Below are 72,089 nucleotides of genomic sequence, written 5' to 3' on the forward strand. Positions count from 1 at the left end.
AGAAACGTAAAAAGAACAAATGAAATAAAAAAAACTAAAAATTCTACCTAAGGACAAATCCGCGTCGGCGCCGCCAAAATGATTGTAATTTTGATTGTTGTTGTAGTAATGAAGTTCAAACTCTCGGACTTGTGAAGATTAAATTTAAATATTTAATAAAATTATATACAAAAATATTAACAAAGTGGGAGAGAGGTAACCAAGACACTAGAATCCACTATTACACATGAATGATGTCAAATATTTCATAACTCTAATTATCCTTTTAATCCTTTATTTCTTAATCCACAAATAATCAAACATATTCTAAAAAATTAATTATATCCCTTAAGCATAGATTATCTAACCAAAGCATAACCTATCTAATTGAATCACAACTAATGAAGAAAATTATGTAAGCTTTTAAGAACTCTGCAAAAGCAGTGATTGAGTGATTATAATTAAAAACTAGAGAAAGTGAAATAGTTACCCATTGTTCATGTGTGAATAGCTTCATACATTTACTTGGTTACGAGAGAATTAGCCGCTCATCATGTTGGAAACACGCTCAAAAGTTGATTTCATTTATGCTCAAAGGGTTACAAATGATGAATAAGGGAGAATTATAATAAAAATTGGGTTTTGCAATGCTTATAACTGTTGAAAAAGCCGTTACAAAGAGCCGTTACTGTACCGTTGCGTTTTTTAAGTCTGTCTCTGATCTGCAACCCACAGTATGAGTCGCTAACACTGTTTAAAAACGACGGTTTTGGCAAGTCTGTTCTTCGTGTTCTTCAGTGTTCTTCAATGGCAGCAGCAGCAGCAGCAGGTGGTCTCTCTGCAAATTCGATTCTTTTGACTTTGTGGTGATCTAAACTTCTCGCAATATCTCTGTCCCCCTTATATGATATCCCAGCATCCTATTTATACTCAACAGCCCCCTCGAATCTCGAGTTAAATACCACAATTCTCTATTATTCGGCAGTAAATAAAAAATATTCTCCGGATATTTTTTTCTTCATCCGAGCATCTGCAGCTGTCCAACCTTCCTTATTTTCCTTCTACACGCCTCTGCAGAGTCCAAACACGAGCAGTACACGTTTCAATTTGTTGTAATCCCGTGATGGAGTTTTCCGGCCATGTACTCCTTGTTTTCTTCACCACGGCAATTCCATCCAAACTAGGTCGAAACAAACACCCATACCAGCTTTGTTAGGACATATCACAACTACCCATTAAGTTTCAGCCCTTTAGTCTACCCAGAACTGCTTCAAATTTCGATTGAAACTTCATCCAGTTTCAGTGCTTCTTTTTCCCGCCAAATTTAATTTTCAAACGAAGAAGATGGTGTCCCACTAACCAGCTGTAGGGTGCGAATAGCAGCTGCCTTTTGGGGTGCCCCTTAGTAATTGAGGTGCCCCTTAACCAAATATGAGCTCTGTATAGCAAGTGTCCTCCGGGGGTGTTCCGAGTGATTTTTTGAGCCGATTTTTCCAACAATATTTATTTTCCAAAAATACCTAAAAATGCACAAAACACCATAATAAGGACGAAAACGAGTACCAACAATACGAAACATTGAGGACAAATTAGACACATAAATGCGTCTATCATGAGACTATGTCTGCCTCTGCTACTTAGCAGCAGAATGGTCCATCCTTGTGTCTAACTTGAGAGATACAAGGATGAGGATTTGAGAGATGCTCAAGTATTGTGATATATTTTTCTCTTGTCTTTGCTGTATTACCCTTTTTAGTCGCTTTGTCTTCTTGTCTCTATGATTTTGGGATGAAGGATTTTTGAAAGCTACATAGTGTGCAATATCACTTTTAGGGCTAATGGTTTTTGGTCGGCCCACGAACGCCCGTATCTCCTCAAAGAACTCTAGGGTTTCTAGCCAGGGCATTCACGAACATATATAAATCTTATATGTGTTTCATTTTTCTTCAGAAAGGAGCACTATGGAATCTGTTCCCAAAGAAGAAGTTAACCCCTTGGTTGAGGATGATCTCAAAGGATGTGATTCTGGTCAAGAGTTTATATGGAAGAAGATGCTTGAAAGAAAAGAGTATAACACTTGGATTGGTGAATCTGTCAAGGATTTGATTAGTGTTCAGAATCAAGTTAAGAACGAACTGGCTAACCTTCAATTGCAGATAAACCAGCTGATTGATGGACAAGTGAAAATCCTTGGTACTCAGAATATCTTGATCAGAAATTAGAAGAAAGTTATCCTTGACTGTGCAAAGGCTCGTCATTATGCTCGCACTATTGATCGAAAAGTCAACGTTCTAACTTTTGAACATGGTGTCTCTACGGTCAACAGGGTTAAGGATATCAGTGACTCCTACTTTGATGGACCATTTCAGAGGTATGAAATCATCAAGGAAAACTGAGTCTTATATGCATAGTAAGTCTTATTTTTGGATTGGTTGAAAGAATAACTAGTGCTTTGAATAACGATGATTGTGACTACACATAGCTATTTTTGTTTTCATCTTCTTATGTTATTTTTTTGGTTTATTGGTTAAATTATAAAAATATTTGGAGGATGATGTTTATTGCAGTATTTTAATGGTTTGAGATATTGCAATATTTTTATGGGATATGTATTGTTTGCGTCTGTGAACTTGAAGGTCCCATATTGCGGTCAAAAGTAAAGTCGTTCATGAATCGGTATTCGTATTGATGAAAGGACGAATGGACTTTTGACATATACAAAAGTTATGCCTATGCAGTCATGTATTTGATGGAAAATAGGATAAAATCTTTTGTTCAACAAGGATAAAGTCTATTATGTCGTTATGATGGAAAATATAATAGATCATTGTATGTTATCCACGGTATTGATCTTCATTGATCCATTTTATTATGTTTTACCGTGAAGGCTCCATTGTGTGTCTTATGTTGAGAACCTTACAACTAAGTCGATTTACCTTGGCTTTGTTGGTTGTTCCATAAGATGCTATATGTCGAGCATTAGGAACTAAATTAATCAACTAGTGTGGTTATTTAGTTAGTACTCCATAAGTTTTCTTTCTTATGTTGAGTACATGTACGGTTTGAGGTTGTCATATTCTATGATGAACTTAGTCGGGGTTCCATAAGTTCTTTTATGTTGAGCCCAAAATAATTAAATTGATTACTTCGGTGATTAGTTTGGTTATTTGTATTCCACTTAGATTAATTATAGGTTCTCTTGTAATTAATCTAGTTGAGTTTTCATATATTCCACAAGTTCTTGTGTTGAGTATATGAAAGGCTACACTATCATGTTCTTTGGTTAATGTAGTTATATATTCCGTAAGGTTTTCATATGACTGACTTAGTTGTAGCTCCGTGAGTTTACTTATGTTAAGCATTTGAACGATTAAGTTAGTCATCTCCATATGATTGACTTAGTTGTAGCTCCGTGAGTTTACTTATGTTGAGCACCTTCAATTAAATTGATCACTTTTGTGGTTTGATTTAGTTGCGTATTCCAATTGAATTGATCATGGGTTTACTTGTGGTTAATTTGGTTGAGTTTTGGATATATAAAATAATTCTCATGGTTTTTGGTGTCCAATAAAAAATCATTCTTTTCATTCGAAATTAAAGTCGCTCTTGTTGTTCTCTCGGGAATGACATCAAATGGGGGAGAGTTCTTTTGAACTTGTGCTTAATGGTAATATCTTGCAGGGAGTGCGGCTGTGGAATTTTATAGGGGTTATCTTGTATCTTAAAACTCCTTGATGAATGTTGTTAGATTCGTCTATTAGATTGCATCTAAATTAAGTTGGTATGTATTTTTCTTTTGGTCATGAAATGTCTCTTGTGGAAATTTCATTATTATCCCATTCTTGTACCTTTGCCAATTTTATTGACAAAAAGGGGGAGAAATATTGTAGTTCACACTATAAATACATATGGTTTTCGGATCATTGTGTAAGGGGGAGTGGTTTCCATGATCGAGATGGAGTATTGACTAAGGGGGAGTGATACATATCACCGTAGTATTATTGTTAAAGTCGTGATACAATTGGACTTTGATATTACATAATAATACTATGACACTGTATAATAATGATCGAGAATCTCGATTTCTCTCATTGTTATAGCTATGGATCTTCAACAACGATGGTGCTAACCTTACAACCTTTGGGATCATTGGAGTACTTGGAAGGACGAAGATTTCAAGGAATGTTGAAGATTAGACTATGGAATAGGAGCCACTAAAGTTTATCTTTTTTGTATTCCATATGTATTAATAGTTTTGTCACTAAAATTGACAAAGGGGGAGATTGTTAGAGCATACATCGGTCAACCTCGCATGCGTTGCAATCTCAAGCATGTTTGTCAATGTTAGTGATCAAAACTATGAGTCTTGATTTCTAGCCTACATAGCTAAGTCTCGGACTAGGATAGAAAAGTGTAGTTGAGCTCAAGGACTTCATGGCGATTCATCATACAACGACGAAGATCTATACAAGGAACCGTGGAACTTCATCAACAAAAAGGTATGTGGAGACTTGAATTTATCTATCACTCAAAAGTCTATCTCTTCTATCTTCTACTTCTTATGAGACAAAAGTCTTATGCTATATAGACTAGATCATACACATTTGACATTTCGAGCTGAGCATTCATTGATTGTCTTTTATCTCGAAATCGTGTGTTGGTAAAGCGTTTCGCTTTGATCAAGTTTATCTTCACTTAGTGATGAAAGTTATGAAAAGTTTAAATCACTTTGATAATTGCTCTGACTTGAATCGTTCTGTGAATAACGGGTACATAGCGTCCTCTGAGAATGTCTCACTGATTGAAATAAGAGTTCAGATTACATAACCATGTATTCCTTGAACCGAAGTTTTCGAACTTTGTTGATCAAGAGAAATCGGGAGGATTTTGGAATTGGCTTGCCAAGTCCGCGAACCCAGTCCGCAGACTCAGTCCGTGAACTGTCGAAAGTTCTCGACCGAGAATTTCTGCTGGATTTTCCAAAACTCGTTTGTGTGCTAAGTCCGCGAACCCAGTCCGCGAACTGGCGGAAGTTCTCTTTCCGAGAATTTCTGCTGAGTTTGGAAAACTCAACCGATTAACTTAAGTCCGCGAACTTGGTTGTGAAATTAATAGGTTATGATCTAAAGATGTACTCTGAACATGAAACATTAAATTACTAAGGAATGCTTTATGCAAACCATGGCTATAATGTTCATGAGACGATTCAATCGAATCGAATCATCTTTGTTTCAATTGTGTCTTGTGTAGTTACATAAGATCTCATAGCAATTGAATAACTCTTTAACCAGTTCATTTGAGTCAATTGAACTAGTTATGGTGAAGAAGAAAAAGGTTAATATGAAATGCTCATATGGTTAACCTTTTGAGTTACTATGTTGAACCAACATACACGTACACGTTTGGGCATGGTTTTCACAAACCCAGTAAATGTCTACCCAAGTGTGTGTGACAAGCTAGGTTTTCGATCTAACGGTTGAGAAATATTAGCTTGAATCTAAATAAGGTTTTCATATAACGGTGAATAAGGATTGCTTTGTACCTAAGGCAAAACCCTGATTTGAAGGCTATATAAAGGAGACATCTAGCATTGTGAAAAACTAATCCCCACACGTCTGTGTGCTACTAGTGCGCCCGCTAGAGTCGATCTCCATTAACCTTTGGTTTTCTTCTCTAAAATCAGGTTAACGACTTAAATACTTCATTGGGATTGTGAAGCCAGACCGATACTACTTTATCGTAGTTGTATGATCTGATCTTGCATCTTCTATCATACGAGTACAATCGATTGATTGACTTGAGATCGTGAGAGTTCTCCGATAGGCAAGATAAAGAAGTCACAAACATCTTCGTCTCACTGTTTGTGATTCCTCGACAATCCGCTTGTGTAGTAAGGAAGTATTGTAGAGAGGTGATTGATTAATCTAGGATGTTCTTCGGGAATATAAGACCGGATTATCAATTGGTTCCTGTTCACCTTGATTTTATATCAAAAGACGGAACAAAACCTAGGGTTTATCTTTGGAGAAAGTTTTATCCTTTAATAGACTTTTCTGTGTGAGACAGATCTGTTTATTATCAAGTCTGTGATTTTGGGTTGCAGCAACTCTTGGTTGTGGGTGAGATCAACTAAAGGAATCAAGTGTGCAGTATCCTGCTGGGATCAGAGGCGTAGGAGTACAACTGTACCTTGGATCGGTGGGAGACTGATTGGGGTTCAACTATAGTCCAGTCCGAAGTTAGTTTGCAGTAGGCTAGTGTCTGTAGCGGCTTAATACAGTGTGTATTCAATCTGGACTAGGTCCCGGGGTTTTTCTGCATTTGTGGTTTCCTCGTTAACAAAATTTTTGGTGTCTGTGTTATTTCTTTTCCGCATTATATTTTATATAATTGAAATAATACAGGTTGTGCGTTCGTGATCATAAATTGGAAATCCAACCTTTGGTTGTTTATTGATATTGATTGATCCATGGACATTGGTCTTTGGTACCGTCTAAGTTATCTCTCTTTGATAAAGACTCGCAGATTTCTGTTTGCTTGAGTAAAGATCAAATCGAGAGATTGAGATATAAACTCTTCGATATATCTTTTTATTGATTAAGTTTGTCTGTCTAGTTTATTCTCATAAAAAGTATATTGGAGTTAGTCCATACAGATTGCTAAGCGAAATATTGGGTGGTGTTGTTAGACCCCCGTTTTTTCACAATGGTTGTTGATACTCATCCAACTAGAAAGGAACAAGAAATGTCATATCCTTTTGACTCATCTCTTAAGAGGAAAAGGAAAAATAAAAAGAAACTTAGAGCGGATATCTCCAATCTGAAAAGGTTTGAAACTCTTCTTGAAGAACTTAAGTAAACCAAGAAGGAGGTGCAGGGACTAAAGATAATTCTACAAAGATCTCTTAAACTACAAGATTTACTTGTCAATAAACAACCTACCAGGTTTGCAGGAACTAACTCTTTTATTCATGAACCGTATGTTCCTATGCCCGTCGTTGATAAGGAGTATGGAGATGATAAACAATTTTTCAAAGATTTTATATACTAGAAAACTTCTTGTGAGAATTTATTCTTACTTTTGAGAAGGATAACTAGGGTTTGGTATAACAAATATTGTGATTACACAAGATATTTCCAACAATTTTCATCTTGCATTTTTTTAGATTTATTTATTTAAATTTTAGAGTTTTGGAAGATTAACTTGCAGTATGTAGTCATTATTGGTTTAATATATTGCAAAGTCTTGTGAGATATATGTGCCCTTTATTTTTTGTAAATTGAACTGATATCTCATATAAGCTCAGAATTTGAATCTATTATGTTTTTTATAAACTAAAAATAGAACAAACTCTTTGAGAATTTTTTCGCAGTATCGATCTACTCGTGATCACATTTTTGTTTTATTACTGCACCATACAATCCGTAAGATTTTCTTACGTTGAGTCATACCGATTAAAATTATCTCTTTGTTCGTAACTGGCGTTGAGATTAATTCAAGTCGATGTTCAGGATACAAATCCATGTAATTTGTTAATGTCCGAAAAAATCCTTCTTTTTCATTAAAGAAAGGTCACTCATGTTGCTCTATTGGGAATGACATCAAATGGGGGAGAGTTCTTAAATGAACTTATGCTTAATTGCTATATCTTTGTGGGGTGTGTGGCTATGGAATTTAGAGGAGATGTTTGTATCTTAAATCTCCTACATGAGCGCTAAGTATTTCATACTATGTGATACCATCTAAATAAAGTTAGTTACATATTAACTATGTTATTATGTATTATCTTTAACTTCCTCAAATTTTGAAGTATCTTTTGGTTGAATTCATTACAATCCCATGATTTTCGTACCTTTGCCAATTTTTATTGACAAAAAGGGGGAGAATTAATTAGTACTTTCACACTACATACATATGGTATACGGATCATTAAGTACGGGGTGGGGGGGGGGGGGGGGGGGGGGGGGGGTGGGGGGGGGGGGGGGGGATGAATCAATATTTTTAGGTTTCACCTATTATGCAAAAGATGTAAGTATTGATTAAGGGGTAGAAACATATCACCGTAGTATTACTAATAATACACATTCCAATCCTACAAGGAGTAGTCCTAAAAGGAACAATGATAAAAAAAAAGGGTAATGCCTTTGTCAACAGGAATACGAGATTTGACGTTTCAGCTTGGAAAAATTCAATGTTGCAAGAGATGAAAAACCTTCATCCTAAATTCACCTACAAGTGGATGCCAAAGTCAGAAGTGAAAGTTAAAATGGGTCATCTAAAGTAAATGCTAAGAAAAACAATCATGTTGTAAGCTTAGATATAGATGACTAGAACGTATAATTATTAGACTCAAAGAGGATTTAAAAACATCCAGTGATATTGGTACACAGGTATCTTTCGACTATCTGCTGCAAAGTGGAAAACGAAAAAGGAAGTCAATTAGGAATCTCTAATTTCTCAAATCGTATTGGTATGCATTATTTAAAATAAAGTAAAATTGCATACATAAGGTAAGCTTTGATTTTTAAGAAATCAAAAGAATACTTTCTTTATTTGTATGATCTTGAAGGTTTCCTTTTTAAAAAAGGGGGGGTATGTATATAAATAATTTCGGTCATGTTCCTTCTTCTTACAATATCAAGATTTCACAAAAATAACCTTGTGATATTGTACAATACTCTCTCCTTATGTAGAGAGTGAGGAAGACTTAACAAAAGAAATTTTGGATGTGATTAAATCTTGCAGTTTTGTACCTCGTTTAAAAGTACTACATATTATTTCGTTCTTAGTAAAGGAAAAATAATGTAGTGATGTTGTCTGTAATTTTTGTGTAGAAAAGATTGAGAGAATCCTCGAGTCAAGCTCCACATATTTTGAGAAAGGGAAATATACACTTTGCTATGAATATTGTTCTTTTCCCATCAAGACAACTCTCTCAAAAATCATTGCATCGAGTCTGTTTGAAGGAACAATGGAACTCATTGGAAGAAGAGGTTTTACTCAGAGATGATATTGTTTCCGCCAAGATGGGAATCTCTGGGTATGAACATCGTATTGCTAATCATAGGTGGCCTGAAGATTATGCAGAATCCAAAAGAGGGTTAGATTACTGTAAAAGGAGTCTAACAGAAGCTGAGAACCTTATGAAGGAACTCTCTGAAAAGGCTTGCAAGCAAAAATAAGATTAAATTTTTATTTAAAATTAGGCTACTCAAAGTATTAATACCTGTGTAAGGCCTAGTTGAATAAAACTATCATTATTTATGAATAAAAATATTATTTTATAATTTTTTCTTGTGATAGTTACCGATTACATAGCCTATGAGTGAATGTTTATATTTTTGCTATGTGTATTCGGTTTATGGGATGTCTGATTTCGGTTTTCATCAACCTTAATATCCGATCTCATATAATGTGACCCTTATGGTTTGTGTGGCTTTTTGATTTAGCGGGATTAAGTTCTACCCTATGTTGGTAGGCTTTATCAAAGGAACATAAGGTGTTCCGATTGAAATTCATATGTGAAAAGTTACAATACGTTGAATCAATTTATGTTTACATGAGTTGTGTTTAGCATAACATATATGGTTCGGGTTTTCAACTTTTGTTATTGGCACGCATTAGTTAAAACCGATTCAACCTTTCTCCGGTAAAGGTTGCTTTGGTTATTGTTCTTTTTTTCTTGCGAGAGGATGACAACACACTGGGGGAGAGTTCTTATTTGAACTTGCGCTTAATGATATATCTTTATGGGGGGAAGAGGCTGCATAATTTGAGGTAACGAATTTGTTAGTTAATCATTTTCCTGTTTAAGAAAGCCTATTTATATTGCATATATTTTGCTTTTGCTTACAAAATTTCGGTACAATTGATTGTTCCATTATATTGTATGGATGTGTGTGTGTATAATTCAATTGTCCCCGTTTAAGAAAAAATGTGTCAATTTATCTGGCTTATCGTTTGGTATCTTCTTTATTGTTGGGTATCAAGTGTTTTTGCTTAACGAAATTCGATGCAATTGCGGTGCTATAATGTCTATGTTTGTTTTAATTGCTTCCGGTTAAGAAAATAGTTGTGCAAGTCAATTTATTTTGGTTTGTATGTATTGTTTATGGATTAACGAAATACGAGATCATTTGTTTAGTCCAAATTGATTCCGGATAATAGAAACTAAGTTAATTATGATCTTAGTTAGACTTATCAAATTGGAGGATTCGGTTATTCAAGTCTAATAGAATGCCTTGACAAGAAAAACTAGTTAACTAACCTAGTGTTTGTCTTGTCTAAAGAGAAAGGTCTAAGTTATTAAAGCCTAATGAGAGAAATAAAGTTAATTCTGATCTTTATTTTGGTCTTATCGAAATGAACCGATGGTGTATACGTAAAAGATATTTTTTTTTACAATCGCGGTTTAACAAGGGAATTAAATTTCTTAGTCAAATTTTTAAACTATTAGGGAAGATTGCTTCGAGAAATTGTTTCCTTGATAATATATTAAAACTAAATTACTTGTAGTTTCGGTTTTAATATTGGTCATCTAAAGTGGTATGTGAAACCTTCGTGCTTAACTCTTACAGGTTGTTTACAAGTCTTTTAGATTTGTAAGATCCTTCCGGTTTGTCCTTTATTTTCTCTAACCTTTGTCATTTTGTGACAAAAGGGGGGAGAAATATATGGATTAAACAAGATATCTCCAATCACCAAGGAAAGGATTATTCTGCTTAAACGTTATATCTAAGGAAAGAGTAAAGCATTGACTAAGAGGGAGAAACATATCATATTGTTGTTGTTGTATTCTGACTACCAAAGGGGGAATAACAAAGATATTCGGATTGAATATTTACATAGCTTACCTCTGGGGGGGGGGGGGGGGTAAAAAAAAATTTATTCAAATGTCAACAACGTCATTTATTGATTGAATATATGCAGGTTTTTGTGTCGTTGAAATTTGGAATCAAGTGTATGTAAAATGAATTCTTATGTAATTTGTTGATCCATTGTAATAAGAGTTTTGTCACTAAAATTGACAAATAGGGAGATTGTTAGAGCATAGCTCGGTTGAACTCACCAAGCGTTGGTATGTCAAGTTTGGTTGTCATATTTTAGTGTGTCAAAACTCATCTAAAGTCGTTTGATTATATACTAGAGTCAATTTCCTTTAGGTTAGACTAGAAAGTCTAGGAATTTTGAGACATACAAGTGTACTCTGAAGACCTGAAGAATGTGAAGAAGTAGCGAACTACAACGACGACATCATCCTTACACTTGAGGTTAGTAATATTGAATTGAACTGTTTTATTCCTAACGTATCTTTCAAGTTGTGTTGTCTTGAAAACATAACTGCGAAGCTGTGTATACTGTACATTTTGTATAATACTCTAGTGATGTGACATGGTCATATTCGTATGATCGTAGTATTAGGTAATTAGACTATGAAGTATAACGCTTATATTTTGAACTTCGTAGATATGACATCGACATAATCTTGTATATATTGTTATGATTATGTGTATGTGTTATGGTGAAGATTTCATCCTAGGAAACAATGTTTTACATTCGTTTAAATAAAGTACATTCATGAACTTGTTTCGTGAATCAAAAGGGAAATCATTAGGCTTATTGGTCCGGCTATTCATTGCAAATCTTTGGATGACCAATATGTGTGAGATGGTAGAACCGATCGTAACTATGTTATGTATCTTGGTATAACTAGGTCCCGGGGTTTTTCTACATTTGTGGTTTCCTCGTTAACAAAATTTCTGGTGTCTGTGTTATTTCTTTGTTTATATAATTGAGATATCACAGGTTGTGCGTAGTTAAACCACAGTTGATAAATCCTACCTTGCTTGTAGGATAGAACTTGATTGACACTCGTCCATTGGTCTTTGGTACCATATGAGTTATTCTCATATCAATCAGTCTCACGGATTTCTATCTAGTTGATTTACTGATTGTATTGAGAAAGAGATAAAGCTCTTTGATATATTTCTTGATTGAGTCTCGCCTTTAAGTTGGTGCGCTCGGAATTATATTGGAGTTTAGTCCATACAGATTGCCGAACGAAATATTGGGTGTGGTTGTTATACCCCCGCGTTTTCAATTGGTATCAGAGCAGGCAAACATGCTAAGACCTCATAAGTCTGTGTTTGTAGCAATCTGACTCTATGAACATAATTGCAATCTCTATAAACGTACCGCTAGTCTTCGATGACTCGATGGATTTGAGCATATATATGTGTTTACGTTCGTGAACTTGGTTATTATCTCATATATGCTCAAAAGTCAAGTCTATTTTGTCTTTATGCAAATATTGATAAAAGATAAAATAAACTTTTTGAGAAAATTCCGCAGTATTGATCTTTCCCTGATTCATTCTTTTCTCGTAAAAGTAAGGTCCTTCATGTTGTTATCTTGGTAATGACATCAAATGGGGGAGAGTTCTTAAATGAACTTGTGCTTAATTGATAAATCTTTGTGGGGAGAGTGGTTGTGGAATTTGAAGGGGTTAACTTTGTTTTGGGGTAAAACCTAATTCTGCTGTTTTTGGTAAATTTGGGTGTGTTGATGAGAAACGAATTCAAACCCTAAAAAAATGTACTGCACAGGAGTACTTTTAGATTCGAGAGATCAATCTGTAAGACTCTGGCCTAAACCAAGAAATGGCCATTCCAGATTCAATTCGGTCACAAAGTGAAGGAGAAGGGGTTGATCTTAGGGAGGGAAGCGAAGAAGGTGTTTGAGATCGGAATGTTGAATTATGAAGGTATGGTTGTTTTATGACTTGCATCAGAATGTGAAACTGGCTTGCAGAACGTAAGTTATCAGTTCTCGGTGTTTTCTGGATACTTGTGTCGATCACTTCTTTTTCTTGTCTAAATAGGTTAAAACCTATTTATACAAGTCATGGTTGAGCGCACACCCTGATCTCATAGGAAGTGGAGGAAGTTAAGTAGTGGAGAAGTTAGGATTGTGTAAAAGTGGCGACAATCGTGTCTCCATCATGGGGAGGATCGGTCAGCCTTACTCCCACGACTCCTTTACTTCTATTAACCGTCCGCCTTCCCTGAAACTTTCTCGTAATGGGCGTGTTGCACGTCGCACGTCGTAAACCACCAGACTAATACCCCAGTAAGCGTCCCCCAGTTTGTGACATGTTTGATGTCTCGAGTAAGTGGGCCAAGTCGTGTGACTTGACGTTTAAAGCAGCACATAATGCTTTTAGATCAAATAGCAAAACTATTTGTGGAATCAATATTTATAAAACATAGTTTTGTAGTCGATGCATATAAAGCATCGCTTTTAAACAAGAAGCTGAAAATGATTGATGTTCATGAAGCATCATGTTAGCCAAGTTGAGTGGCTGAGACGATTTGCGGCAGTTAATGACTGTTGTTGAATCATACAAGTAGCGTGAATGGCCACTTTTGAGTGATCTTTTGGGATCCCTATGAACGAGCCATGACTTGGCCGATCGTTCCCTGTGAAGGAGGGATGGCCGCTGATCGCGACATTACCCTGTCGGCCTCCTGAAAATAAATCTAGATCATCCGACTAGGCTAGAGAAGTTGGATGGACGAGATGATTTGCGGAAGTCATTGATTCAAATTAGGGTTTAGGACCCGTGTGGTCAACCCTATTTTGGCTAAACGACTTGGGGTGTTTTTCGCTGATTTGGACAAGTCGATTGAGTACACATAAAAATGGGTTTCCGGCGGGCATGCCAGCACCTCATTGGCCACCTGAAATTAGATCTAGGTTATCCGACTAGGCTGGCGAAGATGGACGGTCGTGATCGATTTGCGACAGTTGTGTAATGCTGCTGACTCGATTTAGGGTTTAAAGAACGCGCGATCACCCTACTTTGGGCAAGCGGTTTGACGCGCTCCGGGATTGCTATGTGTAGTTCGACCGACCAGGGATGAAGGCGAGTCGTCGATGATCATAACTATACCTCTTTGATCATTTGAAAGAAGATCTAAATCGTCCAACTAGGACGGATGTGATGGGTTTGAGACCGTTATGGTCGGTCTTAGCTCGTTTGAGCTTTCTTTCAACAGCGCGATCACCCTGGTTCTCGCTAACGTTCATGGGTGTTGCGGGTGAACTAAAGGAATTTCGATCGGCTGGGATGCTAGTGGGCCCGCCGGTGGACATTATGGAGGTTGCTTAGTTCCGCTAGGAAGAGGCTAACCTTGTTGAATTGTGTGGACAAATCGTGTGTCCGTGATCGCTTTTGAGATTGACATGGGCAGTATAGATTAGATTCATTAAGGAATTAGGCGCATCGCCAACCAACTTCCAACTTTATGTAAAAGTGCATGTCGCGGGTTTAAAGCGATCTGATTGGACGATAGTAAAGGGGGCGGCAAGCAGTAATATGGAGTATGGCCGGCCGTCCACTGGTGGCGCCTACTGAGACGAATTGGTTGGCCGAATGGCGCGGCCACGCCTCCTCTTGTTGCTGCTCCTATTTGCCGCAGCTCCTCTTTATTTCTTGTTTTCTGATTTCTGGTTGGACTTTGCTCCTACTAGCTCCATGGAGGATTAATTTCCTAGCTTACCTAGGCTTGGTGCGCAGGGCGCAAAAACCTAATTTTTGCAAATTGATAAAATTAGGTTAAATGACTGAATTTTGCGGGTTGCCGCAAAACCAATCAATTTTTTGGTGAATTTTCTGAGCTCATACAAAATCACTAGTTATGTTTCAGATGACATCATAACTTTGCGTGCCTCTAATTGAGTATTTCCATGCATATCTTAATCCTAGCACTTCGGGAAATTCATGTTACTCAGTTGCGAGCAAACATTAATTGTCATGCCATGTCAAGATCAAGAGTTCGGCTGAGAACATTGCATAGAATGAATACTCGGCAGGCTCCAGCATTAGTGAGTAATGCAACTAGGATCTTAAATACTCATTAGGCTCTATACTAGTGAAAAATTCATTCAGGATCTTGAGTTTCAATATAATATGAAAATAGACATAAGCACTCATCAGATTCTGATATATTCTTCAAATTCCTTGCAGAATATGGACATATCAAGGTCTACTACTTCTGATGTTGGTCAGGTAGGCAGACTTTTACAGTTTTTGCCCTATACTAAAAACCACCATCAACATTAAGCCCTTGCTTAGCACGTAATAGTGACATTGTTGCGTCGTAAGCATTAGATGGTGACATACGAAATTAAAATTGAAAAGACAAAGCAGGTAGATATTACTAGGAAAATTCTAATCGGCCTTCAACAGCGGGATTATGCGGCCAGTGGCCTTCGTAGTAGCGTGTTGCTAGCTCAGCTAAGGGTACGAGTGCGGTGCGCCCAGCCGTTTATTCCAGTTCATGGAGCAAGAAGAAATACTTCTTCTGTTCGAACTCTAGAAACTTTGTTCGTATGAAAAGGGGTATCGACCCTCTTCTGTTTTTTGTTGCTCGTCCGTCTCCGTGCTTTCACCTACAGCAGCCGGCTCCTCTTCATCACTGTCATCAGCTCCATCACAAGCGTGCCGATCGTCAGCAGCAGGGTAAGTTCATCTTGTCTTCGTATTTTAGATGTGAGTGTAATATCCATGAGTAGTTGATCAAGCTTGGACATTTAGTTCGGTGTGAATGACGTTCCTTGTTAGTAGTGGCAGAACAAGCATCAATGGCAACAAAGCAATCTCCAATAAATATAATCAGCAGCAAGGCGAGCCAGGAGAACTCAAGGTAGGTGCTTTTTTTTTCTTTTGCGCATATAGACAACAATACCATCGATCTTCTACAGAATATGTAATAAGGTTCTGTCTCTAGAAGAATGAGTATCTAACCTCTCCAGTGGATTTCAAAATTTACCAAACTTCATTGCACTCCTGGGAGGGATGGATGAAATATATGTTCGGCAATGGTCATGTCAGGGCTAATCTTAGAAAGTGTAGCTGCGTTGTTGATCTGTCCTTGACTTTAAGTTGTTTGGTGCCTGGAATGAGGCTTATTATTTCCCTTCTGGTTGTGATGATAATATGTTGTGGATGCTTGTATGGTTAAATTCTTCCGGAGCCGTTGGGTGAAGTAGACGAGGAGAGGCGTTCCGCCGCCAACGTGCTGCTATCAAGTCTTCAAGAACTTCGTTCCAAGCAACATCCTTTGAACCATATTCTGAATCTTGGACTGTTGTATGGAATATGATACGATGAGCAGTCCCCAGTTACACTTCTGTTTGGTTACTAGAGTTGTACTTTTTGAGCCGGCTTGGGAATACAACATGTTCTTGCAAGGAGTTTTAGATGCGTGCTAGATCCGATGGCGTGGACGGATATGTAAAAATATCTCTGTGGCGTACTTTTGGAGTCTCTGATGCACGTGTACGGCTTCATGTTGAGAAATTCATGCGGCTCGTAATGCTTTGATAGTGATGATACTGATATCAGAAATAACTTGGTTGAGGGATGTGAAGGCATCTTGTGCTGGCAGTCCCAAGTGTAATTATCCTGATCCTATTTTCTCCTGAAAGATTTACTTCCATTGCATTTGCTGGTAAAGTGGTTGACGAACTGAAGAAGGAGGCAGTCTTTTGGATTCGTCACTTATTGGTCAACGGGCGGGAGTCGCACTTGATAGATCTGTATTGTATCCAAACTTTTGGAAGACCATGCACCCCCTTCACTAGGAAATTGGAAATCTATAAACACATAATATGACTTTGTCGACGATGTGGTTGTTGATGCGCATCTTCGTGCAGGCCTTGGGTAGGCGGCACTGAGTAGGTGATATGGCAGGCATGATGCGGTTGGTATGTGTGGGTTGTTGAGGCGCGACTTTCCTCTTTGATTCTTCACTAACAACAACGCTTATGGATGGTTGAGCCAGATACTGCTAGTTGTTCACGCGCCTTCCAGATAGGGGGCGATGATATCCTTACGCTACATCTTTGAAGAGTGGTGACCCTGTCACGATTTCTTGGTTGAACATCTCTTCTGAGTTGAAGAGGTCCTTGATGGTGAAGGGATTCCGTGTTGAGCCTCAGTCCCCAGGTGTGGTTTACGTGATTCTATCTTATATGGTCGGTGGGTTTACCATAATAAAGATATCACCATATTGCCTCCGTACTGGTGACTCTATTACTTCCTCCATGGGAAAATAAAATATGCATAAGTTCGGATTACCTTTATCCGTAATTGTTGTTGTTATGGTGAAGCTCTGGATGGTATCAACAAACGAGCAACAATGGTTCTTGGCAGCAACTGTGATTAGAAGAGACTGTGTTTTCGTGGGAACAAAACAGCTTGGATGGAGCTTGGATGGCTGCGGTCACGATCCTTGTTAGGGAGGAGCAGTGACTACGGGCACAAATCTTGGCAGGGACGAGTGGTGGCTACAGGCACGGCAGGGAGAGGCGTGGTGATAGTAGTTATGGGCTTTGATAACCATGACCATGAATCTTGGATGAGCGAAGAAGCACAAGTAATGGTATCTACATCCACGAGCTTTAGGCGAGCATATGCGGTGATGCTAGACACGACCACGAACATTAAAAGGATTTGATCGGCCGTTATGTCCCGAAGGATGATTTTCTTCCTTTCATATAACTTACATACGTGAGTTTTATTTCTCCTTCTATTATTTTCAGTGAAACAGCCCCTCTTTGATTCCCTGGCGGAAGCTCGCCTATTGTTGCTTGCCTGATACGACACGGTTGAGAGATGCAAATATGTCTTGACGTTGCGCTTTGGAGAAATACAGAATCTCACATAAATGCTCCATCGTGAATTGTACAGTTTTGTGGACGGAGTCCCCAGAAATCATGCAGCTCCTGATGGGAATAGGATCTTTGTGGACTACCTCAGTGCTTAGTTGAAGTTATTCTACATCTACCTTCTCTTTGAAAATGCTCTTCAATTTGTTGCACTCGCTGGTGGGGTGATTGACGAACCTATGGTAACGGCAATATTTGGGATTTGCCATTTCTTCTTCGGTTGGAGGACGTCTGGTAGGAGGTAGCTTGATGACGCCATCTTGAATCCATGCTTCTAAGAGTTCGATTACCTCTTCAATTGGACACGGGAAAATTAGAGCAGCCTCTCCAGTTTCTTGTTGTTGTGCAGGCGTCTTAGTCACAGCCTTCCCGGTTTGTGTTGTCTGCTGCGTTGGTGCTGCACGTTTGGGTTGTTGATAGACGTTCCCCAGATGCATTCTCTTTCCATCCTTACTAGCGATTGGCTGGAGGTTGGATCTTTTATTGGAAGGACGCTTGCTTTCCTTAACATCTTTACGGGCTTCTTCATCTTGGGACGGTTCGGATCGACTGAGTAAAGCAGCAGCGGATATCTTAGCAGCTTCTGATGCAATATGGGAATTGATATTTTCCAAGAAGGATGCACATAATGAAATCACATTTTCATTGCGAGGACGCTGATGAGAACGTGATAAATCCCACGAGTCTTCTTTCTGAGCTTGAGGAAATATCTCTTTATCTTCATGAGTAGACAAGTTAGGTTGGTGGATACCTTTCCATTCAAAGTGACCATGGCCTTCACCTTCCTCACCAAGAATATGAATATGAATCTAGGAAAAAAGACTACTACCATCAGTACTGATCCAAAATGGATTGTTGATGGAGTTTCCTCCAGAATGAATACGTGTTGGTTCCGTTGATAGTTGATCCGTGAGGACTTCCAGAAGCGTAAATACTTCATCATGCGTCTTGAAAAGAGTAGCTTGATTCCTGATAATATCATTCAGGATTTTCGTCAAATCGTGAATAGTTGTTAAATATTGAGACTCCATAGCCTCGACAAGGGTTTTGAATGAAAGAACGGATTCAGGAATAACATGTGAAGTATTGTCAGTGCTAGGAGAATTAAAATTGGGATTGAGGGTTTATGAACCATTCCTAAGATCAACCATCTTGAAATATTTAGGAAATTGAAAATGGAATAGGGAAAATGATTTTTTGCAACCGAGAGATTAATCTGTGGTCGCCAGGTTCTTTGGGGTAAAAACCGATTATGATGTTTTTGGTAAATTTGGGTGTGTTGATGAGAAACGAATTCAAAACCTAAACAAATGTACTGCACATGAGTACTTTTATATTCGAGAGATCAATCTGTAAGACTCTGGCCTAAACCAAGAAATGGTCGTTCCAGATTCAATCCGGTCACAAAGTGAAGGAGAAGGGGTTGATCTTAGGGGGGGAAGCGAAGAAGGTGTTTGAGATCAGAATGGTGAATTATGAAGGTATGGCTGTTTTATGACTTGTATCAGAATGTGAAACTGGCTTGCAAAATGTAAGCTATCAGTTCTCAGTGTTTTCTAGATACTTGTGTTGATCACTTCTTTTTTTGTCGAAATAGGTTAAAACCTATTTATACAAGTCATGATTGAGCGCACACCCTGATCTCGTAGGAAGTGGAGGCAGTTAAGTAATGGAGAAGTGAGTATTGTGTAAAAGTGGCGACAATCGTGTCTCCATCATGGGGAGGACCGGTCAGCCTTACTCCCACTACTCTTTTCCTTCTATTAACCGTCCGCCTTTCCTGACACTTTCTCGTAATGGGTGTGTTGCACGCCGTACTCCGTAAACCACCAGACCAATACCCCAGTAAGCATCCCGCTTGAATCGTATAGCCAACTTGAGTGGCTGAGACGATTTGCGGCAGTTAATGACTGATGTTGAATCATACAAGTAGCGCGAGTGTCCACTTTTGAGTGATCGTCTGGGATCCCTATGAACGAGCCATGACTTGGCCGATCGTTCCCTGTGAAGGAGGGATCGCCGGTGATCGCGACATTACCCTGTCAGCCTCATGAAAATAAATCTAGACCATCCGACTAGGCTAGCGAAGTTGGATGGACGAGATGATTTGCGGCAGTTGTTTACTGCCATTGATTCAAATTAGGGTTTAGAAGCCGTGTGGCCAACCCTATTTTGGCTAAACGATTTGGGGTGTTTGTCGCTGATTTGGACAAGGCGGTTGAGTACACATAAAGATGGGTTGCAGGCGGGCATGCCAGCACCTTATTGGCCACCTGAAATTAGATCTAGGCCGTCCGACTAGGCTGGTGAAGATGGACGGCCGTGATCGATTTGCGACAGTTTTGTAATGTCGCTGACTCAATTTAGGGTTTAAAGAATGCGCTATCACCCTACTTTGGGCAAGCGGTTTGACGCACTCCTGGATTGCTATGTGTATTTCGACCGACCAGGGATGAAGGCGAGTCATCGGTGATCATAACTATACCTCTTTGATCGTTTGAAAGAAGATCTAAACCGTCCAACTAGGCCTGCTAAGTTGGTAGGATGTGATGGGTTTGAGACCGTTATGGTCGGTCTTAGCTCGTTTGAGCTTTCTTTCAACAGTGCGATCACCCTAGTTCTCGCTAATGTTCAGGGGTGTTGCGGGTGAACTAAAGGAATTATGATTGGCTGGGATGCTAGTGGGCCCGCCGGTGGACATTATGGAGGTTGCTTAGTTCCGCTAGGAAGAGGCTAAGCTTGTTGAATTGTGTGGCCGTGATCGTTTTTTAGACTGACATGGGCACTCTAGATTAGATTCCTTAAGGAATTAGGCGCATATCCAACCAACTTCCAACTTTATTTAAAAGTGCGTGTGGCGGGTTTAAAGCGATCTGATTGGCCGATGAGAAAGGTGGCGGCAAGCAGCAACATGGAGTGTGGCCGGCCGGCCACAGGTGGCGCCTGCTGAGACGAATTGGTTGGCCGAATGGCGCGGCCACGCCTCCTCTTGCTGCTGCTCCTATTTGTTGCATCTCCTCTTTATTTCTTGTTTTCTGATTTCTGGTAGGACTTTGCTCCCACTACTCCATGGCGGATTAATTTCCTAGCTTACCTAGGCTTGGTGCACAGGGCGCAAAAAACTAATTTTTGCAAATTGATAAAATTAGGTTAAAGGACTGAATTTTGCGGGTTTCCGCAAAACCAATCATTGTTTTTGGTGAATTTTGTGAGCTCATACAAAATCACTAGTTATGTTTCAGAGGGCTTCATAACTTTGCGTGCCTCTAATTGAGTATTTCCATGCATATCTTAATCCTAGCACTTCGGGAAATTCATGCATACTCAGTTGCGAGCAAACATTAATTGTCATGCCATGTCAAGATCAGGAGTTCGGCTGGGAACATTGCATAGAATGAATACTCGGCGGGCTCCAGCATTAGTGAGTAATGCAACTAGGAGCTTAAATACTCATTAGGCTCTATACTAGTGAACAATCCATCTAGGATCTTGAGTTTCAAAATAATATGAAAAGAGACATAGGCACTCATCAGATCTGATATATTCTTAAAATTCCTTGCAGAATATGGACATATCAAGGTCTACTACTTCTGATGCTGGTCAGGTAGGCAGACTTTTACAGTTTTCGCCCTATACTAAAAACCACCATCAACAAACTTGTATCTTAATAAACTCCTTGAAGAATACACTAAGTTTCGACTATGTGAAATCATCGAAACAAAGTTGATATGTTTTCTTTTAGTGATGAATTATCTTGTTTAGAATTCTTTATGACCCCATAGTTTTCGTACCTTTACCAATTTATACTGACAAAAATGGGGAGAATTATAGTAATTTACACTACATACATATGGTGTACGAATCATTATGTAAGGGGGAGTGGATTCAATTCTAATATGGAAGTATTGACTAAGAGGGAGTGATACATATCACCATAGTATCATTTCAAAGTTGTGATGTAATTGGACTTTGAAAAGACGAGGGTACCCAAATATACCTCAATCTAAAACTTTTCCACCTATAATTCCTTTTTCTGAAAGTGATTATCTATGGACTAGGTCGAGACAATACAACTAATAGGTTCACACTTCGTGTGATCGTCTATGGATACGAGATCGGGACAATACGATAACAAGATAACTTGTGTGGTTGACTATGGATACAAGATCGAGACAATACAACAACGAAGTATGTTTACTTGATAAATGGTTCGGACTTAACCAAACACAATAGGATTACTATCAAGTAAATAGGAATTAACGTTTGTGTATTTTACTTCTAATTATAATAAAACAATTATAAATGCGGAAATAGAAAAGTAAAAGACACATCAAGATTTTGTTAACGAGGAAACCGCAAATGCAGAAAAACCTCGGGACCTTGTCCAGAATTGAATATTCTCAAGATTAAGCCGCTATACAAAATCAAAGCAACTTCGTATAGTTGATACCAAGCAACTAAACCTATAGTTCACCTAGTTCCTGTATTCCCACGCCTCCAACTTATAATAAGTCACGTACTTGGAACAATTCCTTTGGTTCGTATTCCAACCAGTTAAGGAACAACAAATCTGTTTGGTATAAAATCTTTTCAACCAAGTGATGTGAGTTTGACAAAAGGCTCTTCCGTTTATCCCAATAAACTCCTTTGTCAGGTCCTTAGATCTATCTACTAACAATTACCAAAGTAATCGTCTAGATTTTGCAATCAATACTGTCAATCACAAAGAAACGTATTGATGTCGATCTACTTAACTAATCAATCCAATCTACCACAAGGATAAACTGATTATAGTTGGATCCTCTTTAACCGAAACAAGTATTGTGCACACCAAAGATTATGAACCCAAATTAGAAATCTTCAAAGTCTTCTTTGTCTTCAAATATTCTTAGATCTTCAATAAACACCTGCACACAATCAACTTGAATCTTTTGTGATCAATCACGCACAGAAAGGAGTCTGTTAACAATGGATTATCACAAGACGTCTTTAGAAATACAAACAGTCTAAAGATCCCTGTCGAAACTTCGATAGTTTGAGTGAATCTTATATTAGAAGAGAAGATTCTCAATCATAAACAAACTAGGTGAAATCAAATTTCAACAACCGTTAGTCAATAAAATCAATCGAAAACTAATAATAAACCGCAATTATCTAGTTTCCTACCAACGGTACTAATAGAGCTTCTCAATCCCAAAGAAGTCTTTAAACTTCACGACTGTAAGAGATTTCGCCTAATTAGGTTACTTTCCTCTCCGAATAGGCGGCTCCACCAGTAACAACACAACTAGGTAGTTTTAGTGGCTCTGAGGATTAGTTGCTATAAATGCAAACTTTGATATTTATAGACCAAGGAAGTTTGGACACCAAGGAATTTCCAAAACCGAAAATATTCTCAAGATATGCAATATATTCCAGATTCAGTTTCCATAATTCCTGGAAATGCTTTGTCCAAACATTGACCGAAAATCTCTTAGAAAATCTCCAATTAGTAAATGCACATTACCAATTTTCATTTTCCAAAAATAAAATTAAAAACCTTAATTAAAAGATTCTCAACTTATTTTTCGATCCAGGATTTTCCTTTAGCTATTAAGGAATATCTGTGAACAATACTTCAATGACTCAATGTGGTTATCAATACTTCTTATGCTTTATGTAGAGTTCTACATGCCTATCTGACTACTACAAGAGGCGAAAACAAGATCCATGAGAATTTCTAGATAATAAGCTGAGAAAAAGATGCGCTATATAAACTACATAATCATAATTTCAATATTTAAATTTATGATTTTTGGGTCTCACTTTCAAGACATGATAATCATACAAATTACGGGTATATCATTCACTATTTGTGAAGAGATAATGGATCAAAGGTGAAGTACTCATGATACACAAACCAATGCAGCTAATGATCCATGTACCTTGTGTATCATTCATGTTTACCTAAATTTATTTTTGTTTAAGTTCTTAAATTTACAGGCCAGAAGAAACAAAGAAAATCGATGACTTTTGTTTTTTGGTGACTTGCAAAGAAGAAATTTCGAGTCAAGCTTGTCTTGTTAAACATCTTGAAATATTATTCAAGCAAGGGATGTTCAAAGGTCCTTAAAAATATTAGTTTTGAACAATTTATTGTTCAAGAGTTAATTTGCAGGTCAATTGAAAATTGCCCAAGCAAATGATTTTATCATTTGGGAATTTTTCAAGTATAAAAAGAGAGAAATTCAGAACTTCAGATATTTGGACTCAGGGTAGGTTGGCGAACCAGTTCGCAAACCATAGATATCTGGGTTTCTAAAATATAGGAAGGTTGGCAAACCCGGTTCGCAAACTGCAATTTCAGTTGGCGAACCCAGTTCATGAATATTGACATTTGAGTTCACGAGTTGCTAAACGGTTCACGAACCACAACACCCTGAATTTACGGTTCACGAACCATTTCACCAACTGCCCCAGTGAATATTTAGCAGATTCTCAAAAAATTATATTTTTAAATATGTTTAGCATTGCTATGAATCTCATAGACACTTCTAAGACAACTTTTTTCACTAAATCACTTTGTGTTTGTGGATTTTTGTTTAGTCTTAAGCGTTGTTGAACACGATTATTGCCTAAGCGACTCACGACTATATGTGCACTTATGGTGCACTTTAATTATTAACTCATATGTGCATCTTCTTTTTTGTCAAGCATATATTTCCATGCGCTTTTGGTGGCTAGGTGTAAATCTTTGCGGAAATGATTGATTCTAAGAGTAAATAAAATCTTGTATGTTCTTTACAAGCTTTTATCTTAGATAAGATGATCACAATACTTGATTCTCATAATCATTCTTGTGTATTGCTTGACTTCCTTGAGATATTGTTCTTTGTTATTATATTCTTATGATTAGAACACCATCTCATGATGATTTTTTCTCAAAAGTTAAGCCAACTCTTAACTCTTACGTTCTTAATAGACTAAGAGGAGTAAACTTTTGATGATGATGGATAAAAATTTACTTGTGAATTTGTCAATGTCCATAGAAATCCTTTACTTGTAAAGGTCGTCGTGTTGTTCTCATTCGGGAATAACACCAAATGGGGGAGAATTCTTTTGAACTTGTTCTTAATTATCATATTTTGTGAGGAGAGCAGTTGTGGATTTGTAGGAGATGCTTGTACCTATATATTATGTCCTTGATGAAACATTGAGTTTTTCTTGGTGAAATTGTCTAAATAAAAGCCGATATGTGTTTTCTAGTCTTAATACTACTTTGTTTAGTTCATTATGATCCCTATTTTTGCCTTTGCCAATTTTGTTGACAAAAAAGGGGAAAATCATTAAGTAGTATCTTACTACATACATATGGCTTCTCGGAGCATCATGTAAGGGGGAGTAGATAATGATCTATATGTTTTACCTATTCTGCAAAAGATGTAAGTATTGACTGGGGGGGGGGGGGGGGGGGACATATCACCAGAGTATTGCTTCAAATTTGTGGTGTAATTGAACTTTGGAGAAGGTAACAATTGTTTCTGTATAACAACTATTGAGTAGAGTGGTTTCTCATTTTATTAAAGCTCTTTCAGAGTATTCTCACAAGTTGTTACCGCTACGAATCTCCAAAAAAAAGGTGTTGAACGCATGAAGAACCATAGAAGAACTTGAAGTATGAAGAATTCAATCATTTTTTGAAGAACCAAGGAAATCAAGCATAGTGGATTTTGAGCTGAAAAGTTTATTTGTTTTAAATCCATATGTATTGAATAGTTTTGTCACTAAAATTGACAAAAGGGGAGATTGTTAGAGCAATGCTCGGTTGAACCCACAAGTTTTGCTATCTCAAGATTTTTGCCAGTGTTAGATGAACAAAACTATGTCTTGATTTCCAGTCTACTAAAGTCAAGTCTCAGACTAGGATTAGAAGTGTGTGGTCGATTATCAGACATCATTGAATAACCCACGAAGATTGAAGATCAAACGAAGACATCAACGATGACTTCATCAACAAAGGTATGTGGTGACTGATTTCATTTGGACTCTTATTCACTTCACCTTTATAATCTATCGCAAAAAGTGCTCACTTTATGGAACAATGCTTATGATAGTAAAAACGCATTTATGTATGAACTCAAGGATATTTGAGCCATGAATTTATTGATAATAACCTTTATCTCTGAAAAAGTACCCATGTTGTAGCGAATGAGCATATGAATTCAACGTGCCAAGGATCGCTCAATTCCGAGTTATAACGAAGAAGTTATGAATGATTTATCAAAGTAACACTTATAAGTGTTGTTGTTGTTGCAGTTCGTGAATAGGGAACACTCCTCGAACTGTTTGTAATGGTTTACGGCTTTGAGCGTAAAAACATGACTAGATGCCTTTTTTGGTCAAGTTTTTGATGTTTCCTTATCTAGGCAAGATGATTATTCTTCCATACACAGTTGATTGTCATATTCAAGTGTGTGTGATGTTTTAATCTCCTTCCTAAGTTAAATTATAATTTCTTTTATAAAAATGCAACTTATGCTGAAGTAATAATTTATGCAAAAGTTGTAACTTAGGAAAGACTCTCAAAATAAGGAGAGTCTTGAAAAACGAAAATATCTCACGAACTTGCTTAGGTTTCAAGCAACCGTTCATTATAAATAAAGGACTCATGTAAGCTACACAAATCATCCCTTGGAAAATTGGTGCAAGCTTCGTAAGGTTGTTTTCCACTACTTTTTTTCTTCATAAACAAGAGTGAGATAATAAGATTTTGTTTTCAGGATCACAAAGCACGAGTTGGTAATAATCTTCTTGATAGTTACGCAACTTGTAATCTAGGTTAATTCAATAATTCTTTTCTATTCTAAGGTCCTTCTCTTCTGATATAATGTCATTCAGGAATTATTGATCATAAACCCTAGGTTTGATAGATTTCAGTTCGCAAACGTACCAACACTAGTTGGTCGAATTCTGAACTACAAAGAAAATTTCAATTAAGGTGTCTCATAAATTCCTTATGAAGTGTCAACAACATATCTCTAGATTTATTCTAGTTGTTCTTGTTGTAGAATAATTAGGTTTTTCTTCCTGTTTTGAAGAGTATAATAATCCCTAATCTAAAAGTTTTTTTTTTGATATTATTTTTACCTTGTAATTATTCAAAACAAACACAAGATTTCCACAACCTTGGTTCACACCTAAAAGGAAAATCAAAACCAGTGTTTTGAAGATTCGAAATCCAAAAAGTTTTCACTGACGATGAAGCAACTATTTGGCTCTAAAGAACTCCATCTAAGGGAATCAAGTACGTAGAGCCTATCGAGGTTCAAGAGACGTAAGGAGCACGGTTTTAACTGCGTCGCTTGGAGGATTTGATTAGGTCTCGCACTACATTTCGGTCCAAAGTCTAATAGTAGTCTAGTGTCTGTAGTTGGTTAATACTTTTCGGTGTTCAAACTGGACGAGGTCCCGGGGATTTTCTCAGGTACAGTTTACCTCGTTAACGAAAACTTTCTATGTCTTGCTTTACTTTTTACTTTCGCATTATATTTGTGTTTCATATAATTAAAGTAAAAGCAAGTGATTCGATAGTCAACCAAAATAGTTTATAACTAAAACTATATAGAACCTACAAGATTTTTTATTGAGAATTCGTATCTTGAAATAAATATTACTATTAGAGCATTGCTCTATATCAAGCTTGTTGTCAAATTTAGTTGATCAAAACTATATCTTGATTTTTAATCTACAATTAGTCAAGTCTCGGATTAGGATAGAAGTATGTAGTTGAGAATCAGACATCACTGCTTTCTACCTTTTGAAGGCGAAGATCAACCGAAGTATTTGTATAACTTCTTCAACAAAAGGTAAAGGAAGACTGAACCACTTATTTCTCAAGTTATATTCATCCTTCTATCTATGAGACAATGTAGCATGAATAATTATACTATCGCAAGCATATAAAGAATTTCGAATCAAGTTTATCTTGGTAATTAGTTCTCAAAATATATATGACTAATCTTAATGAACATTTGTTGATACTTGATAAATTTCGGTGAAGAAAAATTTATTATTCATAATCTAAATCGTGATTCAAGATTATCATTCGAAAATATCCTGGAACAATGATATGTGTCATTGATGTTATTTGGGAATGTTTTGGATTGATTTAGAGAGAAAACATAGAACTACTGTAAATCTGGATACAGGACAGTATGCATACCAGTTTCACAAACTAGGAGAACTGTTATAGGTCCGGAGCCGCAGTACATGTACCTAGTATACGTAACGGCGTAGCGATAGTTCGGCAATGATTTTTTGGTATACATAGCCGGTATCCATACCATAAAAAGTCCATTGCTCGTGAACCAGGAATGGTACGCACACCTAGTATGCATACTATAAAGGAGTTGTTGGTTTTGAAACCGGTGTAGTACCCTTACCCGGTACGCAAACCGCAAAAGTTCTGTCAGTTCCTGAACTCGTTTTTGTCTTGAGAGTACATGGACCATGACAAAAATATTCACGAACAACGTAGAGTATATATACCTAGTACACGTATTTGCCCTGTCAAATAGTTTCAGATGCACAAAAAAAAAATTATGTGAGATAATTAACATTTGAATAAATCTCTAAAGACATGATTGATCACATTATAACTTATGGTTGTGACTCAAACTTAAAGTCTTAAGTGTTATATTAAAATGATTAAGATTATGGTTTCATCGGCTAGTTTCGGCTAACCGTCTATGAACAATGTCTTTGTACACGGTTCGGTTACAGTTCACCCTAACCAGAGTGTATATGTTGGTATGTTAATCCCATTCCAAAGATTCATGTAAAGGTGGATATTGTTTACTTGGTTCCAAAACTATCTTATCTTAAAATTAAAGTAACCTATACTTTGAAAGTCTATGTAATGGAGAACCTCAAGCAACTGGGATCTTTGAATCCCTGACACTATCTTTGTATGTCCTAGTTGTATACTAGAGTCGTCCTCTCCTTAAAACCCTTATAGGGTTTAGCGACTAAAAAGACTTCATAAGGTTTCGTGAAGCCAGGTATAGTTATCTTTTATCTTGATAGCTCGAGTATCCCGATCTTGTTTGATTGTTGAGTTTGGTCCATCAATCAAGATAGATAGAAATAAAAAAGTTATCTTCGTCTCAAACTTTTTTGATTCCACAAGTTTAATACTTGTGAGGTGAATAATAATCTAGGATGCTCTTCAGGGAAAAATATGTATGAATTTTGAGGTTAGCTAGAATTTGTCTATTGTTATCGATTTCCAGTCTCACCTTGATCTACGATCAAAAAGGAAATCACCCAAATAGGCTTATCTGTGGGAGGTAGAGTTTTTTGAAGTTTCAATTGATTTGAAGCAAATCTTAGGCTGTAACAGACGTTATCTAAGGGAATCAATTGCGCGGAGTCTTGCTGGCATTAAAAAGGCGTAAGCAGCACGACTGTAACTGAATTTCTATGAGGATTAAATTCGGTGTCAACTACACTTCAGTCCGAAGTTAATTGGTAGTAGGCTAGTGTATGTAGCGGCTTAATACAGTTTGGTGTTAAACATGGACTAGGTCCCGGGGTTTTTCTGCATTTGCGGTTTCCTCGTTAACGAAATTTCTGGTGTTTGTGTTATTTATTTTCCGCATTATATTGTTTATATTTATAATTGAAATATCACAGGTTGTACATAAACCAATCAAAGTAGATACATCCATACTTTTTTGTTGGATACGACATGATTGATTCTTGGATGTTGATAATTGGAATCGTCCGAGTACTCTCACACGTAAATCAGGTTCACAGACTAGTCATTGTAAACTTTCTGATTATGAGAGAAAGAGATATAACTCTAAATATTATTCCTTAATTGAGATTCATTAAGTTGAACTCTCGGAATTGTATTTAAGTTTGTCCATACATATTGCCTAAGAAAAAGTTGGTGGTATATTTTGGTGCCCCCGCATTTTCAATTACAAGACTTGTTCTTGTTGGAATTCGGTTCACGTACTGTTATGGTACATACTAGTTTATCTTGGATTTTTGTTTTTGAGATCGTCTAAGAGTTCTTATATACAATCAGGTTCGCTGATCTTTAATCTAAACTAATGATTGTACAAGAAAGATTATATACATATTCCTCAAGGATCATTAAGTTGGTCTACTTGCAATTGTATTAGGTTTTGTCTTATAGGGCCAAATGAAAAGGTTGGTGGTGTATTTTGGTACCCCCCGCGTTTTCAGTATCTATGTGAGAGTTGTCGTTAAATATATCTGGCCAGTATCGAAGTATTTGTATTATGCATTTGTTTGATCCATATGTCCATTCGTGACCACTTTGTACTCATCCTGCTCACCAACTGCCATGTGAAATTCGTTCAGAGTGGTGTGAAGTGACACTTTCAGGGTATTACCCGTTTGTGGTTTCTTATCCAATGAGCCCTTCAGTAGTCTATTTTCTTTCTCTAACTATTGTAATCTTTTGCGCAGACTCATATCTTCAGGTGTTAATATCGTCCTACCAACTTGAACAATACGCGAGGCTAAATGAAAATTTATATTGGCAGGGGACTTTAGCCACGAGTTTGACATGTTTATCTTTTTTTTTTATCATAATTTCTTGGGAATATCTTTAGTATATTCACTTAAATGGAGAGTGGTAATATGTACCTAGAGATTTCCTTAACTTATCCAGTGGGGATAAGTTCTTTCAGAAGGATATCCGGATATCGTCGAAACTGGTGACATTCAACTCCTTCTCGAAGTGGGTGATTACATCTCTCCGAAATCTTCGTACTCTTGCTTTTATATTATCGCTCCCATAACTCTGACTTGCTTGTGATGTAGCCATAGATCTTGATTTTGTTTTTCTGAAAAAATATTTTTCTATGCCTCACGGTGGGCGCCAAAAGATGTTGTAGTAAAAATATTCCTAAAATACTCCCCGAGATTCGTATTTGAAGATGAAATTATAGCCATTAGATGATACAAGAATATTCCTTGAGACTCATACATGATAATGAAATATGAAGAGTTGGATGATTCAGTAGTATCCCTCGTGATGTGTTCCTGATGGATGGAAATTCCAACTTCTAGATGAATTCGTTGTTCATTAACTTTGTATTTTCAAGAATTATTGGTAGGAGGGGGAGGGGTGTACCTGCAAGGACACTCGATGCCTCAATGAGTAACAACTCTCTGCAGGTTTATGTGGAGAGAAAAGGATTAGAAAATGTGTACCTTTCTGAAAAACGGAGGTCTAACAACCACACCCAATATTTCATTTAGGAAATCTGTATAAACTAACTCCAATATATTTCCAAGAGAATCAACTAGACAGGCAGACTCAATCAAGGAAAATACATCTAAGAGTTATATCTCAATTTCTCAAATCAATCTGCAATCGAACAGATAGAAATATGTGAGCCGGATTAATATGAAAAATAACTTGGATGGTACCAAAGACCAATATCCAAGTGTCAATCAATTTCAATCAACAACTAAAGGTTGGATTTACCATTTGATTTAACTACACACAACCTGTGATATTTCATCTATATAGAAAATATAATGCGGAAAGAAATAACACAGACACCAGAAATTTTGTTAACGAGGAAACCGCAAATGAAGAAAAACCTCGGGACGTAGTCCAAATTTGAATATAAGCCGCTACAGAATCTAGCCTACTACAAGTTAACTTCAGACTGGAATATAGTTGAGCCCTAACCAATCTCACGCTGATTAAGGGACAATCGCGTTCCTTACACCTATGAATCCCAGTTGGACTCTACGCACTTTATTCCCTTAGTTGATCTCACCCACAACTAAGAGTTGCTACGACCCAAAGTCGAAGACTTGATAAACAAATATGTCTCACACACAAAAGTCTATTGAATAGATAAATATGTTTCCCACAGAAATACCTACGAGTTTTTGTTCCGTCTTTTGATAAATCAAGGTAAACAGGAACCAATTGATACACCAGACTTATATTCCCGAAGAACAACCTAGTAATATCAATCACCTCACAATGATCTTAATCGTATGGTAGTGGGAAAATATACTATGGAATCACAAACGATGAGACGCAGATGTTTGTGACTACTTTTTACCTTACCTATCGGGGATTGAATCTCGAGCAAATCTTAAAGAATATAGTAATCAATACGATTGAACAAAGTAAGATCAGAACACGCAACTACAGAGAAAATAGTTGGGTATGGCTTCAGAATCACAATGAAGTTTTTAAGTCGTTAACCTATAATGGTTTTAGAAAAACCTAGGTTAAAGGATAATCGACTCTAGTCGCAACTAGTATCACACATGAGGTGTAGGGATTAGGTTTCCCAGTTACTAGAGTTCTCCCTCATATAGTCTTCAAATCAGGGTTTACAATCAATGCTACCTTGGTAACAAAGCATTCAATATTCACCGTTAGATGAAAACCTGATTAGATTCAAGCTAATATCTTTCAACCGTAAGATTGAACTTAGATTGTTACACACAATGAAATATACCTATATTTAGATATGGGTAACCGTACCTAAACGTGTACACATGGTTGGCTCAACAATAGTTAACCGAAGTTAGCCATATGAATACTTTCATATCAACCTTGTTCATCTTTATCACAACTAGTTCAAATGATTCAAATAAAACTAGTTATAGAGTTGTTCAATTGTTTATATTCTCATAGAAGTACACAAGATACAACTGAAAAAAAATCAATTTTGATTTACTTGAATCAATTCATGAACGTTATAGCCACGGTTTGCAAAAGATTGCATTCCTTATTATATAAATGCATTTGTTCACAAATAAACCGATTTTAGAACTTAACCTACTCAGGTACGCAAACGGGTACGCATACTTAGAGTTCTGGACTTGGTTTGTCCGCTAGTATGCGAACGGGTACTCGTACCGCCGTTCACGACCGAACTCAGTTGAATTAGTATGCAAACGGGTACGCATACTAAATTCCCAGACTTGAAATGTTAAGCCAGTATGCATACGGGTATGCATACTAAGTTCCCGGACTTCAAGTGTTAAACCAGTACGCATACGGGTACGCATACTATGGTTCCCGGACTTGGAGTAACATGCAACAGTTAGCATACAAGTACGCATACGGTGATATATCCAATTAATGGTTAATTGTTCTAAACTCCATTTTAATCATTGTAACATTCTTAGGATACGGGAATAGATGTCTCACACAAACTATTAGCTTCAATCAATTTTCAAGTGATGAATAGATCAATACGAAACATTCCCAATCTACATCAAATGACTGTCTCATACAAATCATGTAAGATGTTACCAGGCGATTTTCACATGATCATCTTTTGACTTTCGTCAAGAATAAAAGATGACCTTGGCTAAAGCGAATGCTTACCAACCAACACCTATTTCGAGAATATGTAAACGAGTTAAACTCAGCCTGAAATATCAAATGCGTATAAGATAAAGTTTATATAGCTATACGATTTTTGTCTCAATAGGAGATAGAATATAAATAGACTTCTGAGTGATAGACGAGTTCAAGTCTCCACATACCTTTTGTTGATGAAGTTCCATAAGCTCCCTTTAGTAGTTCTTCGTCTTCAATCGATGAATGTCGTGAAGTCTAAAGATCAACTACACATTCTATCCTAATCCGAGACATAGTTATAAGTAGACTAATAATCAAGACTTATAGTTTTGGCAACTAAACTTGACAAACAAGCTTGAGATAGTAACGCTTGCGAGTTCGACCGAGCATTGCTCTAAAAATCTCCCCCTTTTTCAATTTTAGTGACAAAACTATCAATACATATGGATTACAAAATAAATAAACTTTGTAGCTTCTCATCCAAATGCTTGATTTCCTTGGTTCTTCAACATTACTCGAAATCTTCGTCACTTCCAAGTACTCCGGTGATTCTGAATGTGTTCAACTCATCATCATAGTTGTTGAAGATCCATAGCCATAACAATAAAAAAACCATTGTTCTCAATTATTTTTATATAATGTCATAGTATTATTACACAGAATCAAAGTTCAATTGTATCACAACTTTGACAATAATACTACGGTGATATGTATCACTCCCTCTTAGTCAATACTTCATCTCATAAATGAAAATCACTCCCCCTTACATGATGATATGTAAACCATATGTATTTGTAGTGTGAACTACACAATAATTCCCCCCTTTTTTGTCAATATAAATTGACAAAGGTACGAAAACTAGCGGGATCATAATGAAATTCTTATAAAGATACTTCATGACTAAAAGAGAACATATCAACTTTTTTTCGATGATTTCACATAGTCAAAACTGAGTATATTCATCAAAGAGTTCATAAAGATACAAGAAAACTCCTACAAAATTCCACAGCCGCACTCCCCAAAAAGATTTGGCAATTAAGCACAAGTTCAATTAAGAACTCTCCCCCATAAAATGTCATTCCTGAAAGCACAACCAGAGCGACCTTACTTTTACAAGAAAAGAAAGATTTCTTTGGACATTGACAACTCCAGAAAACTCAATTAAATTAGCCACTACAAAGAGAACTCAATGATTAATTTAATCGGAAATGCTCAACATAAGAAAACTTACGGAGCCATACAGTACTTTCACATAGAAGTGGATCAGGGAAAGATCAATACTGCGGAATATACAAAGATTCATTCTATTTTTCATCAATATTTGCATAATGATACCATAAACTTAATCTTTGTCATCAAAAGTCCATTATATTATCTATCAATATTTGCATAATGACATAATAGACTTAACTTTTGACATATATGGGACAATCATAGTTCACGGACGCAAACACACATATCCCATAATATTATTTGCAATATATAAATCCTATAAAGATTAATACTGCAAAATCATCTTCCAAATAAACTTTAGAATTCAAATAAATAAATCTAAAAACATTGCAAGATGAAAATCATTGGCAATAGCAATGTGTAATCATAATATAGGCTATTCAAACCCTAGTTATCCTTCTTAAAACACAAGAATAAATTCTGATAAGAAGTTTCCTAGACAAAAATAAAAACCAACTAGCTAAAAACCAAAAGACTCCTAAACCATCAAAACCTATCATGAATTGAAATCAATGAGCTTTTCCTAAAACTTCACGAGTCTTGAGACCTTTGAGCTTGAGATTGGCAAAATACATTGCTTCTTCAGAGAAGATATCCTCATTGAGAAGATCTTTAACATATGTTTTCATGAGAACAAAGTCAGAGTTAACCTTTTTCAACTCACTTCTTAACACATCAAGACCCTTCTTAGTATCAACGAGCTGCAGTTTTTCTTCCTCAAAGTATTTAAGCAAATCATGTACCACTTCGGCCGTAACCATCTCATCATTATCAAAATCTTGATGAGAGTAGGCATAGTAGCATGAGGCATCGGGATTTTGACCATCAACTTCTACTAGGGTTCTTTTCTTCCTCCCTTTGGACAGGAAACCAATACATTTATCAAGAAAACCTCTTGCAAAATCACAAGTGCGAGAAGGTGAAGACATTCTTGACAAAAAGAAAATAACCTAGAGTACGCGTACATGACTCGATAGTTTTGGTATTTAAATGGTTTCTTAGGGACGGTGAATTTTAGGGTTTCTCAAAAAAAGTTCGTGACAAGTAAACCATGGGTACCCGCACGAATACAAATCGAACCTAAAAGAGAAACAAAACTAAAACTGTAATGTACCCTTTTACAAGGTAAAACGAATACAACAAAATTTTTCTACGTGAAGATTTTCTTTCACAATTTTTGGCTCAATAAATTATATATTTCCACAGAGAGAAAAATTTAGAGCACAAGAGTAGCAGGCAACTTAGTTGCAACAAAAACTTTTTCAAAAAAAAATCGAAGAAATTCTCGAGACACAAACAATACTTAGGCAAAGCTTATTTGTAGACAATAGTTTAGCTATGGACGATAAGAAAATAGCTCAACTAAGCTGAAAGAATTTTACCAATAAGTATACCTGATTATTAGTAAATCTTACTCAACAGGATTTTCTGTGAGTAAGAATTCAACCCTTGTGATTAATGAACACAGGTATGAGCATTACGCTCATCAAATGAATATTTTCCATGGTTGATCCTCTTTTTCCTTCTATTTTATGGAGGAAACCCTTTGTGATGTGAGAAAGTATCATAAATCTTACTATCATAAAAGTATGAGACTAAGTTCGAATCCTTACCAGAAGAAGTTTGTATGGAGGATTTTGACAGCCTGTTGATAAGATCCTTGTATCTTTCAATTATCAGATTAAGGTTATCCTTCATATCTCCACTGTTGCTTCCACCTACTAGTACCTTTTTCACATCTTGAACATCATTCTTCACATTAGGTTGAGAAGAACCTTTCTTAAATCTCCTTGAACGATTTATAATAATGCTACAATTGGTTCAAACGTTCGATGAGCATAATGAACTGACTTTCCTGGAAGAATTCACAAGGAGAGTACTAAAACCAATAGGTTTAGACATCCGAATGTCAGTTACACCTTTGAGTATTAAATCTAAGGTGTAATGAAGTCGACCAAAGTAATTGGCACTCAACTTCAGTTTGTTCTTTCGTTGAACATGTCCTTTTGAATCAAAAAAAAAGACATAATTTCTGATCACCGGAGTGATTAGAGTGTATAGCATTAGAATCATCGTTATAAGATTTCTTCCTTCCATGAAACGTGGTAAATCCATGATCAGTGGAAGAACCAAGCACTTCTTTAGCAATAGAAAGGGTTTGCAGTTTTAGCTTCTGCAGCTGTTTTTATTAGAGAAACATGATTAATATTAGTCACGTTTTCTAATATCACAACAAAGTCAGAAATAGTTGGTATGACAGACTCCCCAGAATGTCATTTATCTTGAATAGAAAGATTACTCAATAGTCGTTCAATTTCATGGGCATCTTCCTTGAGTCTAGCCTCGAGTAAGGTTCGGGATGAACAAACTACAACATTTTCCTCACGAAGAATCCTTAGTTTAGAATCACGATCTTTTACCATACCAACCATTGTATTGACCTTGTATTTCAGCCAATTGATTTCAACTGCTTGGATTCTAACAAGTTTTAGAATCGCTGCACTTTCTCGAGTTGCTTCCCCTTCTACTTCAGAATCAGATTCTTTAGTAAGATAATAAGGGTAACACATATCAATACTTGTTTGTTTCGTGGGAACAGAATGTTCAAATTCATTTATATGTGAGATAGACAAGTTTTTCTCTTTAATAGATTTCACATAAACAGAACTTTTGTCTCTGGTGATGCGTTTGTCAGAGATAGCACTACTGTCCTTAGAGTCAGATTACTACAAACACAGACGTATGAGGTCTTAAACGTGTTTGCCTGCTCTGATACCGATTGAAAAAAGCAGGGGTCTAACAACCACACCCAATATTTCGTTTAGGAAATCTGTATGGACTAACTCCAATATATTTCCAAGAGAATCAACTAGATAGTCAGACTCAATCAAGGAAAATACATCAAGAGTTATATCTCAATTTCTCAAATCAATCTGCAGTCGAACAGATAGAAATCTATGAGCCAGATTAATATGAGAAATTGAAAAAGCGAGGGTCTAACAACCACACCCTATATTTCCCTCAACAATCTATATGGACTAACTCCAATATAATTCTGAGAGCACCAACTAACAAAGCGATCTCAACCAAGAAATATATCAAAGAGTTCATATTTATTTTTGTTAATTTAATCAGCAAATAAGGAGGAATCTTGAGGAGGATCGGCTGAGTTAAGCTCTGTGACTGGACGATTGAATCGGCGACTCTCTCGAAACTAGTGGTGTGTTCATCATTTTCATTGAATTCAGGTGAATATTGTTAGTGGTACTGCATTTATTCTTTCAGGTGATTTCATATTTTCTCAATGATTGAGTTAAGTTGTTGAATATGTTTTAGTTATGTCGGATAATTCTAATATTCAATCGGATTTTGAGATTTTACACAATCTCAGATCGAAAAATTCTTCTGGTAATATTAATGCTAGTACTTCAGTTTGTATTCCTGATATTGTGATTGATGAAAGTCTAGATGAATGGAGATATAGTTTAATTGGTAGATTGGATTTAGTAAAGCTTAAATTTCCTGTAGCTGAGTCAAATTTGTGAAAGCAATGGAAGTTAAGGGGTAATTGTCAATTCATTCCGATCGGTAAGGGTTTATTTATCATTAAGATTGAAAATGGAGAGGATATAAAGACGATTTATGAAGGTTACTGGGAAGTGTGAATCACAGACTCTAAGAATTAGATTCTGGGAAAGAGATTTTAAACCAGAATTACAAAAAACTTCTACTGTTTTTGTTTGGGTGATATTTCCAGGGTTGTGTATTGAGTATTGGAAGGAAAATATTCTGATGGCAATAGAAAGTAGAATTGGAAGACATATTCGTGTGGATGAAACTATACTGAAGAAGGAAGCAGGGTTTTATGCTAGTATATTGGTTGAAATAGATTTAACAAAAGTAATACCTAATAAAATCTGGGTGGAATCGAAGTATGGGAAATTTGAACAAGAGGTTAGGTTTAATACACTTCCTAAATTCTGTAATCACTACAGAGTGATAGGTCATTATGTAGCAGAATGTCGTATTAAGAGAAAAGAACAATTTCAGAAGGATGATTCTGTTCCTCAACGGCAATGGAGATATACTCCCAAAAAGGCTCATAATAAAAATTCAATTGGATTTGATATATGTTTTAATTCTCAACAAATTGTTGAAACATGTATTAGAGAAGATGAAGCTTTAATGATATTACACCACTTATTTGCCAGAATGATTCTAATAAGGAGAAGAATAAGGGTTTTACTAGAATTTTAGAGTCTTCTCAGGATTTTCCAACTTTATCAGTGGAGAAATTGATTGACGTACATAATAGTATTCATTCCATAAACTCTAATGTGGGTGTGTCATTGGAAGAATTGGTTGAGGTGGATACTGCTCGGGTCTTAACAAATATTCAGTTCCGAAGTTGGAAATATTGATGATTGGAAAGATGTCTCAGGTAAAGCTCCTAAAGCAAGAAAGTTAAACATTCAGGGTGATGGCGGTAAGAATTTTGTCTCCCCTAGTAAATTTAATACATTAATTGAGGTGGTAGAAAAACAGGATCAGTTTTCTAAAGTAGTTTCTAAACCTGTAAAAGGTAAACTGGTTAAAGGGATACCTGATGTAACTACTAGGAAGCAAGCAAATAATTCAGTGAAAATAATTTTTGGTGTGGGAAGTTCTAATACTTCCCAAAACTCTCAATCTCAATGAGAGTCCTCTATTGGAATGTCAGAGGTTTGAGAAGAACTCAAGCCAACGACAAACTTAGAAGTTTAGTAAATAATTTTAGTCCCTCCTTACTTTGGGTGGCTGAACTAAAAGTAGGAGCTTCTAGTAGTATTATGAGACAAATAAACTTACCAGGTATGAGTCAAATGGTAATACATAATTCTAGTGACACATTAAAGGGTAATATATGGCTATTTTGGCATTCTTCAATATCAGTTCCTTCAGTGATTTCTATTATAAGACAAGCAATAACAGTTCAAATAGGGGAAGTATTAATTACAGGTGTTCATGTTGTTTGCCTTACTCTGGATAGAAGATCATTATGGGAAGAATTAATTAGTATCAATAAGATGCAGTTGCCATGGTTGGTGATAGGGGATTTTAGTGTGGTACTCACTTGAGATGAGAAAAAGGGAGTTAGAGACCCATTAAGAATCTCAATGGAGGAATTCAAAGATTGCCTTGAATCATGTAATTTGGTACAAGCCCCCAAGTCAGGTATTCAATTATCTTGGTGTAATAATAGGGTGGGTAAGAAGAGGATTTTGTGTGATTTAGATAAAGCTTTCTTCAATATAAAATGGTTGTAGAAGTATGAAGGTTGGAGCTATAAAGTGGGTGTTAGAGGTACATCAGACCATGGTGCATTGTTAGGTGGATTTGTTAATATTTCAAGACCAAATAACATTCCATTTAAGTATTAACCAGTGTGGAGTACTCATCCAAATTTTACTAAAGTAATTCAAGATTCATGGGAAGAAGATTGTAATGGGAACCCTGCTTTCTGCGTTATCAATAAACTAAAAAGACTGAAAAATATTTTGAAAAAATGGAATTGGGAAGTATTTGGTGACCTTAGAATTAAGGTAAAAACTACAGAAGAGAATATTCTTGCTGCTTCTTTAGAGTCTGATGCAGATCCAAAGAATATTGAGTTACTCAATAAATTAGTGACTGCAAGAGGGGAACATGATTTAGCTTCTCAACAATATAATGAATTAATGAGGGAAAAATCAAGAACTCAATGGGTAAAGGAAGGTGGAGCTAACACTGCATTTTTTCACACAACCATGAGGATAAGGAAAGCTTACAATAACATTTCTGAACTGGAAGACACAGAAGGTAATCTTATAACTGATCAAGACCAAATTTATAATATTTTAGTATCTCATTATAAAAAGAAGTTTGAAAAGAAGAATGTGGCATTTGATGAGGATTTGTTTAAAGTCATCCCTAAAGTTTTAACTGATGAGGATAATGTATTTCTTGATGCTATCGCTTCTCAAGATGAAATCAAAAGTGCAGGTTTTGGAATGAATGCAAATAGTGCACCAGGACCAGATGGATTTCCTGGGAGTTTTTATAAATTTTCTTTGGAGGTGATTGGATTGGAATTGGTGGAGGCTATACAGTATTGCCGGAGTAACAGGTTTATACCCAGAGGTTTCGATTCTAATTTTTGGTTTCTGCTTCCTAAAGTTCAAGGAGCCAAGAAAGCTGAGCATTTTAGACCAATAGGTCTAACAAACTTTAACTTTAAAATCATTACAAGAATTATAACAGATAGAATTGGTGATGTAATTGGGAGAATGGTTTCAGAGCAACAAGGGGCATTATTAAAGGCATAAATATACATGAGAAGATTGTATTAGCATCTGAATTAGTGAATGAACTAGATTTTAAAAGAAGGGGAGGAAAAGTTGGACACAAAATAGATATTACTCAAGCATATGATTCTCTGAGCTGGAATTTTCTATTTAAAGTGTTGAGAAGATTTGGTTTTTCTGAGCTTGGAATTCAATGGTTAAAGAAGATATTTGAATCAGCTAGAATATCAGTTCTTGTAAATGGAGGTCCTTGTGGGTTTTTTTGATGTGGAAGAGGATTGAGACAAGGTGATCCTCTCTCACAAATTCTTTTTGTGTTAGCAGAGGAAGTTTTGAGCAGAAACATAACCAAATTAGTGCAACAAGGAAAAATTCAAGCAATGGTCTGCAGAGGGGGGTGCCAGCCAACACATCTAATGTTTGCTGATGACATTTTCATATTTTGTAATGGAAATAAAAATACTCTGGAGAATTTGATAACTGTACTACTGAAGTATCAAAATAACTCTGGTCAAGAAATAAATAAATCCAAAAGTAAATGTTTTGTGGGAGGAGTTTAAGTTGTTAGGAAGCAAGGAATTGCAGAATTTTTACAGATGGAACTATCTTTTTTCCCTGACAAGTATTTGGGAGTTACACTTAATCAAGGAAGAGTAAAAACACAACAAGTATGGGGAATGGTGGAAATGATGCAAAAGATGCTAGCTGGATGGATGGGAAAGTTGTTAGATTTCTCAGCAAGACTTACTCTGATTAAGTTTGTTTTATGTAGCATGCCTATATACACTATGGTTGTTTACAAATAGCCAAAGTCAGTTATCCAAACTTGTGAAAGAATTATCAGAATTTCTTATGGTCATGGGATCCTGCAGTAAAGAAATTAATTACAGTAAAATGGGACGAAGTAAATACTCCTGTGGAGGAGGGTGGTTTGGGATTAAGAAGACTCGAAGTAATGAACAAATCTTTACTAATGAAGTTGTTATGGAAGATGGAAAATGAAGATGAAGAATAGACTCTGTTTATGAGAGCTAAATACAAGAATAAAAATGGTGAGTGGATCAAATATTATAAACAATCTTCTATCTGGCCTGAGATCAAATGGGTAATATCTGAGATGTATGAAGGAAGTAGATAGATTGTGGGGGATGGTCACGGGATATCAGTTTGGAAAGATAAATGGATTAAAGAATATGCTTTAATTGACAGGCATGCTGAGGATGATTATGTAATACAACATGCAGACCTCAAGGTGAAAGATCTAATCCAAAATGGTGAAGGGAAAATTCTATCTCAAATATTAATATACTTTGATACTAGTAAGTTTCCTGTTTTGATGAATGGGCAAGAAAAAAAAATTTGGATAAATGATATGACTGGGAAATTTACAGCGGCTGGTGCAGCTCAGATGATAAGGAAAAAAATATACAGTTTTGGCATGGGCTAATCAGGTATGACAACCTTGTATTCACCCTTATACTTCTTGTAATCTATGGAAAATCTTAAGAGGACCTTGTACAACTGAGGAAACAGTTAGGAAAAAAGGATTCTCCACTGTATCTAAATGCTATCTGTGTGGAAATAATCAAGACACAATGGGTCATATTCTCTGGTCAGTGAACAAATATGGCATTGGTTGAGTAGAATTTTTCACTGCTCAAGTCCAAAATATTTTGAGGAAGTTGTGGATGTGGCCAAAGGTAAAAGCTCTGCAATAAGGGAAGTATGGTACAACAGTGCATTTAATACAATGGTGGAACTTTGGCTTACAAGAAACTCAGTAATTTATGAAAATGTGACTCCAAATATGGAAAAATTCAAACAGAGAATAATAAGAATTACAAGAGAATGAAGTGCAAGAATGAACGGAGAGATGTGGGGGACTATGTATGATTTACAGATACTCTTATTGTTTGGCATCTCAGGGGTTAAAGCTAAAACTACAAGAGTGAAACAATGATTTTTTAAGCTTCCTGTGTTAAACCAAATACTAATAAGCTGTGATGGAAACTAATAAGGGTAATCCATGGATGGCGGGATTAGAATTTATTGCAAGAAACAGTTCAGGTGACTGTATTAGAGATGCTTCAGGTGGATTGGGTATAACAACTAATTACTTAGCAGAGGTAATGGCTCTGATTGTGGCAGGAGAATGGGCTGCTACCAAATACTTTCTTGAGGTATGTGTTAGAGCACTGCTCGGTCGAACTCGCATGCGTTGCTATCTCAAGCATGTTTTTCAATATTAGTGATCAAAACTATATGTCTTGATTTCTAGTTTACTTGTGATTAAGTCTCGGTCTAGGATAGTGAAGTCTAGTTGAGTTCCAGACTCCATGGCGATCATATTACGAAGACGGAGAACTACTCGAAGAATAAGTGGAACTTCATCCGACAAAAAGGTATGTGGAGACTTGAACTTATATGTCACTCAAAAGTCTACTTTATCTCCTACTCTTGAGACAATGGTCGTATAAGTATGATAGTTTTCATACATACACATTTGCTATTTCGAGCCAAGTTTACTCACGTATCTTTTTCTCGAAATATGTGTTGGTGAGATTTTTCTTTAACCATTTTCATCTCTACCCGTGACGAAAGTCATGATGGCGTTTCAATCTTGAAAATAGCTTTGATAACGATAGTCGTGAATAACGATTGTCATAACATTATAGAAGAATGTTTCAATGATTGAAATGTAGAGTTGAGATTACCAACTATAGATATAAGCATATATAGTGTGTTCGCACATTAGTGTATAAATCCATGTGTCGGAAACCAAGTGCGTGCATATGTGTGCATGAGGTATTGGTGAAGAAGACAAGTTGAGTACGCGTACCTGCGGAAGTTTTCAAACCGAAAAATTCTGCTGAGTTTGTAAGTTTGCAAACTAGTAAACCAGTCGCCTTAGGTACGCATACCCGTACGCGTACCCAAGAAAGTTTTCGAACCGAAAATTTCTACTGAGTTTGTAAACTCAAATCCGGTAGCTAAGGTACGCATACCCATACGCATACCCAAGCTGGTTATTTCGCAAATTGGTAGTTCATGAGCTTAAAACAATAAATTATAAGGAACGCAATCTTTGCAAACCGTGCCTATATTGTTCATGAATTGATTCAAGTGAATCAAACCGATTTTGTTTCAATTGTGTCTATGAATAAAGACCTGAGCAATTGAACAACTCTTGAACTAGTTCTTATGAGTCATTTGAACTAGTTATGAGAAAGATGAATACGGTTAATATGAAAGTGCTCATATGGCTAACCATTGGTTAACTATTTTTGAACCAACTAAATGTACACGTTTAGGTACGGTTACTCAAACCTAAATGAATACATTTCATTTGTGTGTGACAAGCTAAGTTTCGATCTAACGATTGAAAGATATTAGCTTGGTTGAATCAGGTTTTCCATCTAACGGTGAATATTGAATGCTTTGTTACCAAGGTAACTTGGATTGCAAACCCTGATTTGAAAACTATATAAAGGAGACATCTAGCAAGTGGAAAAACTAATCCCCACACCTCATGTGTGATACTAGTTGGTTTTTCTAGAGTCGATTCTCATTTAACCTTAGGTTTGTTCTCGATACCCTGTAGGTTAACGACTGAAAGACTTCATTGGGATTGTGAAGCCAAACGAAACTACTTTCTTGTAGTTGAGCGATCTGATCTTTCCATTTTCTATCGTACGAGTTCAATTGAATAATTGACTTGAGATTATATCTCCGATAGGGCAAGATAAAAAGAAATCACAAACATCTTCGTCTCATCGTTTGTGATTCCACAATATCTAGTTTCGCTACCATACGATTTAGATTATTGTGAGGTGATTGATAATACTAGGCCGTTCTTCGGGAATATAAGTCCGGGTTATCAATGAGTTCCTGTTCACCTTGATTTATCAAAAGACGGAACAAAACTCATAGGTTTATCTGTGGGAGATAGATTTATCTATCATCGTAGACTTTTCTGTGTGATACATATTTGTTTATTGAAGTCTTCGACTTTGGGTCATAGCAATTTAGTGCGTAGTATGCTGCTGGGATCAGAGACGTAAGGAGCGCAACTGTACCTTGAATCAATGTGAGATTAATTAGGGTTCAAATACAGTCCAGATCGAAGTTAGTTTGTAGTAGGCTATTGTCTGTAGCGGCTTAATACAGTGTAGTGTTCAATCTGGACTAGGTCCCGGGGTTTTTCTGCATTTGCGGTTTCCTCGTTAACAAAACTTATGGTGTCTGTGTTATTTCTATTCCGTATTATATTTTGTTATATAATTGAAATATCACAGGTTGTGCGTTAAGATCAATCAATTAGAATATCCAACCTTTGGTTGTTGATTTACATTGATTGACACTTGGATATTTGTCTTTGGTACCATCCAAGTTTATCTCTCTAGTATTTGATAAAGACTCGCAGATTTCCATTTGCTTGAGTAAAGATCAAATCGAGAGATTGAGATATTAACTCATTGATATACTTTTTATTAAGATTGAGTCTGACTGTCTAGTGGATTTTCTTAAAAGTATATGAGAGTTAGTCCATACAGATTGCTAATCGAAATATTGGGTGAGGTTTTTGTACCCCCACTTTTTCAATTGGTATCAGAGCAAGCAAACACGTTTAAGACCTCAAAAGTCTGTGTTTGTGGCGATCTGACTAGATGGACAGTAAAGTCTCTATAAACGCTTCAACAGGAATAAACCACAATCTTAGGGAATGTTCTAAAACCCTTGTTATTCTCCAAAATAAGTTGGATGGACAAATTCGGATCAACCGTGATCTTGCTGCAATAATTGCAAAGCATAAGGATTTGACGTCTGTAAAAAATTATTCAGTTTTGATGAATAACTCGTTTGATTCCTCTCTAAAGGATCATATTAAGTCAAGTGTTAAACAAAGTTCATGCTTTGAGAAACTTGATAAAAGGAAGAAATTCTCAAATAAGATTATTGATGTTGGCTCTTGTATGTTTTGTGAGTCTCACAATCACAATCAACATACATGTACACGTTTTCAGAAAAGTATAAAAGTTGCGAGCAATCTCCACAAGAACGCTGAATGACTGTTTACTTATCTAAAAAGGTGTACAAGACTAACAAGAAATCCTAAACAGGAAAGTAGTGTTACTATGAGAGATTTTTCCTTGAAATTAACATCACCCTTCCAATGGTTTCTTGACAGTCGTTGTAGCGGACATATGAGTGGTGACCTTTCGTGGTTTGTCTCCATTAGTGACTTTGAAGGAGGACCAGTTACCTTCGGAGATGGGAGTTGTTGCTACATTAGAAAGAAGGGTACAATCAAGCTTCCTGGTGTTCCAGAAATCCATGATGTAGTATATGTTAAAGGTATGACTGCAAACCTTCTTTCTATTAGTCAAATTTTTGACAAAGGCTATAGAGTTGTCTTCAATGCAAATGGATGTGACATTGTAGACAAAACTGGAAAAGTAATTTTTCAAGGAACTCGTGGTAAAAATAACTGTTATCTCCTTGAACTCAGTTTAGCAATTTTTGCAATTTGATAAGGTGGAATCTACACATCTTTGGCATGAGCGTTTTGGTCACATCAATTATCGTCTTTTAACTAAGATCATTAACAAAGAACTTGTTAGAGGTGTTCCCAAAATCAATGCAAAGATTGACGGTGTATGTGGTGCCTGTCAAAAGGGTAAACAAACGAAAGTTCACCATAAGTCATCTCGAGATATTCTCACTAAGGTTCCACTTGATTTAATTCATATGGATCTCTTCGGACCAATTCAACAATCTACTGTTGGAGGAAAGAAGTATTCTTTAGTGATGGTAGATGACTACACCATATTCACTTGGGTAGCTTTCCTAGCTCATAAGAATGAAACCCTTGGTGAATTTAAGATTATTGTTAATAGGATCCAGAATGAACAAGGTCGCAAACTAAAGAAAATTAGAAGCGACCGTGGCACTGAATTCAAGGACACCAAAGTATTTGAATTCTGTGACAAACTGGGGATTATTCAACAATACTCACCACCTATTACTCCTCAAGCCAATGAAGTTGCAGAAAGAAAGAATAGGAATATTCAGGAAATGGCCAGGGTTATGCTCCATAACAAAAACTTACCTATAAGATTTTGGGGAGAAGCTGTGTTCACAACATGTTACTTGATCAACTGTGTCTATCTACGTTCTAAAACCTTAAACACTCCATATGAGTTGTGGTATGGTAGAAAACTTAACTTACACTATCTTAGAGTGTTCGGAAGTAAGTGCTACATCTTAAAAAATCGAGAACAAAGAGGGAAATTTGATACTAAAAGCGATGAAGGTATCTTTTTGGGCTATGCATCTGATAGTCGTGGTTTTCGAGTATTTAATCTTAGAACCCAAGTAATGATGGAGTCCGCTAACATTATCATTGATGATATTAGCGACTTTCATCATGATTTTTCTCCTGCTGAATTGCCTCCAACTGAGACAATTGAGAAATTCAAAGAAGTTCCGGATTCAGTTGAAGTTGTACCTACAGTCACTGATCCTGATCTTTCTAGTGACAAGAAGAAAAACACTGATCAGACTGTGCCTGTTGAACAAGAACGTATCCCTCAACGACACCTCTGGGTTCAAAGAAACCATGATCCCAACAGTATCATTGGAGGAAGAGATTCTACTGAAAAGACTAGAGGACAACTTCAAAACCTATGCAATTTTGGTTGTTATCTTTCACATGTAGAACCAAGGAATATTGATGAAGCTCTTAGCGATCCCTTATGGGTGAATGCAATGCATGAAGAGTTAAATAAATTCCAAAGACAAGACGTATGGAAGCTTGTACCTTGTACTCCAAATGTCACTATAGTTGGCACCAAGTGGATATTTAAGAACAAGTCTGATGAGTTTGGCAGAATTGTCAGAAACAAAACAAGACTTGTCGCTCAAGGATACTCACAAATCGAAGGAATCAACTTTGACGAAATCTTTGCTCATGTGGCACGCCTTGAGTCCCTTAGATTGTTATTAGCTCATGCTTGTTTTCTTAAGGTAAAGATATTTCAAATGGACATCAAATCCGGTTTTTTAAATGGAAACTTAAAGGAAGAAGTCTATGTATCTAAACCTAAGGGATTTGAAAACCATGACTTCCCAGATCACGTCCTTAAACTTAATAAGGAGCTATATGGGTTGAAACAAGCACCTCGTGCCTGGTTCGAGAAACTGACCTCATCTCTTCTTGAGAAAGGTTTTTCGAGAGGAGAAGCTGATAAAACGTTGTTTACCAAGTGGAATGGAAAAGATGTTGTGATCGCTCAAGTTTATGTAGATGATATCATCTATGGATCAACATCGGAGAAACTTGCACAAGATTTTCAAGTGTCTCTTGGAAAGGAGTTTGAAATGAGCAATGTTTGTGAATTAAAATTCTTTTTGGTTTAAAAATTCGACAACACAAGGATGGAATTTACTTATCTCAAGAAAAATTCACAATCCCTCTCAACATGTGAAGCAGAATACATCGTTGCAGGCTCATGTTGTACTCAACTTCTATGGATGAAACAAATTCTTGCTGATTATGGAATGAACACTGGAATAATGAGAATTTTATGCGACAACACTAGTGCAATTCGCATAACAGAAAATCCAGTTGAGCACTCAAGGACTAAGCACATTGACATAAGGTATCATTTTATCCGATATCTTTATGAAAATGGTATCATTAATATGGAATTTGTGCCCTCAGAACAACAATTGGCTGATATTCTCACCAAAACATTAGATGATGCTACGTTTCAACACCTACGACAGTCTATTGGTGTCGTTCTGGTACATTAATCTTCCATAACTCTTGCCCCTGCTCTTATCTAGATCCTTTAGGCAATTGAGTTTGGAACTTCTTGAGGTGTAAAGTATTTTTCCACATTTGTTTCTAAGTAGATGTAACTTCTAAGTATCTTAGTGCTATCATGAAATCCTTCTTTTCTCGTAAAAGTAAGGTCGCTCTTGTTGTTCTTTCGGGAATGAAATCAAATGGGGGAGAGTTCTTTTGAACTTGTGCTTAATTGCCATATCTTTGTGGGGAGTGTGGTTGTAGAATATTTGAGGCGTTATCTTGTATCTTTATAAACTCCGTGATGAATGCATTTATCTTCGGCTTTATGATTGCATCTAAACAAAGTTGATATGTAATTTTCTTTGGTCTTGAAGTGTCTCCATGAAAATTTCATTAGGATCTCGTTTTCGTACCTTTGCCAATTTTATTGACAAAAGGGGGAGAATTAATATGTAATTCACACTACAAATACATATGGTTTTCGGATCATTATGTAAGGGGGAGTGGTTTTCGTGTTGAGACGAAGTATTGGCTAAGCGGGAGTGATACATATCACCATAGTATTGTTATCGAAGTTGTGATATGAGAACTTTGATGTTGTGTAATAATACTATGACATTGTATAACAATGATCGAGAGCTTTTGTTTTCTCATTGTTATGGCTACGGAACTTCAACAACTATGATGCTGAACTTACAACCTTTGGAATCATGGGAGTACTTAGAAAAGACGATTTTTTCGAGTAATGTTGAAGCGCCAAGGAGGTCAATATGTGGACGAGAAGCTACAAAGTTTTATCTATTTTGTAATCCATATGTATAGATACTTTTGTCACTAAAATTGACAAAGGGGGAGATTGTTAGAGCACTGCTCGGTGAACTCGCATGCGTTGCTATCTCAAGTATGTTTGTCAATATTAGTGATCAAAATTATATGTCTTAATTTCTAGTTTACTTATGACTAAGTCTCGGTCTAGGATAGTTAAGTGTAGTTGAGTTCCAGACTCCATGGCGATCATCTTATGAAGACGAAGAACTACTCGAGGAATAAGTGGAACTTCATCCGACAAAAAGGTATGTGCAGACTTGAACTTATCTGTTACTCAAAAGTCTACTCTATCTCCTACTCTTGAGACAATGGTTGTATAAGTATGATAGTTTTCATACATACACATTTGCTATTTCGAGCCGAGTTTACTCGCGTATCTTTTTCTCGAAATATGTGTTGGTGAGCTTTTTCCTTAACCATTTTCATCTTTACCCGTGACGAAAGTCATGATGATGTTTCAATCTTGAAAATAGCTTTGATGATGATAGTCGTGAATAACGATTGTTATAATATTATAGAAGAATGTTTCAATGATTGAAATGTAGAGTTGAGATTACCAACTATGGATATAAGCATATATAGTGTGTTCGCACATTAGTGTATAAATCCATGTGCCGGAAACCAAGTGTGTGCATATGTGTGCATGCGGTATTGGTGAAGGAGACAGGTTGAGTACGCGTACCTGCGGAAGTTTTCAAACCGAAAATTTCTGCTGAGTTTGTAAGTTTGCAAACTAGTAAACCAGTCGCCTTAGGTACGCATACCCGTACGCGTACCCACGAAAGTTTTCGAACCAAAAATTTCTGCCGAGTTTGTAAATTCTAATCCGGTAGCTAAGGTACGCATACCCGTATGCGTACCTAAGCTGGTTATTTCTCAAATCGGTAGTTCATAAGCCTAAAACAATAAATTATAAGGAATGCAATCTTTGCAAACCGTGGCTATATTGTTCATGAATTGATTCAAGTGAATCAAACCGATTTTGTTTCAATTGTGTCTATGAATAAAGACCTAAGAAATTGAACAACTCTTGAACTAGCTCTTATGAGTCATTTGAACTAGTTATGAGAAAGATGAATACGGTTAATATGGAAGTTCTCATATGGATAACCATTTGGTTAACTATTTGTGAACCAACTAAGTGTACACGTTTAGGTATGGTTACTCAAACCTAAATGAATATATTTCATTTGTGTGTGACAAGCTAAGTTTCGATCTAATGGATGAAAGATATTAGCTTGGTTGAATCAGGTTTTTCATCTAACGGTGAATATTGAATGCTTATGTTACCAAGGTAACTTGGATTGCAAACCCTGATTTGAAAACTATATAAAGGACACATCTAGCAAGTGGAAAAACTAATCCCCACACCTCATATGTGATACTAGTTGGTTTTTTTAGAGTAGATTCTCCTTTAACCTTAAGTTTCTTCTCGAGACACTGTAGGTTAATGACTGAAAGACTTCACTGGGATTGTGAATCCAGACGAAACTACTTTCTTGTATTTGAGCGATCTGATCTTTCCATTTTCTATCGTACGAGTTCAATTGAATAATTGACTTGAGATTATATATCCGATAGGGCAAGATAAAAAGAAATCACAAGCATCTTCGTCTCATCGTTTGTGATTCCACAATATCTAGTTTCGTTACCATACGATTTAGATTATTGTGAGTTGATTGATAATACTAGGATGTCCTTCGGGAATATAAGTCCGGGTTATCAATTAGTTCCTGTTCACCTTGATTTATCAAAAGATGGAAAAAAAACTCATAGGTTTATCTGTGGGAGACAGATTTATCTATCATCGTAGACTTTTCTGTGTAATACAAATTTGTTTATTGAAGTCTTCGACTTTGGGTCGTAGCAACTCTTAGTTGTGGGTGAGATCATCTAAGGGAATCAAATGCGTAGTATCCTGCTGGGATCAGAGATGTAAGGAGCGCAATTGTACCTTGAATCAGTGTGAGATTGATTAGGGTTCAACTACAGTCCAAACCAAAGTTAGTTTGTAGTAGGCTAGTGTCTGTAGCGGCTTAATACAGTGTGTGAGATATTAACTCCTTAATATACTTTTTATTAAGATTGAGTCTGAATGTCTAGTCGATTCTCTTAAAGGTATATTAGAGTTAGTCCATACAGATTGCTAATCGAAATATTGGGTGAGGTTGTTGTACCCCCACTTTTTCAGTATGCTTTAATCTGGATTCAAAGGCAGTATTAGTTGCTTTTTCAAATAACAAGGTGCCATGGATTGTTAAAAGTAGATGGGAAAGGATTAAGAAACAAATTTCATCAATCAATTTGAGACATTCATACAGAGAAACCAATTTCTCTACTCACAAGATGACAAAAAATGGACTCTTATTAAACAGAGGTGTTGTTCAATACTATGATGCAAAGCGACAATTTCTTTGGAGATTGGAGGAAGAAGAAGATATGTATTTCAGATTCTCATAAGGAAATACTTAGTGTTTTTTGTAGTTTTTACTTTTTTCTAAATTTTCAGTTTTTATTTTTACTTTAATTGGCCTTGGAAATAACTTGGCTAATTGTTGTATTTTGAATAATCTTTGAGTAATAAAATTCATGACTTAGAAAAAAAAAATGTAATCAGCAAATCAAACAGATAGAAATCCGTGAGCCTGATTAATATAAGAAACAACTTGGACGGTATCAAAAACCAATATCCAAGTGTCAATCAATTTAATCAACCACCAAAGGTTGGATTCACAGTTGATTGAACTTACGCACAACCTGTGATATTTCAATTATATAAACAAATATAATGCGGAAAAGAAATAACACAAACACCAGAAATTTTGTTAACGAGGAAACCGCAATTGCAGAAAAACCCCGGGACCTAATCCAGATTTGAGCACCACAGTGTATTAAGCCGCTGCAGACACTAGCCTACTACCAAGCTAACTTCGGTCTGGAATGTAGTTGAGCCCTAATCAATCTTACACTGATCAAGGTACAATTGTGTTCCTTACGCCTCTTGAACCACACCAGATTCTGCGCGCTTGATTCCCTTAGCTGATCTCACCCACAACTAAGAGTTGTTACGACCCAAAGCCGGAGACTTGATAAAAACATCTGTCTCACACAGAAAAGTCTATTGAATAGATAAATTTGTCTCCCACAGATATACCTATGAGTTTTGTTCCGTCTTTTGATAAATCAAGGTGAACAGGAACCAATTGATAAACCGGACTTATATTCCCGAAGAACAACTTAGTATTATCAATCACCTCACAATATTCTTAATCGATTAACGAAACAAGATATTATGGAATCACAAACGATGATACGAAGATGTTTGTGACTACTTTTCAATCTTGCCTACCAGAGAATAAATCTCGAGCAAATCTTAAAGAAGATAGTACTCAACACGATAGAAAACAATAAGATCAGGATACAAAACTACATAAAAAATAGTTGGGTCTGGTTTCACAATCCCAATGAAGTCTTCAAGTTGTTAACCTACAGGGTTTCGTGAAAAACCTAAGGTTAAAGGAGAATCGACTCTAATCGCAACCAGTATCACACAGGAGGTGTGGGGATTAGGTTTCCTAGTTACTAGAGTTATCCTTTATATAGTCTTCACATTAGGGTTTGCAATCAATGTTACCTTGGTAACAAAACATTCAATTTTCATTGTTAGATGAAAACCTGATTAGATTCAAGCTAATATATTTCAACCGTTAGATCGAACTTAGCTTGTTATACACAAATGAAATGTACCATTATTTAGATAAAGGTAATCGTACCTAGTTCAAATGACTCAAATGAAACTAGTTACAGAGTTGTTAAATTTTTTATATTCTCAGGGAAGTATACAAGACACAATTGAAGAAAAATCGATTTTGATTCACTCGAATCATTTCATGAACATTATAACCACGATTTGCAAAAGATTGCATTCCTTATCATATAAAAGCATTAGTTCATGAAAAAACCGATTTTAGAACATATCCTACTTAAGTATGCAAAAGGGTACGCATACCTAAGTAGTTGGACTGAGTTTGGTTACGCCAGTACGCGTACGGGTACGCATACCATATTACTCTTCCAAACTCCAGCAGAAATTCACGGAACTTGAACTTCCGCCAGTACGCGTGCGGGTACGCATACTTAGTTCCCGTACTTCCAACAACCAACCAGTATGCATACGGGTGCGCATACCATGGTTCCCGTTTTTGGACTTTACACAAATGTGAATACACACTATGTTTATATCCAATAATGTTTACATGTTCTAAACCCTCATTTCAATCATTGAAACATTCTTGGAAGACGACAATAACTGTTTCACACAAACTATTAGCTTCAAAGCAATTTTCAAGTGATCAATAGATCAATACGAAACATTCTGAGTCTACATCGAATGACTGTCTCACACAAATCATATAAGATGTTACAAGGCGATTTTCACATGATCATCTTTTGACTTTCGTCAAGAATAAAAGATGAACTTGGTTAAAGCGAAAGCTTACCAACACATATTTCGAGAAATAGATAAGTGAGATAAACTCGGCTCGAAATACCAAATGTGTATAATTGAAGTCTATATAGCAATACGACTTTTTGTCTCAAATAGGAGATATAGTAGATAGACTTTTGAGTGATAGATGAGTTCAAGTCTCCACATACCTTTTGTTGATGAAGTTTCACTAGTTCCCTTGAGTAGTTCTTCGTCTACAATGGATGAACGTCGTGAAGTCTAAAGCTCAACTACACTTACTATCCTAATCTGAGACTTAGCTATAAGTAGACTAGAAATCAAGACTTATAGTTTTGGCAACTAAACTTGACAAACAAGATTGAGATAGCAACTCTTGCGAGTTCGACCGAGCAGTGCTCTAACAATCTCCCCCTTTGTCAATTTTAGTGACAAAACTATCAATACATATTGATTACAAAATAAATAAACTTTGTAGCTTTTCATCCAAATGCTTGATCTCCTTGGTTCTTTAACATTACTTGAAATATTCGTCACTTCCAAGTACTCTAATGATTCTAAATGTGTTCAACTCAGCATCATAGTTTTTGAAGATCCATAGCTATAACAATGAGAAAACAATAGCTCTCAATCATTGTATACAATGTCATAGTATTATTACACACCATCAAAGTTCAATTATATCACAACTTTGATAATAATACTATGATGATATGTATCACTCCCCCTTAGTCAATACTTCATATCACATGAAAACCACTCCCCCTTACATAATGATCCGTAAACCATATGTATTTGTAGTGTGAACTACACTTTAATTCCCCCCTTTTTGTCAATATAAATTGGAAAAGGTATGAAAACTAGTGGGATCCTAATGAAATTTACATAGAGATACTTCATGACCAAAAGAGAAACACATATCAACTTTGTTTAGATGCAATCATATAACCGAAGCTAAATGCATTCATCAAGGAGTTTATAAAGATACAAGATAACCCCAATAATTTTCCACAGCCGCACCCCCCACAAAAATATGGCAATTAAGCACAAGTTCAAATAAGAACTCTCCCCCATAAAATGTCGTTCCCGAATGAACAACAAGAGCGACCTTACTTTCACAAGAAAAGAATGATTTCTCTGGACATTAACAAATCACATGAAGAAAAAAAATCACATGAAATATGAATTTGTATCCAAAATACTCAATTAAATTAACCACAAGAGAACCTATGATTAATTTAATTGGAAATTCTCAACATAAGAAAACTTACGGAGCCGCACAATATTTACACAAAGATGTGGATCAGGGAAGACCAATACTGCGGAATAAACAAAGATTCATTCTATCTTTTATCACTATTTGCATAGAGACATATAATAGACTTAATCTTTGTAAACAAAAGTTCATCCAATCTCCATCAATATTTTCATAATGACATAATAGTTTTAACTTTTGTTGTCAAAAGTTCATTCATTCTTTTATCAATATTTGCATAATGACATATGAAAGACCTAACTTTCGTCCACGTATAGGACAATCACAATTCACGGACGCAAACACACATATCCCATAACAAGTTGCAATATATAAAACCATAAAGATTAATACTGAAAAATCATCTTCCAAATAAACTTTAGAATTTAAATAAATAAATCTAAAAACATTGCAAGATGAAAATCGTTGGAAATAACTATGTGTACTCACAATATTGGCTATTCCAAACCTTAGTTATCCTTCTTAAAACACAAGAATAAATTCTCATAAGAAGTTTCCTGAACATTTTAAAAAACAAAACAACTCCTAAAGAACATTTCACTTACTTTGAATACTCTTCTCAAGTTACCTATATTCATCAAGCTCTTCTTCGATTAAATCAATCCTGGATTCAGGATTATCCATCTTTTCTTCAAGTATTTTGGATGAAGATTCAAGTTAACTCTTCAAAGCATGAACTTGTTCCAAGACGAGATTCATGGTTAAAGAGAGCTTATCAAAAGGAGAGACAGAAGGATTCCCATCAAGGGAGGACACATGTTTCTCGGAGCACATCTCATTCTCGGAAGAATCGAAACGAACCTTCTTAGAGGGAAAAAGGACAGTCCAGGCATCACTTTCTTTGCTTGAGATACTAGATAAGGACATGATTAGAAGAGTAAATGAAATTCTCTCATCAAGGAGAAATCTTCTACTTAAAAAGAAGGAAGATAGGGGATAAATTTCCAAAAAGACCTTTGACCAAAACCCTAACAAAAATTGGTTATCCCCAAGAAAAAGTCTTATTAGGAAAACCGTTCATGTACAGAACAAACACTTCATACAATAATAAAGATTGTTCAACAAAGCATAGAAACAAAATAGAAAAACAACAGAGATATTTCATCACAACCCATTTGAAGATTATGGTTCTTGCTCAAGGGAAACACAAGAACAATCTTAAACCTTATTACAGACAGATTATGACATCTCCAATCCAAAACATGACTGAGTGGTTTCTTATGAGGGGATGAAGTATTTGTTGTTTCTTGTTTCTGATTTTACTTTGTGGATGAAGAACCACAAAAAACAACCTTTGTTTCGAGCCTAGTTCCGAATACCTTGTCTATCAATTTTCGCAAACCATGAATGGATTTGGAAAACTCTTTTGAACGAGATTTCTTAGGAGATTTCCTTTTCTTCTTCTAAAAAAATGGTTTACCAGAGAAGAAATTTTTTTGATCCTTAGTGCACACTGTTTCCAGAAGATTCTGATTTTCACACATGAGTGACGAACCATTTGGTATGTCCATGTGTTTTTCTATATCATCCTTTCTGTCAGAGTGATTTGAGAATGACATAGATTCAGGAGTCACTTGCTGATAGTTCTTAAAAGGGCATATCGAAGAAGTTCGACATTTCTTATTAGGATCACAATTACGAGAGACAACAATTTGTTGTCTTAGATCAAGTAGTTGACATTCCAGACTTTCAATCCTTTTAATCAAGGCTTCCTTTTCCAGTTGAAACTCTTTTGGAGAAGTAGGATTGTATATTATAGAATAATCAGAGTCGTTAGAAGGACAATTGTGATTATCAGCAAAGTAGTTAAGAGAACTTTCACAGACATCTTCCTCAGGATAATAGTCAAGAGTTTTCATCCATGCTTAGTTATCTCACTAACCTCTTCATCAGATTTTTTGAAGGTATCATGGACACTTTTATAGCACTTGGAACAAGTTCCATTATCATAGTTTTTCTGAACTTCTTTATCCTTTTTATTGATTGAATATGCTTTCTTTTGAGTTTTCTTTTACTCCGTCTGAGAGTTTTCTTTAACTGTTGAACAAACAGTGAAAGAGTTGAATTAAAACAATTTGCATCCCTTGTATAAATCATTTTAGGACATCGAGATTTTTTATCAGATGTAACAACCGAATTGTCTAACAAGTGACGTTTCTCTCTTTGGTTCAGTTCAAGATCAAAAATCTTTAGCTTTCCAACAAGAGTATTCCTGGAAAGTATGTTGAGGTTATTTCCTTCAACGATGGCATGCTTATTATAATCGTATTTAGCTGGTAACGATCTGAGAATTTTCATCACAATGTCCTTTTTCAGGAATAGTCTTACCTAATGCAAAAGATGCGTTAACAATTTCAGACACTTTGTGATTAAACTCATCAAACGAGTCTTCAACATCTATACAAAGGTTTTCCCAATCAGAATTTAGGTTTTGAATCCTAGCTTCTTTTTCACAGGTATTCCCTTCAAATACGGTTTCTAAGATATCCTAAGCATCTTTAGACCGAGTGCACGTAGTCACATGGTGCTGAAGATCTGGGATAACGACATGGATGATTGCATTCAAACCATCAGAATTTGGCGTTGCAGCAAGAATCTCGACAGCATCATAATCACCAATATCCTTTGGAACAGTTTCAGTGCCTATTGTAACAACAAGAGGATCATAGCCATTAACAACGTAAACCCATGATTGAAAATTATGCGCTTGAAGAAAGGCACGCGTAGCAATTTTCCACCATAAGTAATTCGAGTCATCGAAGACTGGTGGTACGTTTATAGAAATAACACTTCTGTCCATAGAGTCATATTTCTACAAACATAGACTTATGAGGTCTTAAGCGTGTTAGCCTGCTCTGATACCAATTGAAAAAGCGTGGGTCTAACAACCACATGCAATATTTCCTGAGCAATCTCTATGGACTAACTCCAATATAATTATGAGAGCACCAACTAATAAAGCAAGCTCAACCAAGAAATATATCAAAGAGTTCGTATCTTTGTTTCTTAATGTAATCAGCAAATCAAACAGATAGAAATCCGTGATCCTGATTAATATAAGAAACAACTTGGACGGTATCAAAAACCAATATCCAAGTGTCAATCAATTTAATCAACAACCGAAGGTTGAATTCACAATTGATCGAACTTACGCACAACCTGTGATATTTCAATTATATAAACAAATATAATGCGGAAAATAAATAACACAGACACTAGAAATTTTGTTAACGAGGAAACCGAAAATGCAGAAAAACCTCGGGACCTAGTCCAGATTTGAACACCACATTGTATTAAGCCACTACAGACACTAGCCTACTACCAAGCTAACTTCGGTCTGGAATGTAGTTGACCCCTAATCAATCTCACACTGATCAAGGTACAGTTGTGTTCCTTACGCCTCTTGAACCACACCGGATTCTGCGCACTTGATTCCCTTAGCTGATCTCACCCACAAATAAGATTTCCTACGACCCAAAGTCGAAGACTTGCTAAACAAATTTGTCTCACACAGAGTAGTCTATTGAATATATAAATCTTTCTCCCACAGATATACCTATGAGTTTTATTCCGTCTTTTGATAAATCAAGGTGAACATGAACCAATTGATAAACCAGACTTATATTCCCGAAGAACAACCTAGTATTATCAATCACCTCACAATAATCTTAATCGATTAACGAAACAAGATATTGTGGAATCACAAACGATGAGACGAAGATGTTTGTGACTACTTTTCAATCTTTCCTACCAGAGAATAAATCTCGAGCAACAGCAAGATCAGAACACGCAACTACATAGGAAATAGTTGGGTCTGGCTTTACAATCCCAATGAAGTCTTCAAGTCGTTAACCTACAGGGTTTCGTGAAAAACTGAAGGTTAAAGGAGAATCGACTCTAGTCGCAACTAGTATCACACATGAGGTGTGGGGATTAGGTTCCCAGTTGCTAGAGTTCTCCTTTATATAGTCTTCAAATCAGGGTTTGCAATCAATGTTACCTTGGTAACAAAGCATTCAATATTCATTGTTAGATGAAAACCTGATTAGATTCAAGCGAATATCTTTCAACCGTTAAATCGAACTTAGCCTGTTATACACAAATGAAATTTACCATCATTTAGATAAAGGTAACCGTACCTAAACGTGTACACTTAGTTGGTTCAACAATAATTAACCAATGGTTAGTGAAAAGGCGGGGGTCTAACAACACCACCCAATATTTCGTTTGGAAATCTGAATAGACAAACTCCAATATACTTTCTAGAGAATCAACTAGACAGTCAGGCTCAATCTAGAGTAAAGTATATCAAAGAGTTTAGTATCTCTATCTCAACACAATCAAAGTTAAACACAAACAAGTCCGTAAACCTGATTTTAGTGTGAAGCTCTTGAAACAAAGTCTTTTGTTTTAATCACAACCTATTGAATATCCACCGCGTATAAACCTCGTTAAGCGACAATCACTAAAGGAATATTTCAACACAGTGTCCACTTGAAATAGGGTTAGTCCAGACTGGTCTAACAATGTGAAAATAACAAAATCAATTGTTCAAGATCAATCAAGTCTTATCCAACAAACAAGGTCGGATATAACAACTATGATTGATTAACGTACAACCTGTATTATTTCAATTATATAAATAAAATATAATGCGGAAAATAAATAACACAGACACCAGATTTTGTTGACGAGGAAACCGCAAATGCAGAAAAACCCCGGGACCTAGTCCAGAATAAACACACACTGATTATAAGTTGTTACACCAAATTACTACTACCTATTCGGACTAGATGTAATACCTTCTTCAGCACTTGTAGAACTCCTAGAAGAATACCGATTCTCTTTAGGAACTCTTCACACAAATCTTCTAGCAGATCCCGAAGTTCTCTTTAGAAGATACACCACCACAATCGATAAAATTTGATATTTTGTTTGCACAAAACACCAGTTTGATTTCCCTTTAGATGTGAATCAAGGTTTTGGAAATTTTGTGTTTATTTTGATAAAAACAATTATCAAAACAAACTTGTAGATTAGGGTTTTAACTGACAGTCAGTATGCGTACACACAAGGAGTCCGTGAACCTGATTTCCATAAGTAAACTTGGGTGATTCCAAAGATCAATTTCCAAGTTAAGAAAACCCTAATAAATCTACCACAAGAACAACTAGAATAAATCTATAGATATCTTGTTTAAAACTTCTCAAGGATTTTTACGAGATGACTCAAAAGAAGTTTTTCTTTCTAGTCTCCGATTTCGACTAACAAGTGTTGGTATACGGTGGGAAACTGAAATCTATCAAAACCTAGGGTTTATGATCAACAACTCTTGAATGGTTTTATATCAGAAGACAAAACCTTAGAATAGACAAGAGGTGAAAAACCTAGATTACAAGTTGTATGATCAATCACGAAGATTAAATCCAACTTGGCTTTGTGATCCCTAATACAAAGACTTTTATCTCACTCTCGTTCACGAAGAACGGAAGACGTGGAAAACAACCTGCAGAGCTTACGCCAATTTTCCAAAGGGATGAAAACGTGTAAACTCGCGAACTCATTATTTATAATGAACAATAGCTTGGAAGCTAAGCAAAGCTATTTTCCTTTTACAAGACTCTCCTAAATATGGGAGTCTTTCCTAACTTAAAACTCTTTCCAAAGTAATTAAATAAATAACTTATTTAGCAAAAATTATATTTATGTGAATAAATCACATTTTAACTTAGGCAGGAATCACAAACACTTTAATATGGTAATCAAAAGTGTTTGGACCAATAGCTAACTTACCTAGATAAGGAAACATCACCAACTTGACCAAAAATCCCTTTTAGTCACGTATTGGGCCCAAGTTCGCGGACCACTCCAAAGCCCATGGAATGTTTGCTACTAATGAACTTAAATCACTCATAACTTTGTCGTTATAACTCGGAATTGAGTGATTCTTGGCTCATTGGATTCGCAAGCTCATTCACTATGACATGAGATCCTTTATAGGGATAAAGGTTATTATCATCAAAGTCATGAATCAAATAACGTCAAGTATATATACATAAATGTACATTTACCGTCATCGGAATTGTTCCATATAGTGAGCATATATCTTGATAGATTAGAAAGGTAGAATAGAACAAGAATCCAAATGAAATCAATCACATACCTTTGATGAAGTACTTTTTGATGTCTTCTTGTAGTCTTGAATCTTCAATCTCCATCCTTTAAGGATAGCTTCGATTCAACTTCTTAGACCTAATCTAGTATGAAACTATCTTTAGTATGCTAAATCAAGAATGCATTTTGGAAACTAAAATTGAAAACTAACTTGACATACCAACGCTAGTGGGTTCAACCGAGCAGTGCTCTAACAACATATGAGCACTTTCATAACTAGTTCAAATGACTCAAATGAAACTAGTTAGAGAGTTATTCAATTGTATATATTCACATAGAAGTATACAAGACACAATTGAAGAAAAATTGATTTTGATTCACTCGAATCATTTCATGAACATTATCGCCACGGTTTGCAAAAGATTGCATTCCTTATTATATAAAAGCATTAGTTCATGAACAAACCGATTATAGAACATAACCTACTTAAGTATGCAAACGGGTACGCATACCTAAGTAGCCAGACTGAGTTTGGTTACGCTAGTATGCGTACGGGTACGCATACCATTTCATTCTTCCAAACTCCAGCAGAACTTCATGGAACTTGAATTTCAGAAAGTACGCCTACGGGTAGGCACACTTAGTTCTCGTACTTCCAACAACCAACCAGTACGCATACGGGTACGCATACCATGGTTCCCGGTTTTGGAATTTACACAAATGTGAATACACACTATGTTTATATCCAATAATGGTTACATGTTCTAAACCCTCATTTCAATCATTGAAACATTCTTGGAAGGCGAGATTAGCTGTCTCACACAAACTATTAGCTTCAAAGCGATTTTCAAGTGATCGAATGATCAACACGAAACATTCCGAGTCTCCATCAAATGACTGTCTCACACAAATCATGTAAGATGTTCCAAGGCGATTTTCACATGATCATCTTTAGACTTTCGTCAAGAATAAAAGATGAACTTGGTTAAACCGAAAGCTTACCAACACATATTTCGAGAAATAGATAAACTCGGCCCGAAATACCAAATGTGTATAATTGAAGTCTATATAGCAATACGACTTTTTGTCTCAAATAGGAGATAGAGTAGATAGAATTTTAAGTGATAGATGATTTCAAGTCTCTACATACCTTTTCTTGATGAAGTTCCACAAGTTCCCTGAGTAGTTCTTCGCCTTAATTCTATGAACGCCGTGAAGTCTAAAGATCAACTACACTTACTATCCTAATCCGAGACTTAACTATAATTCTATGAACGCCCTGAGTAGTTCTTCGCCTTAAGTAGACTAGAAATCAAGACTTATAGTTTTGGCAACTAAACTTGACAAAAAATCTTGAGATAGCAACGCTTGCGAGTTCGACCGAGCAGTGCTCTAACAGAAATAACTTGGATGGTACCAAAGACCAATATCCAAGCGTCAATCAATTTCAATCAACAACCAAAGTTTGGGTTCACCAATTGATTAAACTACGCACAACCTGTGATATTTTAATTATATAGAAAATATAATGCGAAAAATAAATAACGCAGACACCAGTAATTTTGTTAACGAGGAAACCGCAAATGCAGAAAAACCCCGGGACCTAGTCCGGATGTGAACACAACACTTTATTAAGCCGTTACAGACTCTAGCCTACTACAAGTTGACTTCGGACTGGAATGTAGTTGAGGCCTAACCAATCTCACACTAATTAAGGTACAATCGCGTTCCTTACGCCTATGAATCCCAGCAGGACTCTATGCACTTGATTTCCTTAGCTGATCACACCCATAACTAAGAGTTTCTACGACCCAAAGTCGGAGACTTGATAAAAAAATTTGTCTCACACAGAAAAGTCTATTGAATAGATGAATCTGTTTCCCACAGAAATACCTACGAGTTTTTGTTCCGTCTTTTGATAAATCAAGGTGAACATGAAACAATTGATACATTGGACTTATATTCCCAAAGAACATCCTAGTAATATCAATCACCTCACAATGATCTTAATCGTATGGTAGCAGAACAAGAGGAATCACAAACGATAAGACGAAGATGTTTGTGACTACTTTTTGTCTTACCTATTGGAGATTGAATCTCGAGCAAATCTTAGAGAAGATAGTTACCGATACGAAAGAACAAAGAAAGATCAGAACACGCAACTACAGAGAAAATAGTTGGGTCTGGCTTCAGAATCCCGATGAAGTCTTTAAGTCGTTAATCTATAGTGGTTTTAGAATAACCTAGGTTAAAGGATAATCGACTCTAGTCGCAACTAGTATCACACCGGAGGTGTGGAGATTACGTTTCCCAATTGCTAGAGTTCTCCCTTATATAGTCTTCAAATTAGTGTTTGCAATCAACGCTACCTTGGTAACAAAGCATTCAATATTCACCGTTAGATGAAAACTTGATTACATTCAAGATAATATCTTTCAACCGTTAGATTGAACACACACAAGTGAAATGTACCTATATTTAGATATGGGTAACCGTACCTAAACGCGTAAACTTGGTTGGCTCAACAATAGTTAACCGAAGTTAGCCATATGAACACTTTCATATCAACCTTGTTCATCTTTATCACAACTAGTTCAAATGATTCAAATGAAACTAGTTATAGAGTTGTTCAATTGTTTATATTCTCATAGAAGTACACAAGACACAATTGAAGAAAAATTGATTTTGATTTACTTGAATCAATTCATGAACATTATAGCCACGGTTGCAAAAGATTGCATTCCTTATCATATAATTTATTTGTTCACAAATAAACCGATTTTAGAACTTAACCACTCAAGTATGCAAACGGGTACGCATACTTAGAGTTTCAGACTTGGTCTGTCCGCTAGTATGCGAACGGGTGCGCATACCGTCGTTCACGACCGAACTCGGTAGAATTAGTATGCAAACGGGTACGCATACTAAATTCCCGGACTTGAACTGTTAAGCCAGTACGCATACGGGTATGCATACTAAGTTCCCGGACTTCAACTGTTAAACCAGTACGCATACAAGTATGCATACTATGGTTCTAGGACTTGGAGTAACATGCAACAGTTAGCATACAAGTATGCATACTGTGTTATATCCAATTAATGGTTAATTGTTATAAACTCCATTTTAATCATTGAAATATTCTTAGAAGACGAGATTAGCTGCCTTAGACAAACTATAAGCTTCAAAGCAATTTTCAAGTAATCAATAGATCAATACGAAACATTCTGAGACTGTCTCACACAAATCATGTAAGATGTTACCAGGCGATTTTCACATGATCATCTTTTGAATTTCGTCAAGAATAAAAGACGACCTTGGCTAAAGCGAAAGCTTACCAACCAACACCTATTTCGAGAATATGTAAGCGAGTTAAACTCATCTTGAAATATCAAATGCGTATAAGATAAAGTATATATAGTTATACGACTTTTGTCTCAATAGGAGATAGAATAGAAATAAACTTCTGAGTGATAGATGAGTTCAAGTCTCCACATACTTTTTGTTGATGAAGTTCCATAAGCTCCCCTTAGTAGTTCTTCATCTTCAATCTATGAACGCCGTGAAGTCTAAAGCTCAACTACACATTCTATCCTAATCCGAGACATAGCTATAATTATACTAGAAATCAAGACTTATAGTTTTGGAAGCTAAACTTGACAAACAAGCTTGAGATAGCAACGCTTGCGAGTTCGACCGAGAAACGCTCTAACAATCCACCCCTTTGTCAAATTTAGTGACAAACTATCAATACATATGGATTACAAAATAAATAAACTTTGTAGCTTCTCATCCAAATGCTTGATTTCCTTGGTTCTTCAACATTACTCGAAATCTTCGTCACTTCCAAGTACTCCAGTGATTCTGAACGTGTTCAACTCAGCATCATAGTTGTTGAAGATCTGTAGCCATAACAATAAGAAAACCATTGTTCTCAATTATTATTATACAGTGTCATAGTATTATTACACAACATCAAAGTTCAATTGTATCAAAACTTTGATAATAATACTGTTGTGATATGTATCACTCCCCTTTACTCAATACTTCATCTCATAAATGAAAACCACTCCCCCTTACATAATGATCCGTGAACCATATGTATTTGTAGTGTGAACTACACAATAATTTCCCTCTTTTTTGTCAATATAAATTGGCAAAGGTATGAAAACTATCGGGATCATAATTAAATTCTCATAAAGATACTTCATGACTAAAAGAGAACATATCAACTTTGTTTCGATGACTTCACATAGTCGAAACTGAGTGTATTCATCAAGGAATTTATAAAGATACAAAAAAACTCCTACAAAAAATCCACGGCCGCACTCCCCACAAAGATTTGGCAATTAAGCACAAGTTCAATTAAGAACTCTTCCCTATAAAATGTCATTCCCAAAAAAACAACAAGAGCGACCCTACTTTTAGAAGAAAAGAAGGATTTCTTTGGACATTAACAAATCACATGAAACATGAATTTGTATCCAGAAAACTCAATTAAATTAACCACTACAAAGAGACCTCAATGATTAATTTAATCGAAATGCTCAACATAAGAAAAATTACAGAGCCATACAGTACTTTCACATAGAAGTGGATCAGGGAAAGATCAATACTGCGGAATATACAAAGATTCATTCTATTTTTCATCAATATTTGCATAATGATACCATAGACTTAATCTTTGTCATCAAAAGTTCATTCTATTCTCCATCAATATTTGCATAATGACATAATAGACTTAACTTTTGACATATATGGGACAATCATAGTTCACTGACGCAAACACACATATCCCATAACATTGTTTGCAATATATAAAACCAATAAAGATTGATACTGCAAAATCATCTTCCAGATAAACTTTAGAATTTAAATAAATAAATTTAAAAACATTGCAAGATGAAAATCGTTGGCAATAGCAATGTGTAATCACAATATAAGCTATTCCAAAACCTAGTTATCCTTCTTAAAACACAAGAATAAATTTTCATAAGAAGTTTCCTAGACAAAAATAAAAAGCAACAAGCTAAAAACCAAAAGACTCCTAAACCATCAAAACCGATCACGAACTGAAACCAAGGAGCTTTTCCGTTACCTTCACGAGTCTTGAGACCTTTGAGATTGAGATTGACAACATCCACTGCTTCTTCAGCGAAGATCTTTAACATGTGTTTTCATGAGAACAAGGTCAGAGTTAACCTTTTTCAACTCAGTTCTTAACACATCAAGTGCCTTCATGTAGTATCAAATATTAGAGCACTGCTCAGTCGAACTCGCAAGCGTTGCTATCTCAAGCTTGTTTGTCAAGATTAGTTGTCAAAACTATAAGTCTTGATTTCTAGTCTACTTATATCTAAGTCTCGGATTAAGATAGTAAGTGTAGTTGAGCTTTAGACTTCACGACGTTCATCCAATGAAGACGAAGAACTACTCAAGGGAACTTGTGGAACTTCATCAACAAAAGGTATGTGGAGACTTGAACTCATCTATAACTCAAAAGTCTTCCTATTTTATCTCCTATTTGAGACAAAAAGTCGTATTGAAATATAAACTTCAATTATACACATTTGGTATTTCGAGCCGAGTTTATCTCGCTTATCTATTTCCCGAAATATGTGTTGGTAAGCTTTTGCTTTAACCAAGTTCATCTTTTATACTTGACGAAAGACAAAAGATGATCATGTGAAAATCACCTTGTAACATCGTACATGATTTGTGTGAGACATTCATTTGATGTAGAATCAGAATGTTTCGTATGGATCACTTGAAAATTTCTTTGAAGCTAATAGTTTGTGTGAGACAGCTATTTTCGTCTTCCAAGAATATGATTTAAAATGAGAGTTTAGAACATGTAACCATTATTGCATATAAACATAGTTGAAAAAGCGGGGGTCTAACAACACCACCCAATATTTCGCTTAGTAATCTGTATGGACTAACTCCGAAATACTTTGCTAGAGAATCAACTAGACAGTCAGACTCAATCTAGATAAAAGTATCTCAAGGAGTTAATATCTCTATCTTGATTTGATTTTTACTCAAGCTAAAAACAATAGCGAGTCTTTATCAAATACAAGGAATACTTGGACGGTACCAAAGACCAATGTCCAAGGATCAATCAATATCAATCAACAACCAAAGGTTGGATTTCCAATTGATGATCACGAACGCACAACCTGTATTATTTCAATTATATAAAATATAATGCAGAAAAGAAATAACACAGACACCAGAAATTTTGTTAACGAGGAAACCGCAAATGCAGAAAAACCCCGGGACCTAGTCCAGATTGAATACACACTGTATAAGCCGCTACAAACACTAGCCTACTGCAAACTAACTTCGGACTGGACTATAGTTGAACCCCAATCAGTCTCCCACGGATCCAAGGTACAGTTGTACTCCTACGCCTCTGATCCCAGCAGGATACTGCGCACTTGATTCCCTTAGCTGATCTCACCCACAACCAAGAGTTGCTGCAACCCAAATCACAGACTTGATAATAAACAGATCTGTCTCACACAGAAAAGTCTATCAAAGGATAAATCTGTCTCCCACAGATAAACCGTAGGTTTTGTTCCGTCATTTGATATAAAATCAAGGTGAACATAAACCAATTGATAATCCGGTCTTATATTCCCGAAGAACAGCCTAGATTAATCAATCACCTCTCTACAATCCTTCCTGACTACACAAGCGGATTGTCGAGGAATCACAAACAGTGAGAAGAATATGTTTGTGACTTCTTTATCTTGCCTATCGGAGAACTCTCACGATCTCAAGCCAATAAATCGATTGTACTCGTACGATAGAAGATGCAAGATCAGATCACACAACTACGATAAATTAGTATCGGTCTGGCTTCACAATCCCAATGAAGTCTTTAAGTCGTTAACCTGATTTTAGAGAAGAAAATCAAAGGTTAATGGAGAACGACTCTAGCGGGAGCACTAGTAGCACACAGACGTGTGGGGATTATTTTTGCACAATGCTAGATGTCTCCTTTATATAGCCTTCAAATCAGGGTTTTGCCTTTGGTACAAAGCAATCCTTATTCACCGGTAGATGAAAACCTGGCTTAGATTCAAGCTAATATTTCTAAACCGTTAGATAGAAAACTTAGCTTGTCACACACACTTGGGTATACGTTTACTGGGTTCGTGAAAACCATGCCCAAACGTGTACGTGTATGTTGGTTCAACATAGTAACCCAAAAGGTTAACCATATGAGCATTTCATATGAACTGTGTTCTTCTTCACCATAACTAGTTCAATTGACTCAAATGAACTAGTTAAAGAGTTGTTCCATTGCTATGAGATCTTATGTAACTACACAAGACACAATTGAAACAAAGATGATTCGATTCGATTGAATCGGCTCATGAACATTATAGCCACGGTTTGCATAAAGCATTCCTTAGTAATTTAATGTTTCATGTTCAAAGCACATCTTTAGATCATAACCTCTTAAGTTCACAAACAAGTTTGCGGACTTAAGTTAATCGGTTGACTTTTCCAAACTCCGCAGAAATTCTCGGAAAGAGAACTTCCGCCAGTTTGCGGACTTAGCACACAAACGAGTTTTGGAAAATCAAGCAGAAATTCTCGGACGAGAACTTCCGACAGTTCGTGGACTGAGTCCGCGGATTAGGTTCGCGGACTTGGCAAGCCAATTCCACAATCCTCCCGATTTCTCTTGATCAACAAAGTTCGAAAACTTCGGTTCAAGGAATACATGGTTATGTAATCTAAACTCTTATTTCAATCATTGAGACATTCTCAGAGGACGCTATGTAGCCGTTATTCACAGACCGATTCACGTCAGGCAATTCTCAAAGTGATTGAAACTTTTCATGACTTTCGTCATTAGGTGAAGATAAACTTGATCAAAGCGAAATGCTTTACCAACACACGATTTCGAGATAAAAGATAAGTAATGAATGCTCAGCTCGAAATATCAAATGTGTATGATCTAGTCTATATAGCATAGGACTTTTGTCTCATAAGAAGTAGGAGATAGAAGAGATAGACTTTTGAGTGATAGATAAGTTCAAGTCTCCACATACCTTTTTGTTGATGAAGTTCCACGGTTCCTTGTATAGATCTTCGTCGTTGTGATGAATCGCCATGAAGTCCTTGAGCTCAACTACACTTTTCTATCCTAGTCCGAGACTTAGCTATGTAGGCTAGAAATCAAGACTTATAGTTTTGATCACTAACATTGACAAACATGCTTGAGATAGCAACGCATGCGAGGTTGACCGAGCTATGCTCTAACAATCTCCCCCTTTGTCAATTTTAGTGACAAAACTATTAATACATATGGAATACAAAAAAGATAAACTTTAGTGGCTCCTATTCCATAGTCTAATCTTCAACGTTCCTTGAAATCTTCGTCCTTCCAAGTACTCCAATGATCCCAAAGGTTGTAAGTTTAGCACCATCGTTGTTGAAGATCCGTAGCTATAACAATGAGAGAAATCGAGATTCTCGATCATTATTATACAGTGTCATAGTATTATATAACATCAAAGTCCAATTGTATCACGACTTTAACAATAATACTACGGTGATATGTATCACTCCCCCTTAGTCAATACTCCATCTCGATCATGGAAACCACTCCCCCTTACACAATGATCCGAAAACCATATGTATTTGTAGTGTGAACTACAATATTTCTCCCCCTTTTTGTCAATAAAATTGGCAAAGGTACAAGAATGGGATCATAATGAAATTTCCACAAGAGACATTTCATGACCAAAAGAAAAATACATACCAACTTAATTTAGATGCAATCTAATAGCCGAAGCTAACACATTCATCAAGGAGTTTTAAGATACAAGATAACCCCTATAAAATTCCACAGCCGCACTCCCCGCAAGATATTACCATTCACAAGTTCAAAAGAACTCCCCCCATTTGATGTCATTCCCGAGAGAACAACAAGAGCGACCTTAATTTCGAAAGAAAAGAAGGATTTTTTATTGGACACCAAAAACCATAGGAATGATTTTCTATATCCAAAGCTCAACCAAATTAACCACAAGTAAACTCATGATTAATTCAATTGGAATACACAACTAAATCAAACCACAAAAGTGATCAATTTAATTGAAAGTGCTCAACATAAGTAAACTCACGGAGCTACGACTAAGTCAATCACACGGAGATGACTAACTTAACCGTTCAAATACTCAACATAAGGAAAACCTTATGGAATATATGACTACATTAACCAAAAAACATGATAGTGTAGCCTTTCATATACTCAACACAAGAACTTGTGGAATATATGAAAACTCAACTAGATTAATTACAAGAGAACCATTAATTAATCTAATTGGAATACAAACAACCAAACTAATCACCAAAGTAATTAATTTAATTATTTTGGGCTCAACATAAGAGAACTTATGGAACCCCGACTAAGTTCATCATAGAATATGACAACCTTAACCGTACATGTACTCGACATAAGAAAGAAAACTTATGGAGTACAAACTAAATAACCAAACACGTTGATTAATTTAGTTCTTAATGCTCGACATATAACATCTTATGGAACAACCAACAAAGCCAAGGTAAATCGACTTAGTTGTAAGGTTCTTAACATAAGACACACAATGGAGCCTTCACGGTAAAACATAATAAAATGAATCAATGAAGATCAATACCGTGGATAACATACAAGGATCTATTCTATTTTCCATCATAACGACATAATAGACTCTATCCTTATTGAACAAAAGATTTTATCCTATTTTCCATCAAATACATGACTGCATAGCATATCTTTTGTATATGTCAAAAGTCCATTCGTCCTTTCATCAATACGAATACCGATTCATGAACGACTTTACTTTTGACTGCAATATGGGACCTTCAAGTTCACGGACGTAAAAAATACATATCCCATAAAAATATTGTAATATTATAAACCATTAAAATACTGCAATAAACATCATCCTCCAAATATTTTTAGAATTTAATACCAATAAACCTAAAAATAACATAAGAAGATGAAAACAAAAATAGCTATGTGTAATCACAATCATCGTTATTCAAAGCACTAGTTATTCTTCCAACTAATCCAAAAAGAAGACATCCTATGCGACAATGCCTTTGAGAAATTCAGCATCATTCCCGAACTCCTTGTTGTCAACAGCCATTCGAACATACAGTTCACGAAGATAGGAGTTTATATCAACGAACTGTCTTGGTTGATTATGTCGTACCAAGGCTCTCTGAATTTCTAAGGACTTTGACACAAAAGTCTTTATTTCACGAATCTCCTTTCTTACTTCCTTCAACTCATCAAGAACATCGGAAAACTTCTGAGAGTTAGAAGGCACAACCCTGGGATTTCTTGTATTCCTTCTCTTTCTTTTCAGGGACTTAGAAACAAGAGCTTTTCTTTTTCCTTTATTGAATATTTAACAATCATGTTGACATCCTTTCCATCTGACATGGTGCTTTGAGAACAGTTATAAACAACTGGATTTGTGTGATTGAATCACCTAACTCAACAAGCAATCTTATATAGGATGTCAAAAAGGAAAAAGGAATGTACGGTTCAAAACCTGTTGACAGGTTCGTATACACCCAACTCTAAAACCATATAAAGAGTAGAATTGTCGATAATAACCCTTTATTTTATTTGATAGACAGAAAATAACAAATCTAAGAAAAGAAGGAAAAACTTTACTAAAGCCTGAATCAACACTCAATCTTGTCTCTTTTCAATCAGGCACATGAGACAAGATTTTCCCAACAACACAATCAAGTTGTGTTGCGATGAACAACGATTTGTCCATCTTTTTCCTCAAGGGAGGAATCTTCAGACTTCTGTCTATCAAAACAATTCGACCATACTTTCTTTTCAAATGGTCTTACTCTATCCTTGAAAACCAACTTCTTAGACGAAGATAAGATCCTAGATACCTCGGCGGTCTTTTGAGCAA

The sequence above is a fragment of the Papaver somniferum genome, chromosome 7 (genome assembly GCF_003573695.1).
Source record: "Papaver somniferum cultivar HN1 chromosome 7, ASM357369v1, whole genome shotgun sequence".
Lineage (NCBI taxonomy): Eukaryota > Viridiplantae > Streptophyta > Magnoliopsida > Ranunculales > Papaveraceae > Papaver > Papaver somniferum.